The 72,089-nt window shown below is 36.9% G+C and overlaps 1 protein-coding gene and 1 long non-coding RNA gene across 2 annotated transcripts; one reads left to right on the top strand and one right to left on the bottom strand.

The window, feature by feature from the left end:
• Positions 1-16,986: 16,986 nt before the first annotated feature.
• LOC132612908 (probable protein phosphatase 2C 33) lies at positions 16,987-23,112 on the bottom strand (the record flags this gene model as incomplete). The annotated part of the gene is made up of 5 exons (XM_060326981.1): positions 16,987-17,878; positions 18,057-18,280; positions 20,726-20,843; positions 20,937-21,308; positions 22,681-23,112. Coding segments are annotated over 5 exons (1,632 nt in total), but the record flags the coding sequence as incomplete, so codon positions are not given.
• Positions 23,113-46,063: 22,951 nt separating this feature from the next.
• On the top strand, positions 46,064-48,478 carry LOC132614632 (uncharacterized). Its single transcript, XR_009572372.1, has 3 exons — positions 46,064-46,267; positions 47,074-47,140; positions 48,069-48,478. It is a non-coding gene; the product is annotated as an uncharacterized LOC132614632 (long non-coding RNA).
• The last annotated feature ends 23,611 nt before the right edge of the window (positions 48,479-72,089 follow it).

A 72,089-nucleotide genomic window follows, 5' to 3' on the forward strand; every position in this document is an offset into this window, starting at 1 on the left:
AAGTAACCATTCTACTAGTGTTGCTTCCATCATTTATCACAAATACAAATACTATTTTATTCGAATACCAAAGTAATTCTTTTCTGATGTGGAAGTTCAGACTGTGCTGCAACCACAGAGCATACTCAGACAGAACCTTGGCTCTGATACCACTTGTTGGGAATAAAATAGACCCGCAAAATAATATTCACTGTATTAGTGATAAACGCGGAACACTAAGTTATGGTTAAATCAGCAAGAATAAAATGCAGCAATAATGACACCAAGATTTTACGTGGAAACCCTTCTGAATAAGGGAAAAACCACGGCCAAGAGGAGCAGCTGATATCACTATAGTAAGGAATTTTACACTGTGTAGTCACGAGTATAAATACTCCAAAGACCACTACACACTCAAAAAGAAAAACACTCTTTTGATTTTTCCCACCACACTACAATATCACTCACACTCTATTTTTCTTCACAGACAATTTTCTTACAGTCTATGGAATACCTCACTTTGCTCTCACTCAGATGTATTGTCTGAGATTTTGGTGTGTATAGCAAATGATCTTGGTGTATTACAAATGAACCATAAGCCGCCTATTTATAGGAATGAATTTCCTATGATGAGGTAAGCGCTTACATCACGACTATGATGAGCTAAGCGCTTACATTACGACTATGATGAGGTAAGCGCTTACATCACGACTAAGATGAGGTAAGCGCTTACATCACGGCTATGTGAACAAAAGAATTGACTTGTTGGCCAATTCCACAATTGCTACCAATGTGATTTTGTCAAAGGAAGAAAAATCTTCCTTTCTTAAAATATGGGATAGAGAACTGGACCCCACAAATATTGAATGTGTGTTATCAGCAACCACCACTATAAAACTGTCCCCTTTTTTCAATTTTTTTTCAATTCAAATTCAAAAACTGACCTTGTAATTGCTAAAAAAAATAATCTCTTTTTGTCTTTTCTTTTCATTTTTTGTTTGTCTTTTTATTTTATGTTTTTTGTTGTCTTTTTTATTTTATTTTATTTATCAAGTACAAATTTTCTGGTGATGACACTTGTTATCATATCATGCTTTTGCCTCTCCTATTCTATGTAGATAGATTTGTGAAATATTTTCACCCAGATAAAGAAATGGGAGGGAAAAGATGATTTTAGTGAAAACAATTGGAGGGAAAAGGTAATTTTAGTGAAAATAATGGGAGGTAAAATATCTAATAATAGAAATAGCCTTTAATTAGATGAAATAAAATAGTTTAAATTATTAATTTGATATCTTAATTAAGTAACTAAATATTTCATTCATAATATGACAAAGCATATAAATAATTAATTATAATTCAATATTAGACGTATCATCTAGGTGTCCTATTATAATGCATATTCAGAGTAGTAATAGGTGATATATGTTCAACACACATTTTCTAATGAATATCATTAAAAGTAAAAATACTATTAAAAATAGTAAAAAGGAGGAATATGATAGACCTCAGCAATTAGATCTACTTAATAAGTGGACTATCCCTAAAATTCAGCCCAGATTAATTTATTAAATGGGTACTTTTGAGAAATTAGGTCTCAAGCAAGTGGTAAAAACCACTGAAGAAACAATTACAGTTGATAGTGACCATGCTACTTTTAGATTATTATCTGAAAGTGATTTAGCCCCTTATGGGGAAACCCATAGATTTAAGCATATTGGGTTAGTACAGGTTGCATTGAAGCCACTTACATTAAGAGGTTTACCGGAAAGCTTTATAGCAGCTTTAAAAGATGGCAGGAACCAAAATTGAAAAAAAAATCCCTCATAGGGACAGTTCACACCAGTTTGGCTTATGGCCCTATATATTTTAATGTTTATCCTAATTTGCAGGTATCTTTGCAGGATGATAATTCTTTAAATGCTTTAATATTAAGTGTTAAATTACATGGCTATGATTATATACCCGGTACTGAAGTAATATGTATTTGTTATAGGATATATTTTAAACCATTATATACTATGAATCCTATGTGTAAAATCATAGATTTTTAAAATGAAACTATTTTGATAGAAACTAATTTTGACAAATGCAAAATTGTTATTCGAAGACCTATCAAATGGGATGAAATTGATTTTCCCAAAGAGTGTGTCATAGAAGGAGCAGCACCTCCTCAAAATAATGTTAATACTGATATTTCAGAAATAGAGCAAACCCCAGATGGGACTATTAAATTAAGATTTTTCGAACCACCATCTTTATTAGATAAAGCTGAAAGTCATAGCATCAGTACTAGATCTAGACTAACTAGATCAAATTCTTCATACCATTCTTATATTTCACCAGTTGATTATATTGTCAAGTCTCCATCTAGAGCTTCTACTTCTCAAATTAGAGAAGTTGATGATAATAGAATCAATAGTCTTAAAATTGATCAATATAATATTGTTACTGGAATTCAGAACACGGAACTAACCGCGTCTGATATGGATTTTAATGGTATTTAATGGATCAAGTCAATAAAATTGATTTTAGTCGGGGATCACATGCAAGACAAAAAATTAGTAATGAGATTTATATGCCCAAATGGGAACCATTTAGAAAGTGATTTTTTCAAAATTTTAATGATGATGAAAAAACATTTTTCCAAGAAGACTTTTATAAGGATCTTTCCAAAGGCAACAAAATTATATATCTTGTCCCTTGGTTCATGACTAAATACGTAGGAAATTATATTTCTGTTTTAGAACGTGGATATAGATTGTCTAATGGAGAGATTATTAATACTATATTTCCTTCACAGCAATCTTTTCAAATTGAAAAAGATGACAAAGTTCTTCATTTTGCAGCTTTTTCTAAATTATTTGAAAATGATACTTTACAAGTTACTGCTAAGCATTTTTTTTTTTTTTTGGAAAATAACAGTATATTATTTACCAAAGTGTAAAAAATACAAAGCAGTTTGTGGAGCAATGCTACTGGACAGACAACCCCAGCAGTCATGCTCAAGCATATATCTCAAAGCAGCAAAAAATACTTACTACTAGCTCAAAACAAAACAGTGCAATTTCAATACCATGGCTATACAGGATAGTAATTATAATTAGCTAGCCACAGTGCTTGTCTAGGCTTGCAAATTGCTCTTTGATGCACCCCTTGGATGATCTTTTTAATCAGCAAGCTACTTGGCTGCTGCTGCTTCTGCTTCTGGAATACCCTTTGGTTTCTTTCTCTCCACAAGTGATAAACTGTGGCAGCCAAGACCATTCTGTATACTTCAGCCATCACAGATCGCCCTTTAGCATTTCTGACTGCCCACTCCAATTCATCAGTCCACCCTTTAACAGCCCTGTGTTTACCCAACCAATTCAAGATTTTTCCCCAAACCACTGCTGAGAAGCTGCAAGTAAAGAATAGGTGTTGAATACTTTCATCTATTATACCACATAAGGGACAAATAGTGTCATTAGTGACCCCCTATTTATGTAGCCTGTCCCTAGTTGCAATCCTCCCATGAGCACATAGCAGTAACAAGAAACTCCACCTGGGAAGCCTATCATTATTGCATACAAGTTTCCTCCATGACACTTTAGGAAATTGCCCCCTAAGCTTTTGATACATTTGTTTGATAGAAAACTGCTGCACACTATGTATCTCACACACATCATACCCTACCTGGACAAAATATTTGGTTGCTTTCAAGATCCTCTGCACAATCCAGGATGCCTGTTGTGGAACATCTTGCAATATATTCCTGTTCCTCCCATAGTAACTATGGATCCACTTCACCCATAACTTATCTTGCTTAGTACAGATATTTCATAGGAGCTTACACACTGCTGCCTTGTTCCAAGTCTCAATATCAAGGATGCTCATACCACCACCAGCTCTGGGCGAGCAGACCTTCTCCCATGCTAAGAGTGCTTTTTTTGATAAAGCAGTCCCTCCAGTCCATAGGAAAGTTCTTAAAGTGTCTTCAATTGCTTCAACAATCTTTTTTGGCAAGACAAAAACCTGTGCCCAGAACACTTGTATAGAAAACAGTACTGACTTTATGAGTAAGACTCTCCCAGCATAAGATATGAGCTTTGTGGTCCAGGACTTGACTTTACTTAGCATCTTGTCTAAGAGGGGTTGACACTGTGCAATAGAAACTCTCTTAGTAATGAGGGGGACCCCTAAGTATCTAAAAGGCATACTGTCTTTGCTCTACATTTAGGGTGAAAATGAAACCTAGGGTTCTGTCCTAATTGTTTCAGGAGACTACCAAAATATTCCATTGCAATGACAAAAAGAAAAGGGAAGAGTGGGTCCCCTTGCCTTAGACCTTTCTTTGCTTCAAAAGGAGGGGATGGCTGGCCATTAATTAGTATAGAATAGGACACATTTTTAACACACATCATAATCCAGCTTACGAACTCAACAGGGAAATTTAAAGCCACCAATACTTGTTCAAGGAAGGCCCATTCCAAGGAGTCATAAGCTTTCTGCATATCAATCTTGATCATGCATCTAGCTGACACCCCTTTCCTAGTGTAACCTTTTACAAGTTCATGGATTAGCAATATATTATCAGTTATTACCCTCCCAGGAACAAAGGCTACTTGACTACCATCTATGATATCATCCATTACACATTGCGGTCTCTTATTTAAGATTTTGGAGATTATCTTATACAATAGTGTGCAGCATGAAATAGGTCGAAATTCTTTTACATAGAAGGGATTTTGTACCTTTGGAAACAGTGTCACTGAGGTGCAGTTAATAGCTTTGTACCTCTGCTTCCTGTGTAATGTATGAAGGACTGCTGCAACTACCTCATCATCTATGATAGGCCAAGCTCTTTTAAAGAATACTACATTGAAACCATCATATCCAGGGGATTTCAGGTCAGAGATATCTTGCAGTGCATCAAACACTTCCTGTCTGGAGATAGTCTGAATAAGTCTGAGTTGCTGCTCTCTATGAAAAATAGGGCCAATTGGAATCACATTAGGATGGATAGCATGTAATGCATCAGAACATGACCCCAGCAACCTCTTATAGAACTCAGTAATCTCGCCCTCCACCTCTGCTTTCCTATGTAACACTCTTCCATTGTCAGTCAATAATTTCTTGATATGATTGTGGCTAATCTTATTTTTCACACTAGCAAAAACAAATAAGCATTGTTTGAGTCCCCCATCCCCAACCATTGTACCCTTGACTTCTGTTTTAATATACTCTCCTCTACTAGGCTCCACTTTTCTACTTCCATTTTGAGGTTCCTTTCTCTCTCATACAACCGCTGATCATCATAGGTAGTTCTCAATACTTGTTGAACATCACTCAGCTCCTGTCTTGCCAGTAGGATTTTTTGCTCTACATCTGAGAATTCCCTCTTGTTCAGTGTTTTCATAATGCTCTTCACTGCTTTTAGTTTCAGCCACACTTTCTCCATAGGACTGCCTTTCACCTGTTTCCCCTATACCTCTTCTACACATGTTAAGAAACTAGGGTGCTTTTCTAGATGTTTTAAGAACCTAAATGGTCTAAGGGACTGGTTTTGATGTTGCTTCATAGTCACACACAAGAGTGCATGATCAGAGAACTGAGGATCCAGCACTGATACTTCCAGCTGAGGCCATCTACTCACCCATAGTGGATTGACCAGTGCTCTGTCTATCTTACTCAGAACATGGTTGTTGGTCCAAGTGAAGAACCTCCCCACTGTTTTAAGTTTCGACAGGCCAGTTTGTAACAAGCATTGCTCAAAGTCCCTTGTTTCAGCATCTACAATTGGATTCCCTTGAATTCTATCTTCCACTCTTAGCACAACATTAAAATCACCCATGACTAACCAAGGTTTAGTTATTAGTGGAGCCATACTTTCAAGCTGTGCCCATAAGCTCTTCCTTGTATCCACAGTATGAAAGCCATAAATGGCAGTGAATTCTAGTTTTATCCCAATACCATGGTGTTCAACCAAGCAATGTATGAATTAGTCTTGTGTCTGCAGGACAGTAACGTCGACCACTGTTTGGTTCCACAACAACCAAATCCTACCTCTTCCAGCTGCATTATAGTTATGATGCCACTCCCACCCCTGTGCCACTTTTCTCACTATTTGTTGAGCTTTATTTTGGTTTACTCTATGTTCTAATATAACTACTATACTAATATTCTCCCTTATTATTGTCTTCAAAAACTCCTTATGCTTATGAAGCTTATTGAACCCCCTTAGATTCCATGTAGCTATCTTCATTTAGGAACAAGGTGAGGTTTGTACCCTTGACCACCAACCCCTTGCCTGCTCTATCCCATTGAAGCAAAGGCAGCCTGTATGAACTGCTGCAAAGTATGTTCAGTCAAAGGTTGGAAGTTCCTACACTCTCCTCTTCGATTGCTGGCATGGGCCCTTTGCCAGGTGATTTCACCACCTTTGTCCACCCTTCCTCGGCCTTCTCCATCTCCCTAGCATTATCCCTTTTTTGTGGAGTAGTTCCCCTATTTTCCTGTTAAACCCCTTCTTTTGGATCCCCACCTTTGTTTTGCCAAACCTGCTGAACCCTTTTCTGGCCCCTCTTTTTCTGTTGAGGTTCAACAGGTTTTTTTGGTTAATTATCCACCTTCGGTGGCTTTGGAGGACAAACATGCCCAATTTGGCAGCAAGTATGGCAATACATGGGTGTCCATTCATATCTAACCTCTTGCCCAAACACTCCCCCATCAGGATCCATTACTTGGACCTCATTAGGTAGTGGGACTGTGACATCCATTTCCACCAAGACTCGGGCAAATGAAATCCTATCCATCTTAGTTGTGTATTCATCTGCGCAGGTTCCCCAATCTTGAGAAGTTGATTCTTGAAGATTGTTCGAGTATAATTGATATCGATCCTTCTGTTGGATTTCTACTAAACCTGAAGAACTGCAGGAACCTTCAGAGCCTTCCAAACGATATTCAATTGGACAATCTTAAGACTTTATAGAAATCTTGGAGGAGCTCTATTGCGACGAAACTGCCGGTCAAAGCCCACCATCCTCCATTACGCTATTGAAGAACCTTAAGACCTTATCTTTTCATGGATTTAAAGGAGTGGTATTTCAATCATGGAGTTCACTATTCTTTGCATGGCTTCGGCCAAGAAAAAATCATGAGCCAACAAGTCTGGTGATTTATTTATTTTTTTCCTTTTACGGTTTAGTTTCTCTGAGGAAATTGGATCTTAGTGGCTGCTGTATGTTGGATGAAGGAATTCCTAGTGATCTTGAATGCTTATCTTCTTTGGTTGAGCTAAATCTTAGCGGGAATAATTTTGTGGATATCAAGCAAGTCTTAAGATGCTTCCTCGGCTCAGACTCCTTAAGCACGTGGGTTGTGAGAGGCTTAAAAGGTTGCCAGAACATCCAAAACAACAATAGAGGAAGTTTTGCAGATAATTGTGCATCCCTGATGATGAGTGATGATATAGGAATATTGACCAACTACAAGATGTTGCAGCTAATATCATTCACTAATTGTGTTGGAGTGCAGCTAATATCATTCACTAATTGTGTTAGTACTTCATAATGATGACATGGCTACCTCATTGTGGCTTCACCTATTTAAGGTCTCTTTACGCCTTCACCCTTAACTATTGTTATCTTCGTATGCCCTTTACTTCCACATATTCGAGATATAGCATATCAGAGAATATTGAGTTTAAACATCAGAGTGAACTAACTCAAATAGTACACTACAATGACTCTCACTATAGGAATATTACTTTATAATATGCTTAGTCCTCTTACATATATAAGACTGCAACTCAGACACACTTGATTCAGATAAACTAGGAACTAAAACTCGCATCTTTGACACATGAAGATGCCAAATATAGCCAGAAGGGCTATTTCACTAGCAGCATCCAAAATGCCTACACAAACTCAATTCATTATTACGTAACGTACTGTAATCTGAAGAAGAAGAAAAATGTCACGACCCAGCTAGGGGCCGCGACGGGTACCCGGGACTAGCCACCGAGCACCACTCGTTTTATTATTCATCTTACTCACTTAATGCTCTTTTATCAACTTTATACTCAAATTACGAGAAAATCGTATTTTATATGAAAACATAAATACTTTTATATACATGTGTCTCTCGGCCATCAAAATAACATATACATATAATAACATCTCGTGAGACCATCTAACCCACACTACGCATCTACGAGCCTCTACTGAGATACTATACATATAGATGGAACAAGACTCTGTCGTGCGCAAAATACATAAAGGAACCAAAAGAATAAACATAAGCACCTCCGAACAATGGAGTGCTCTCAATCAGCTGACAGCTACTAAGAATCTGGATCAAGCTCACCTCCCTGTCTACCTGTGGGCATGAACACAGCGTCCGAAGAAAACGGACGTCAGTACGAATATTGTACTGAGTATGAGAGGCATAAACAGTAACAATATATCAATGAAATATGAAGGCATCAATGAGATAAGGAGGCATCAAGAAAGAGCAATCTGTACTGGCTATCAAATATAACTGAAATAATGCATGCTGACTTACTCATAATCATTATCATGTCATGTACGTATATATATATATATATATATATATATATATATATAAGTTGCCCGTCCATATAGGTACGGTGTGATAATGTATAAGCTGCCCGTCCATGTAGGAGCGGTGTGATAATCATAGCCTGCGTCCAGGCCTCCCTCGTCCGGGGTATAAGCTGCCCACTATAGTGGTGTGCACATCTACGTGCCTGCCCGGCCGACTATAGCGCGGCGCGGTGTGAGAAAATACATACATATATATATAAAGCATGCATAAGAGCTCAATCAAAAATCATAACTATATCGGAGTGACGTAAGGTCGGTGGCTTCCGACGTCATTATGGAACATTCATTGACATCTTGCCTCACCTTGAAGGAATTAGCATATAAGGTGAGTGTAAGCAATAAATGCCATCATTAACATCATAGGATCATCACAACATGAGTATTAGGATTTCTATACTTTACTCATTACCTTGTGTGGCTAATTATGGACATAGACTTATATTTTCCGGAACTTAAGGGAACTCATGGATAAAAAGAGAGTCAAGCTATAAGATTCATGTCATAGAAATAAAGGACTAGCCTCACATACCTTGAACTCTATCTAATGTCCAACGTCTACTTCTCGAGCTCGCAGGTCTAAAATTAAGATAACATAGGCCACAGTTAGATTATTCACATCACTTACTAACCAATCCAAGTACGAATGAAACTTAACAAAATTCGGGCAGCATTTCCCCTGTAAACTTAACAATCCTCGAGATTCCAATTTAGCTAAACATCAATAAAAATACCGACAACAACAATACCAACAATTTCATATCAAACTAGAATTAAATCTATTCTTAAATTACTCCCAAAACAGCCCAATATACATTCGGATGCCAATGCTTGTATATACTTCTTTATTTCCGTATATCCATAATATAATAACGACAACAACTACAGCCAATCTCACGATATTCCCGTACACCAAACAATTCAACCACCAAACAGTCCACATGATAACAATAACATTTATCCAATTTCCCGCAATCAATTTAGTAATTCCCGTCTCACAATTTAACTATGAATGGGTTGAATTTAAATATACTGAGGAGAGGAGGATTCTTACCTTGTATGCCAAGAAATACTATTCTTCCATTTTGCTTTACTTCAAACAAATCTCTGGTTTGCTATTGCCCGGAGGAAACAAACGTGGTATAACCTTTACGTTATTCTTGAGGAAAATTATACTTTTCTTTCTCCAAAAACAGAAACACACGTCGCTGCCATAATATGAGATTTTCGTTGCTACTTATTGTGAAAAAAAAAAAAACAAGCTGCATACCACTTCCCTACGTGACTATGTAATATAAAATGAAAGTTGCTATATTAGAAGTGAGGAAAAAGAAATCAGATCTCAGTGTGTATATCCTTTCCTTTATTCTCTTGGAACATAAGGGCCCACCACTTAACATTTGCCTCCTTATGATACGACCCCCCACATAATGATATTTAGAGGTGTTCATGGTCCGGTTTGACTCGGTTTTTGGTTAAAACCAAACCAAACCAATCAAGGCGGTTTTTTTTAATATTCAGACCAAACCAAACCATTATAGTATAAATTCTATCGGTTTTGTCGGTTTTATCGGTTTGGTTTGGTTTTTCCGGGTTGTAATAATATATTTTATAATGCAAAAAAATTGACAAACTTATTTACAAACTTGCACTTTTGAGTAGTTGTAGTTTCCATCTGAAAAAAAGTATCCAAAAATCTAAATAAATAGAGAAATTCAAAATCATTAGATAAAAACTAAATCAACAGAAAAAATCTAAATCAGTGGAGAAAATCTAAAATAACAGAGAAATAAAATAAAAAACACATACAAGATGAAAGACTAGAGAAGCAATTCATTCAAGTAAAACTTCAAAGACACAAAAATAATTACACAAACAAAGAGTAGGGAACATACAAAAAGTAACCAAAAAATAAAAGGGAAGAAAAAGTTACAGACTTACAGGGATTAAAGCTTCTTGTACTATCGCGGTGCACACGGAATAATTGTGGTTTATGATGTAACCGACCAAGAGAGCTTCAACAATGTCAAGCAATGGTTGAGTGAAATAGACCGATATGCAAGTGATAATGTGAACAAACTTCTTGTTGGAAATAAGTGTGATCTCACAGCACAGAAGGTAGTTTCCACAGAGACAGCTTAGGCTTTTGCTGATGAAATTGGCATACCGTTCATGGAAACAAGTGCAAAAAGTGCCACTAATGTAGAACAGGCTTTCATGGCTATGGCTGCTTCAATCAAGAACAGAATGGCAAGCCAACCGGCAAGAGCGGTTGTTGTTCATCTTGAAAGGACGAAGCTATGTTGCCTTAATGATGATTCTGATGTGGAGCTGTGGTGAAGCTGGCACGCAACAACACAAAGTACCACTTAACAAGCCTAGCCACAACAGACAAGAATGGACATCATGAAAAAGAGAAAAAAGGAACAAAAGATAGTGCATGGTGCACTCACAAAACATAACTTCTTTTTAGAATATTTAGCATGTGTTTGTATTAAAAAAAAAAAAAAAAGATTACCAAAAAGTAGAATAAGAAAATTCAGCAGAGAAATCTCTTAACAGACAAATGTAATCATGGAGAGTTTATTTATGTTAACTATTCAATAAGAGATTTTTATTTTACTTTAATTGTAAATGGGCTTGGGGAACATGGGCTAGACTTTTCTCTTGGAATGGTCCTAAATTATGAAGAAGTTAAAAAATAGATAAAGTTTAATTAACATATATAAATATTAACATATATAAATATATATAATATTTTAAATATGTACATATTTATCGGTTCGGTTCGGTTCGGTTTAGTTCGATTTTTTTTATGAGTAACACCAAACCAAACCAAATGTTATCGGTTTTTAAAAATCTAAAACCAAACCAAACCAAACCGAGCCGGTTTTCGGTTTATTAAATCGGTTTGACTTGGTTTATCGGTTCGGATCGGTTTTTCGGTCTCGTTTGAACACCCCTAACGATATTCATGACTTTATCTGAAAGCATTAGTCACTAATTTCCTTTGTAAATTATGGAACCACCTCTTATCCCACACTTCCAAAAACGTGCCACTTCACCTTTGCATGCACTTAAATAATATATGTAGGATGATAGTCATATATTGTTTCCTTACATGCAGCTAGTGGCGGAGCCAGGATTTATGCTAAGGGGGTTCAAAAATATAAAGAAGCCATAAATGAAGAAGCTAAGGGGGTTCAACGTCTACTATATATACATAAAAAATAATTTTCACCTTGTATATACAGTGCAATTTTTCGCCGAAGGGGGTTCGGACCCCCTGGGCTCTTACTAGGTCCGCCCCTGCATGCAGCCACGTAGAAGCTCATCAACCTAAGCACTTATCTACCTAACCACTTTAATTAATTACTTTGTTAAAATATTCTTTAGTCGTATAAAATTAGAACAAGTCATGTTAGCAACATTCCACAGGGGGGTTTACCCAGTGCGCACCCGAAGGGTAGCGGCTGCGGGTTTTCCTGGAGTTTCCAAAAAAAAAAAAAAAAAAACATTGCACAAATATTGCACACGTTTTTCTTTTGATCTGAATGAAATGAAAGCTCAACTCTTTTCATCATTCCTTCACCGTGGGGCCCAACTACCTTTTCCATGTGTTATTACCTTGGAAACTCATCAGAATGCTTCCACTTATATGTCAATGAGTCATATTTTCTTTTTCTTGGCATGGCCCCACGTGGCCACACTAGGATAGTGTTTATCCCTTTTTTTTTTTGGTCCGGTAGATTTATTTAATTGGTACCCACTCACAATCCAACACTTGGTAATTTACCCGCATAATTAATTTCTTGATCTCAATCCATTTAAATAGTGCTTATATATTTATTATACCCGTGTGCATAGCACTTGTTTAGAACCTCACTTGCCACACATAAAATATTATTTCTAGTCATCGTCGTCACACTTTTCCATCTTAAATCATCTCGGGACTCCATTTCTCGTGTACACCGAATTCTTTTATCTTCATGTTTGACTATGACCAAATCTTACAATCGGTACAATTTTCTCATCCTGGACGGTTCGATTTCCTAGTCCAAAAATACAGGATATTATAGCTTGGACTGTATTTCATTTAAATAAATTTTGAACCTCGACGAAACTTATTTTCTTAGCTTTGTTTAACTTCTAATATTTATAACACATCTGTACCATCAATACCACCTATAAGGTTGAGGGATAACCTCGCTTCCGTTACTAATGTCATTTAACTCGCACGCTTTCCAACGCACGAAAATACGGGATGTAACAAAAAATGTAGAAAGGGCTCTTAGATATGAAACAAAACCGCATGTTTCTTGGCTTCATATAGTTCAACACTGGCAAAAATGATAATAGATGAAAGTAATGCTAATTTGAAAGTAAGGATATAGCAGCTATTGATAATTAGATAAGTCCATCAGCATCAACATTTTTAAGGGGAATATATGCAGTGGAGTAGGATGATCTTTACAGCCATTTCCAAATTGTAGTCGCCTCACTCCCTACTTAAATGAGTCAGTTCAATGAAACAATAGATAGATTCTTAAACTAACATGAATATTGTGATTTTACGCTGCAAAAGTGCAGTGTTAAAAGTGGCGACTTTAGCATTTACCTACCCGGAGAACAAGTTCCAGAGTGGTTTGGCTACAAACTTAACGGAACTTCGATTTCAATGCAGCTGCCAAACAATTGATACAATGATCAGTTCATGGGATTTTCCATCTGTGTTGTGTCTGACCTTGAAACAACATGGTTATCAGTTCAGGAAGGTTACCTACAGGAAATGGCAAGCATTTCAATCGAGTTTACAATCAAAAGCCGCCACTGGAGGAGCACAAGTTGCCTAATGAACATTGTTTTGTAGGAACAAACAAGAATGTTGCTTCAGATCACACATGTCTTGCCTATGTTCCATTTGAGGAATATTGGTAGATGTACAAAAACCACTTAGACAGCCCAAACAATTGGTATCAAATCGATTTTTCTGCAAATTCTTTGAGGAAGAATATTTTCCTGAAAAGTTGGGGAATTCGTCTCGTGTACAATGATGACTTACACATTTGCTCATCTTTAAGCTATAGACATCTTATTTCGAATGAGGCGTGTTCTCTCTGTTGTATATTCGTAGCTGACTTTTGATTGTCCAATTTAGGATTGACTTCAGTTTTTGTTATGGATCGGTGAAGCTCCACTAGCCATTTTATGATTGAACAAGTGATGACTGATGTAACTTGTAAGTATATTCAAAAGAATAAAGTAAATGTTATACTATCTTTTTCATTTGTTTGGTTAACAAAAATAAAGGTGTACATTCTCTAACAACTTAAAACTTTTAAATGAGATGATCACACTTCATACTATTAATGTCGGCAGAGGACCTGAGTTCGGGCCTCACTTGTTATCATTATCTGAAAAAATTGGCAAATATTTAGCTTAGTCAGTCTTTTAACACGAAAGCACTCACAAGAACGGCACATAATTCAGGTTGCCCTGCCAAGCAGTTAAAATTATCTGAATACCAGTTGCATTTTAAAAGGCCAAACCCATCAGCGGCCCCTTGTGGTCGTTAAGATCTTTCACTTAGACACCCCAACTAAACCTTGTTCCATTTAGACATCTAAGGTGGACCCTTACTGTGTCATTTAGACACTTTTCGCTGAATTAGTCAAATATGTAATGTGTGTGTAACACACTTGCCGATGACATGGCAAAATGACAAATTAAATTATGACATGTGTCATTTGATCCCATAATAATATAAAAAATAATTTTGAGTAAACTAATATTTCAAAAAAGATTAAAAAATCTATTTTCTAAACCCTACACAAAAAAAAAAAAAAAAACACACAATTACTAACAAAAGATTTTTTTTGAAATCATGTTCTTGGTGTTCTTCACCATTTTTGTGTGTGTTCTTGTTCCAACCACGATTTTAATACCAAATTTTAAGAAAAACTCACTTTAGCTAAAGATACCCCACGAAGACCCAAAGACAACCCCAGCATTAATTTTTCAAAATTTTCATCAAATAAAGTAACCTATTTTAAACCTTTAAGCTTTCTAAAGAACCCTTTAATGGTGTTTCGATGAGTTCCTTTGATATTTGTTTTTCTTTTTATTAGGAGAGAAAGCAAGAAATTGAGTTGAATTAAAAATGTAACTGATTTTTTTTTCTTATAGTGGTAGCGGCGGCAGTAATGACGATGATGGTAGGAAGATGGTAGAAAAAAGAATGAAGAAAAAGAAGAAGAGAAGGAAATTAAACAGACAAAAAAATGATCTTTGGCCTTTCCACGCACCTGTTTGGTGTGAAATCCACACAACTTGTCAAGTCAGCGAAAAGTGTTTAAATAACACAAGAAGGATCCACCTCAAGTGTCTAAATGAAACAAGGTGTAGTTGAGGTGTCTAAGTGAGATGTTGGCGACCACAAGGGGCCGCCTGATGAGTTTGGCCTTTTTAAAAAGAACTTCATCACAGGCCCATTCTTCATTTATTTCTTTCAGATCATCCCCACTCTACCTTTAGAGCAAAGTGTCTTTGGATTGAAATACGGAGAAGAAAAAGTACTCATCTTTCCGGAAAGTGTGAATAGTCAGGGTATCTATCTTTATTTACGAAAAGCTATTTATTGACGTTGATTTAGATCTGTTCATTGGCCTACGATTGATCTCATCGTCAGTTTCCCCCCTCTTTCCTATTCAAGAGTTTTATGAATCGTTCTTTGAGTTTGAACTGATAAAGGTTTAAACTTCATGAAATTTTTTTAGAGTTTAAAATTCCAGTAAATTTTCGAACTCCATCACACTCGATTAAACTTATAAAAGTTTTGAACTCCAACACTCTACTAGAGTTTTTCCATATTTTAAGTAGAAGTATTCTGGTTCAATATTATTTCTGCACTAACAAGTATCTAGTTCTCAATTACATTTTAAATGACGACTAATATGGTACAAATAATGACCTCCCGCCTAAATTTTTCACCATAGTCAAAAGACATTTCATGTGTTTGGCACATAATAAAAGAACTACACGTTTTGGATATCCTTAACTAAACAAAAGTGTGCTCTCATCACATTTACACACACCCTAACACACACGACAGGGCAATGTAAAAGCGCAATGTAAGCTGTATTCCAAGACAAGACCCCACTCTCCCAAAAGCGAAAACTGAAAAGATCCTAATTGTCCAACAAAAATACATAATTGGGAACACGTGAATCATGCAAATGGTCCAGTCCAGTATTTGATTTTATATCACCAGTTGCACACAGGGACCAATTTTGATTGGTACATCCTTGATACTTGGACATCCCAAATGATGGTTGTAATACCTCTTTTCAACTTTTGGCTTATTGGCTAGCTAAACTATCCCAACCAAGTCCGGCTAAAGGGCCAAGCTGCTGAAGCAAAGGCTTTAGGCTTCCGCATTTTGGAGGCTCCATTTTTTTTATTTGTGGTACTAAGTTTTATGATTAAGTTCTTAAGAAAAATGTTGAATATTGTAAGATAAAATGATATACAACCTCTTCAGAAAGGAAATAAAATTGTTTAGCAATGTAACAAGTAATCACTGTTAGACAGTTTATTACATTCTCACATGAATAATCTTCTTTCTCTGATTTACTTTCTCATAATTTTAATTTTTCTTCTTCTTCCTACTAAGCTATCTATCGTCTCAAAGAGTTTAAGTTTTTATACTAAATATTTTTACCATAAAAACATCCAAAGAATATTTATAGATAAACCTGCTTAAAATATAGCAAATTGAAGTTATAAAAGTTTATTTTTATACTAAATTACCAACTTCTAGAATCATGCCCTATTGATAGAGCTTTCTATTGCCTTTTTTTAAAATTTCACATTTGTTGTCTTTTTATACTTTTCTCCATAAGTGTATTCTTTTTTATTACATGTTAAAATTCAAATATAGCAACTAGAAAATATCAATCAAGTCACTCAAAACTCAAAAAAGAAGGATGTGAAAAACTGAAATTTGTATACAATCTCAAAAAGAAGCTCTTTATCTAATATCTCAAGAAAGATTAAATGAATCGGTGATATTGTTAATTGGAAAAGAACTATTAGAGGAAACTGATTATTAAACAATATTACTTAATAACTTTGTTTTTCAAAAAGTTAATCTAAGAAATGTCAAAGTTTTTTAAAATTTTATAGAAAGAAGCTTAAGGCCTCTTAATATAATGTGGCGACTAAATATGTTGAGCCGCCCCCGATCCCAACCCCATAAATTAGCAAGTTGTCACCCTTTTCTTGAATTACTAGCTTTTGACAAGTGGAAAGGATTTCTATGAAAGAATCCTACATATGATGGATTCCCGCATGAAACACTTTAGATCGTCAAGAGAGAGAGAGAGACATGAACATAATCTGCAACTTGAACCAAAAAGGACTGCATTACCACACATTATTATCAACATAACAATGAGGGGAAAACGCACAATCTTGATATCTCTTTGATAAGGTACACAATCTTGGTATATATGCGATGCAAAAGAAAGCTAGCAAATCAAGAATGACGAAGACAGGAGAGCGGGTTTTTACAAAATTCCACTTTTACCAACACTAGGGAGAGAATGGATCATTCCCAGACACTCTAATATAGCTGGGCGCATCTCTCCAGTCTACAACAAATATCAAATGCCCCTATTTTTTCCTTTTTTCTTTTTTTCTCCCAATAGATATGTGAGACCTTAAAATGGATGGAACTAGATAAAATTGAAAAATAGCAAAGAAATGAATCCATACTTTGAAATCTGACCCAGTGTTCGATTCCCAGCAGTTTACTTCTCGTCCTTGTCAGGCACAAACCTTGGCAATGTCAATAAAGTGTTCAGCCGGGAAACTCCTTCAAGTGCAGACCACTCCGTCCCCACCTCTGACAGCAGCTCCTCATGTTCCGAGGCTTCCTCTATCCCTTCTTCTGAAACGTCATCACCTTCTCCTGAAACTTCATCACCTTCTCGAACAGTTCCAGACGGAGGCAATGCAGTTGGACCAGAGGCATCATCTGTTTTGGCACCTACTTCATTTGCTTCCATTGAGACGGTCTCGACATTGTCTTTTGTATTAGAAGCAGTGGACAAGTTGTTGTTTGAGTTTGAATCCAGAAAAAGGCAAACAACTGCACAATCATCAACTTTAGAAGTGGGGTATTTTGTCCTCCAGGCTCGAACAGCTGATTCAACTAGCGATCGAGCTGCAGACGAGCGGGATGAAGCAGACGAAATAATCTTTACAACTTCATCGTTTGAAAGTACATCCCATATCTGTCGTAAGAATTAATTTTTGATTAGGATAAAATAGATGTAATAAACATTGAACAAGTAATACCAAGAACCCCTGTATACATTTGTTTTTTATTGTTTAATCAGTGTATACATTTAAAAAAAAAAAAAAAAAAAAAAAAGAGGGTAATACTAGGTACTAAAAACTCAAGGTTCATACCCCATCAGTTGCCAGAACAATGAACTCATCTTTTCCCGTTAAACGCCTATATGATACTTCAGGCACAGAGATGAGACCAAAATCCTTGAGGCAAAAATCTCCAAAAGCACGTGCCATGGCAAGTCCAGGAGAGTCACTATTTGGCAACCACACTCTTGCAACCTCCGGTTCATCCCGAAGAGAAAAAACACGCCCTCTACATTTACGAATTCTCTCAGCCTCCGCTGTACATGTCGGAAGAAGAGGATATGAGAAAACATTAAATTGAAATAAGCACCAATAGCATTAATCAGTCGCCTATCCCAAAAGGAGAAAAAAATATGCTTTCAAGGGTACCATCTATAAGGTTGAACATTAAGTAGAATGGCTACCATCCTACTTTTCGTAGTCATTTTTGCACCAGGTTTTTGTCCGTATAATGCATCCACCAGCAAAGAGTCTAAAAGTTCAGCTTCCAAATATTTGCAAAGCAAGCATCTCATTGATCAAATTTATTTCAGTAAGCTCCTACTCAGAGACAGATTTTTCCAATCCTAATTTCTTCCTAATATCTGGTTTATTCCTTCCAAATAAAGGTAACTGCATTCCATTCCATTTTACTTTACTTGACTATGATAACACGAATAATGATTGTTGATTTTTTTTTTAATCAAGTACATGTAATGTTTGTTGATAACTGGTCATGGATGTAAAGAGGTGCTGATTGCACATCACTTCTCAAGTTATAGGAAGTTCAAAAAGCTGTCTTGAACATGGCGCTTCTAAGGACGCAAGAAGACCTTTAGCTGTGGAAGCAAGATGGACCGAATCGGCAATACAGAAAATTTAGAAGGATTTCAACAGAAGCATAGTTTTAGAGAACTGCAATTTGTCGAAAAGGAAAGACTTCTAAATAAACGGGCATAGATTTTCAAATTGGCTATCGACAAGATTAATGCGATGGAGAGAACAGTTTGGAATCACCAAATCAGACCAGATAAAACAGCTGAGAAAACTAATCTATAATCACAAATCAGTTTTCCATTTATCATAGTGGATGTGTTTGTATTGACAGTTCAACTGCCACTAATAGTAAGTAGCGAAAGGGCCATCTTAAGTAGATGATTTTACCAGCAGGACCTGCTTAACCAGTCCCCTAATATTGAACCTACACATAGATGAGATCCTAATCTTTCAAGTTTATGCAGCACTTCAGTCAGCAAAACAAGACGAATTTCAGTTTCTGACTGTTATCAAACTTATATTGACAATATACAAGTAATTAATTCGTCGCTACTCTGCCAATGTTTTCCTATTAATCCACTATATAGTCCTGCAGAAGCACGACACTTTCAAACATGCACTCATGCAGTGTGCTCACCGTGATGTTATATTAAGGGAAAATACATAAATTAGTAAATTTTTTTGGTACAACATAAATTAGTAAGTTACCCCCTCAACTTGTCCCAAAAAGGCCTGTTACACACTAACTTTACGGGTGTCCCCTTACCCCGACCCCTTAATTCCTGAGACCCCATTACGAAACTGCTAGGAAACTATTTTTAACCCTCAAAAATATGTAATCAAACCAAACGAATCCTCCAATGCTGCAAGTAGACCAAATGCCTTCCTTTTCTCTTCTTGCTATCAATGTGAAAATTGATCCTTACTAATGACATTTGATTACTTTACCAAAAAAAAAATGTGAAAATTGATCCTATTAAGTTAATGGCTCGCTTCTTTTTTTTAAAGATAATTCTCATAAAAACAAATAAAGCAACATAAAAGAATGCCTAGAAACAAGAAGATGATAAAATGAAGTAGAAAAAGAAAAGAAGAAAGAACAAATGACTAGTGAGGCTGTTCCAGTGGCAAGAGCACTCCCCTTCCAGCGAAGAGGTTGGAGTCGGGTGACTACGGGAGCAAAGGTAGGAAGAGGGCCACTGTTGACTCGGAAGTCGGGTTCACTTTATCAGAAAAAACAAAGAGAACAAAATAGACATGGTATCTGTTATGGTGATTGAATGGGCAGCATAGAGAAGCTTTGAATCCTCTAACTTTTAACTTCTCTTTCCCACGTTGGAAAAGGTTACTTCTATAACTGCAACAAAAACTTAACAAATAATCTGTGGAGAAGTTCTTTTTTGTCCCTTATCCAAAAACAAAAAAACAGCTCTTTTTAGACCCTTAACTAGAAGGTCAATAGTAAATTTGACTTAATCCAGAGGTTGAAAATGGTATGTGGTTTTAAATCCAAACCAAATAAAAATGTCACTATGGTCATAATTGAGTTAAATAGAAGCAGCTGATTGCAGCAAAATTGAAGTTTCGGTTTTTACTAGGTTGAAGTCTGTACGTTTAGGTGAGGCCAAAATAGAGGGAGATGAAGGTAAATGAAAGAAAGTTTTAGCAACATATGAATGATGGTTAGGCATCATGTAGTTTTCTTTGCCAAACTAAAAGGCATCATAATTCATATCCAAGTTGATGGTTACATAAATATGAGAATTGGACAATTTGTACAGCAGTAAAAACCCTGACACAAGAATCAGGACTAGAAAGTAAAAGAAGTTCATCAAATCAACACAAGCTAATTGATAATCTTGTGAGATGATCTACACAAGAGCAAAAATCCAGAAAAGTAATCCATCATCAGTTCAATCGGCACAACGCAAAATATTGAAACCAACCTGGTAGATTAGGCTTCAGATCCACTGTCAATTGTACGGCAGTTAGAGAACCATCTTTATCTCTGGTACCCAGAACTGCTCGGGAGTCACCTACATTTCCTATAACAAGATCCTGACCCTGAAAAAATAAAAAGAATTTATGGGGTTCAATCTTCTTAAGAACACAGCAAAAAACCTGGCTAGGTTCAAATTTCTGAATATGTAAAAATACCTGTTTAACAAGGGTTACAGCTGTTGTCCCACTACAGTAGCAGTCAATATTAGTGTAGCTTCTCAGTTCCCTATCCATAACCTTATAAGCCTTCAGAAATGATTCCTTCAAAATCTGAAGGACATCTGGGTGCTTTTCAGTCTCTTCAACATCAATTGAGACCCTAGACTCATCAGCAGCAGATAAAAGGGAAGCACCCTCAGCATTTAGAGTGATCTCCTTTAGAACTTCCTCGCTTTTCGGATTAACTTCCCAATGAGCACTTAACTTTGAGGGAAGGGAATCTCTGACTCGCTTGGCAACCATATGGCCATGAGGACCGTGGCCATCAAAAACACCACAGAATACTGTATCTGTTCTGGAACCGAAGTTCTGAAATTTAATTATAATAGATGAATTAGGTGATGCTCTCATATAGGTATAATGAGACAAAATCAGAACAAAAAGATCACTAGAGAAAAAGCAGGGCAAGAATGAAAAATAAAATACCTCCTTGCTAGGCATTCCAGGAATCTATAGCATATCAATCTTGAAAGAATGTTATCAGTAGCTAATCACAGTATCTCATACATTATCGTGTTATTATCCTAACTACTCCCACATGCATCCACTAAGTTTTTGTTATTCTATAGAATTGATTGCCTATGCTTTTATCTCTTTTTTTTTTTTTTTTTTTTTTTGATTGGTGGATTGCACATGCTATTATCTTTTTTTTGGGTAAAGATTACACATGCTATTATCTTTAATTATCCAAGCCCGTAAATGGGAATGGACATGAAGAACAAGTCCGTTAAGTTCCGCAGCAATAAATAAACTGACTATGCCTCAATCTTAAACTAGTAGGGCCAACAATGTGAAGTCTAAATAAACGAAAAACTTGAAACCCAAAAGAAAACGAAAAAACTAGAGATTTTTGATTTTATCCATTCTGAAAGATGACTTGCTGGAGAAACTTGAAGAAGATAATGAGTCGGTACAAGTGAAGCATAACTAGGAGGTAAATTCTTTTTGATAAAAAAAACTAGAAGGTTTTCAACCCCTTCAACTATACTTCAACAGAGAACACACTATAGGCAGTAGCGAAGCCATCTTGTCTCTTCGTTGAAAATTTACACTGTGCAGATTGGTAAAAAATATATCTTTTCTGTATATATTTGAATCCTCTTGACTTCTTCATGTGTTTATTTTTTTTATAGTTTGACTCCCCTTAGTGAAAATCCTAGCTCCACGACTAATTATGGGACCCTTGAGCAGCTCACGAAGCAACAACAAATGTAGCAGTTATAATTACTCGCAAATCAGATGGTCAACGGAATACTCAGTTGAACAGTAGATCAAACACACACCCCAACTCTCCATGTCATATAAGCACTACCAAGGTTGAAGCAAAAACAACTATGATTAGGCTATTTCCCCCGGAAAAAGGAAAAATCCTATGGTTAGCCTGCAAAACTATAGTCAAAGATAGCTACAGTCAGACCTCTCTATAACAGACATCCTCTATAAAAATATTTCACTATAACAACCATGTTCTTTATGAAACCGATCTTTCATGTTATATAACAACAACATACCCAGCGTAATCCCACAAGTGGGGTCTGGGGAGGGTAGAGCCTTACCCCTACCTCGGGAGGTAAAGGGGTTGTTTCCGATCTTTCATGTTATGTTATATTATATCTTCTTGCAACAAAAATATCCGAACAAATGATGTTCTTATATAGGAAGATGAATTTGAAGGACTAACCTCCCAAACAAGCATGGCATCTTGATTAGTTCCTTTCTTGCCCTGCTGAGTAAAGAGCGAAGCCACCTCGCTCGAGCCATTCAAGAAGAATCGACCAGGCGTCCTACGCAACAATTCTTCCTTAGATTTATTAAAGGAAGAGTTCCTAGAAACATTCCTTCTCTTCTTCTTCTTATTAATACCAACAGCAGGTGATGTAGGAGAACCCGGTACCGGGGTCCTGCTTTCATATGTTAAGCAGGACCCCCCACCCGTCCGGAGTGCCCGGACTATATTCAATAAGCAATCCAGAGCACCAACACAACCAACACCACCACCCCTATTTTCCCTATTCGGATCCGTTGTAATAACAATCTTTTTAAAATCCAAACTACCCAATTCTCCTCTCAATCCACCATTTTCATCCAAAACATAAAAACACAACTGGGAAAATCAAGAATCTTAGTGCCCCAAACAATCTTTCAGCCTCAAAAAGTGCTGGACCTCTTACAATCGTTTAAAGGTCCAGTCTTGAATTAAAAAATAATTGATAATATGCAACAATCTTGAATTGATAATTTCAAGAATTGTAGGAATAGAATAATAATAATAACAACACCAATAATGACCACTAACTTATTTCACCCTTCAAACTACAAAAAGTAAGGGCAAAGATGGATGCAGATCTATCACTTGCAAATTATTTTTTATGGCACTAAAATCCAATTTGATACCTTTATTTCTGTGTCTCAGTGTTTGCAGAACCAAGAATCCACAAAAAAATCTTGAAAATCACACATCAAAGAAAGCATAATAATAATATGGAATAAATATCAAGGAAAAGAACGACCAAATTGAATGAAGACAGAAAGAAAGAAAAGGAATGAATAGAGATCACAGAATGGCAACAAACTAGAGAGAGAATAGAGATCACAGAAAAACCGCCAATCAAGACTTGTGTTTTTTCGTTTGGTTGGATGAGAGTAAAATTTAGATACTGATTTTCATTAGACGCTTTGGTTATATACTAATATGGTTTTTTACGACGTACAGTATTTCTTTCCAAATATATACAGGAAAACAGAGAGAAGAGGGGGTGGGTTTGGACATGGGTGGGTGGGGTCGAGATTCGAGCTATGTGGCCTATGGCTGCCATGCAACTCTGTCACTTTCCTCACCCAATGCTATTCTTATTTATTATTTTTTAATCCGGTATCAAGTATTCTTTTTGAACTTCTATTAATTAGAATCCACTAATTATTCATAATTTCAGAGGCAAGTGACTTCAATTACTCATTTCTCACCTGATTCCTCTTCTTTTCAAGTCTCACTTAACAAGAGAACACCTTACCCAAATGCACACAACAACCCTCATCCAAATGCCCAAAGTCCCTACCCTCGGCAAACTTACAATTCCAACTCTGGTAAACAACCATACAATCCAAGAGTTAACTTTGACCAAGACAAGTCCTCTCTGTTCTGTAAATACTGTAAAAGGTCTGGGCATTTAATGGAGAAGTGTTACAGGCTACATGGTTACCCACCTGACTTCAAATTCACTAACTCCAAGGCTAAGAGAGTTGTTGCTAATGCAGAGATGACCACTTCTGGTCCTGCAACTGCTCAGTCCCCTTCCTCTTCTAATACTTTTAATGATCCGGCTTCCATGCTTGCTGGTTTGAGCAAGGAACAGTGTGATCAACTCATGCATCTACTGCAATCAACCCACCTGTCCCCAGACTCTCACTCCAGCCTGCTGGCATCTGCTCACTTTGCTGGTACAGTTCCTCCCATTGATAGTTGTATAGGCAACATTTCATATGGTGCATGCATGATCACTAAGGTAGACAAATGCATTTGGATTATAGATTCTGGAGCCACTGATCACATGACATCCAACTTAGAATTGCTCTTTGATATTCAACCTCTAGTTGTTCCCTACTTAGTTAGTCTTCCCAATGGATACAAAGTTAAGGTCACCTCTACTGGATCCATCAAATTCTTTTCTCTTACTTTGCATCATGTTCTCTACATACCTAGCTTCCAACACAACCTAATTTCTGTTTCCAAGCTTATATCTCAGTTGGACTGTTTTGTTTTGTTTACCAAACTCTCATGCATTATACAGGCCCCTTCAATGAAGAGGCCACTGGAGATTGGTAAGCTGCAACATGGTCTGTACAAGCTTGTGCAAGCATCTGATTCTGGTCCTAATGACACTAGTAGTTCTCTTTTCCATAATGTCTCTCAATGTAACTCTTCCTTTCCTATTCCATCAAGTTTAAGTGAATCTGACTGTAATGTTCCCTCTGATGTGAATAAAACTGAGATTTTGTGGCACAATAGACTTGGTCATGTACCTTTTGTTAGGATGAAAGACATTCCTCAACTTCCTTGTAAATTGTCATCTAAACAGCCCTTCATTTGCTCAATTTTCCCTCTAGCTAGGCAATCTACACTACCATTTCCCGACAGCTCTATTAAAACCACCCATCCTTTCCAACTCATTCACATAGATACCTGGGGTCCTTACAGCACTCCAACCTACACTGGTCATAAATATTTCTTGACCATTGTTGATGACTTCACTAGGGCAACTTGGACCCACCTTATGGGGTCCAAGAGCAATGCTTTTCCTTTGATTCAAGCCTTCCTAGCTATGGTCAAGACCCAATTTCATGCTTCTGTTCAGACCATTAGGACTGATAATGCCCTGGAGCTAGGTTCTAGCAATTCAGCCAGTCAATTCTTTCTTGCACATGGAATTTTACACCAAACCTCCTGCTCTCACACACCACAACAAAATGGTGTGGTAGAGAGAAAACATAGACATTTGTTGGAAACCTCTAGGGCTCTCTTGTTCCAGTCTAAATTACCTCTAAGGTTCTAGGGTGATTGTGTCCTTACTGCCACATATCTTATCAATAGATTCCCTTCCAAGCTCCTACACAACAAAACTCCTTTTGAGCTGTTACATGGACAGCCTCCCTCTTACTCTCACTTCAAGACTTTTGGTTGTTTATGCTTCTCTACTATCCCTAAATGTCATAGAGACAAGTTTCAACCTAGAGCTGACCCTTGTGTTTTTATTGGCTATCCTCCTTCTAAAAAAGGTTATAAACTTTACAACTTGGTGACCAAACTAACTTTGATTTCTAGAGATGTCACCTTCCATGAATTTCACTTTCCTTTTTCTTCTCCTCCCTCCACTTTTCATCCTCCCTCTACCCTTTTGCCTTCAGATCACTGTCCTGATCCACCTATTATACCTATTATACCATCTGTCCCTGCTGATCCTCCCATCCCTTCTTCTAATGTCCACCCTCCTCCCTTGAGGAAGTCTAGCAGGTCCCATACTTTACCCTCTCACCTTACTGAATTTCATTGTGATTTACCTCCTTCCCTTTGTGGCTCTAGTTCTAGTTCCCCTTGCATTGGTCCCTCAGATGCTTCTGTTGCTCTGGAACCCCACTCTTATAAACAGGCAGCCTTGGTTCCTGCTTGGCAACAGGCAATGCAGGCTGAGTTTGAAGCACTACAGGCCAATGATACTTGGTCCATAGTTCCTTTGCCTGCTGGTAAGAAACCCATTGGTTGCAAGTGGGTATATAGGATAAAATACAAAGCTGATGGGTCAGTAGAAAGATATAAAGCAAGGTTGGTAGTTCGAGGTGATACTCAGGTTGAAGGGGTCGATTTCAATGAAACTTTCTCTCCTGTCATTAATTTACTACTGTCAAGTGTCTGGTTGCTGTGGCTGTCAAAAGGGGTTGGCCCCTCTTCCAACTTGATGTCAACAATGCCTTTTTGCATGGAGACCTGGATGAGGAAGTTTATATGAAACTGCCTCCTGGTCTGACTACTGATTCTCCTCCCAGCAGTTCTGCCCCTCTTGTCTGTCATCTTCAAAAGTCTTTATATGGGCTCCGACAAGCCTCTAGACAATGGTATGCCAAACTTTCTCAGGCTCTTCACTCTAGGGGTTATTCCCATTCTCCTAATGATCACTCTCTCTTTATCAAACGATCTCCTTCCTCAATTGTTTTACTTGTTGTCTATGTGGATGATATTATCCTCTCTGGTGATGATTTGGAGGAACTGTCTGCTTTGAAGTCTTTCTTGGACTCTAAGTTTAAGATTAAGGATTTGGGCACTCTTAACTATTTCCTGGGGATTGAAGTTTGTTATACTGAATCTGGTTTGCTACTGCACCAAAAGAAGTTCATCCGAGACCTTCTCCAAGAGTACAATTGTGATATTGCCAGTCCTGTCACCTGTCCTCTTGACTTATCTGTCAAACCCAAGGCTGGTGTGGGTGATGCACTTGCTTTCCCTGACTCCTATAGGAGCCTGGTGGGAAAGCTTAATTTTCTGACACACACAAGACCTGATTTATCCTTCGCTGTCCAGCATTTGAGTCAGTATTTACAAAAGCCTACTCACATTCATATGAAGGCAGCCCTTCACCTCCTTAGGTATCTCAAGGGTACTTCTGACATTGGTGTTTTCTTCTCCAACGATCCTGTTTTTTCCATCTCGGCCTATTGTGATAGTGACTGGGCTGCTTGCCCCGACACTCGCAGATCTGTTACTGGGTTCTGTGTCTTGTTGGGTGGTTCTTTGATTTCATGGAAGGCCAAGAAACAGCCTGTGGTTTCCTTATCTTCTGCCGAAGCTGAGTATCGATCCCTGAGTAAGGTCGTAGCTGAACTAGTCTGGTTGATACGTTTACTCTCTGATTTTGGTGTGACTGTTACTATGCCTGTTCCTGTTTTCTGTGACAACCAGGCTGCTATTCATATCGCCAAGAATCCTGTTTTTCACGAGCGTACCAAGCATATTGAAGTGGATTGTCATTTTATCCGCACCAAGCTTGCTGATGGCTTCATTGCGCTGTCTCATGTATCTACATCATCTCAGTTGGCTGATGTGTTCACCAAGCCATTGACGGGGCTTACTCATCACTCCATCCTACTCAAGTTGGGTGTTCACAGCCCCTCCAACTTGCGGGGGGGGGGGGGGGGGGGGGGGTGTTGACATTCACGATATACATGGCACCTGAAGTTGTATTTCGTTATACACTGCAATATACATTGCAATATACAATGTAATTACTTTGTAATGTGGGCTGGCCTATTTTAATTAAATCAGATCAGTTAGCCGCCCATTTACAGAGATCAGATTAGTTAGCCCATTTGATTATTTGTATCCGGGTTAAGGCCCATTATATATAAGGACCATAGGGTCCTTCTAGAACAGATTTTTTCATTTTTCAGATTTGAGAACAAAAGATTTTCTCTCTCTATCTCTCGTTTCTCTCTTAATGCTTCATTCGAAGTTCTTCAATATTTGTTCAAATCTCCCATTTTAACATATATTAAGTGAATTTTCAAATACAGAATTGAGTCAGATCTAGTAAGTTCTACAGAATCTGTAAGCATAATTATAGTTCCATCCCTAGTATTGCACGATTTTATGTTTTTGATATTTTTAGGGAAATGTAAACGATCCGTTGGAGAAATATTATGTGTATTATTATAGTACAAAATTGATCTTTTAACTTGGGTTTCTTTTGGAAGAACATGACAACAAATAGTTCTTGGTAATTGCTTACTGAATTTACTGCCATAAAATCTTATCAATTAACCTTTTTAAAGGACAAAAAATTATGTCCTCCTTAAATTTAGAAAAGATTCAGTTAAAAGTAAGAGCTTCAGTTCTAAAAAGATCTAATGGCACTGCAGACAAATATTGATTTTAAGAATTTAGCAGTGTCTAGATTCTTTTGTGAGGTAATCTCATCATTCAATAATATCGTAGTCTATAATCAAACATTATCATTAAAAGACATAATCTGGTAAGAATTACATAATACATGGAGGTAATAGTACCACTTTATATTAAAGTAATATTTTGGTTGTACTTAACACGAGTATTAGTTTGAGAGCTAGAAGTATGTTTTGTTTACGGGCCGGGTACTATGTAGTGTAGGACCATGTTGAGGCATTATCTACTTTTTTGTCTTGGCGAAATATATCGATCGCTTCTTATATTTGTTAGTTGATTACATTAGACATTCCAATTATATTCCGATCTAGTTGAGCATCTAAACACATGATAAAATATTCGTATTAGATACTTATAGCTCAAATTTTGAAAAAAATATGTATATTTTCTCAAGCGTCTATTACGTAGATAAATTAACAAAATAAAAAATAACACATCCTTCAATTATACACATCAACTTCAGTTAGAACATACCTGAGTTTTACAGTTTATTCAAGCTAATGCGCATAATTAAATGAGGTGACATATGTTAGAAAAATATTATTTTTTATTTAATATCTCAAAAATAAAAAGAATATTTTTAATGTTCTTGTTGACTTTAATGCAAAAGACTTGATTCTATTTTATTAGCCTTAATGGTAGAATTCATGTTGAATAAATTTGCCATTGCCAAAGGGTATTATTGTATTTAATTTGGTCACTTGATGACACTTTATGATATATAATTATATGTTGAATTCTATCATAACGTTGCAATGGCATCAGACCATTATGAATTGCCATTATTGGCTTTTACTATATTATATTCAGAATATTGATTGTATTGTAGAAAACGTATTTTGACCATTTGAATGGCCTTCAGTCATCTTTATTCTATCCATAATATCAGGTCCCTATTTCAATCTATATATACTAAAAGTTGTTTTCATTAGTAAAAAAGAAAAAAACATAGGGAAAACTACTTCTTCTCATTTTGTATTGTTGGGTTTTTATGAGATAAATCTTTGTTAGATTTTGGCTCCTAGTTTGGTACTAGAAGAGCTTGTTGAATCCTGGGGGATACACCCATACCGGGTGAAATATCCTTAAGGACAGTGTCATTGGCATTGTCACACCCCATTTTAACCCGGAAGTTAATTAGGGAGTATGACGTATTGGTGATTCCTGTTTATTTTGATTTTAAAGAGTCGCCACCTAATTAATTTAACGGTGAATTAGGACACCTGGAGTTTAACTAAGGCAAAGTTAAAAACTAAACCTCAATTAATAATCTGCTCAACCAGTATGATTCTAGGTAAGGGCTCTATATTATCCTAAAGGGAAGGGGTTAGGCATCCTTTAGAATCCGTTAACTTACGGTTATCCGACCAAACTTAGGTTAATTAATTAGGGCTAAAGATGCAAATATAATATTTAAAATTAAAGAAAATAGCTTATAATACTGCTAAAGTTTTAAAGAAAAATATAAATTGTTGCTTAAGATAAGATTTAGAGAAAATATGATAATTTACATAAAAGAAGATTTTAAATGCCATTTCGAATAAAACTTATAAAATTGCTAAAAAAGACTTTAAATAATATTTGTATAGAATATATAAATAGAAGAAGACGCGAATTTATGCAGTATTTTAATAGACATTTGAAACAAACCAAATAGTGAGATATTAATGATTCTTTTCTGCGATTTTAAAAGCAATATCAATGTGGTGATGTAGAGATGCTTAGACTTGTTCTTTTGCTTAGAAGGCGATTATGACGAAAAAGGACATAAATTTTCCTCCTTTCCTTAACTTTATTAATTACCTTTAGCTAAAATGATATATGATTGATTCCAAATTTGAAGGGTTATTTGCGAGAATATGCTTGAGTTTACACTTATGTAATAGTGGTATTTTGGAAATCAAAATATTAATTTATGCCATCAATTATTCTAGAAGCAAATATTATAGATTCTATAGATAATTTAATGTGGAGAGAAGAAAATGAAACTTAGGGGATTGATTATTGATTTTGTTTAAACTAACTACCCATTACTAAAACTAAGCCTACTAATTATTTAAGATTTATCTAAACTAGGAAAACAAAACAAACAAAGAATTAGTTTGCATAATACAAATTTATATGCACAAAAATAAAATAAAAGGGTAATAAGTATCAAATGGGCCAGCCCGTTTGGGACTGCTGGACCCACTTTTCTGTTGGGCTTCGGCCCAACAGTTTTCGTATTATTGGGCTGCTGCTGCTGTTCCTGTGTATTGGGCTTTAGCCCAGAAACTTCATTTTTATTCTCTTGGCTGCGGACAGGGACTAAAGAAGATCTCGTTGGGCTTCTTTGAGCACAGCGAGCTGAGGCCTCGAGTCTTCGATCTACACTCGAACACTATCAAATCCGGGCTTGCGAAGCTCGAATTCACAGCAACAACAGAACAGAAAAAAAAAAAATTGTTTGAGTATTTTTGATTCGGTATTTTTGAATTATCACAACTACTACAAGCTCAATATTTTGGAGATTTTGTGCAGCGAAACGAAAAAGAAACTCAGTTTCCTTGAGGAATTTTTGAATCGAAAACCTCTCGGGTTTTGGGGAATTTCCTGACTAAAAAAAATCGATTCTTGGGGGGTTTCACCAAAAAATCCTTTACTTCTTGAGGTAACTTCGTGAACCCGAAAAATCCCAGTTCGTTGGGGAGTTTTCTGAATCAAAAGGTCCTCCAGGTTCTTGGGGGGTTTCCCCAAATCCAAAAATCCTCCCCTTTCACCGAATCAAGATCCAATTATTTATAGGGTGTATTGGGGTTTTCGTTTGAGAGGAAGAGAGAGAGGAGCGGGGGGAACAAGACGAAGTGGGGAACATAGGGAAGTGGGAGCGGGGTGCAAGCGGCGGTGGTGGGGACGAGAGATGACGAAGAGGAGCGGCGGTGGTGGGGCTGTCGATGAGAGAAGAGGGAGCGAAGAGAGAGAGAAAGAGGAAGGGAGCGGCGGAGGAAAAAAATGAGGGGAACCCTTTTTAGGTTTCCCTTATTTTGATGAAAATATATCGGACCCGGTCCATTTGTGGACCGGGTCAATTTTAGACTGGGTTTTAAAAGGATGGACTAGTGAATTAAAACATGTACTGGTCTAAAAATTGAGATAAAAAACATGGTCTAGTCCAAAAAATATTAGGAGTTAATCGGACTTTGATTTGGGGTCCGGTAAGTCAAAAATACGGACTACGTGCACAAAAAATAGTTTGGTTTCTAAATTTAAATAAAGACCTGTTTAAATAACTTGTGTTAAAATATTGCTCAATATGAGATATGCAATCATTAATGCTCAGATATAAAAAAAATGGCGTTGTAATAGCCGTGCAATAATATTTTGAAAATCCACAGTAAAATAAATACTATTATTTAATTACACAAAAAGATAAATGCGATGCGTGTGCGTAAGCTGGTAAAAAATGCTAAAAAAAATGATAAAATTGTGAATTATAATAATAGTAATAAATAATAATAATAATAATAATAATAATAATAATAATAATAATAATAATAATAATAATAATAACAACAACAATAGTAACTGCAATAGAATAATAAAGTGCCGGTATTGATGAGAAGTTGATAATTTAGTAAAAAATGACTATATATATATATTTTAATTTTTCTAAAAATATTAGAGGCGTAAATAGGTATTTTGGAAGAGAGGCGGGACAAAATTGGGTGTCAACAGGCATGCCTCAAGCTACGAAGAATTCTCTACAATTGTTCGTGATCAAGCATTTTCCTCAAGTGTAAAAGAAGTTCCTACGAGTGTTCGTGATGAAGAAAAGTCCCTACGCGTGTTCGTGTTGAAGTATTTTCCGTAAGAATTCCAACAACATATTTTAAGTGGTTAACTTTGCTAAGTAATGGACGTTTGACAACAGACGCATAATTTTTTAAAATTTGAGCCGAAAGTGTCTAATAATTTTTTATTATTATACGTTAAAGTGCTTAATCAAAACAGACCGTAGTTTGAGACTTTGACTGTCTAAATAAAATTTATTTATTAATTTAAGGGAATATCAATGTATTCCACCGTTTATCTTCTTCTAGAAATTGGATAAAAGAAAACAGCTTAAGTGTCTAAATATAATTATTTACAAATTTACGGGAATACCAGTGCATTCCTCCTTTTGTCTTCTTCTAGGAATTGGATAAAAGAAACATTTTAGTGCATAAGTTTTGCCCATCTTTCTTTTTTCTCATGAACTCTATTTTATTTATTTATTCTCATACAAAAACCAAACATTAATTTATGAATATAGACAAAAAGTTAAAGCACACATATGCAATTTGAAATCAATAATGTATCATCAATTTTAATCATCTTGTTATATTTGTACCAACTCTGTAACAAGACTTTACGACTTCTATTAATCACGTTTTCCCACACCTTCAACATGCTGGTAAAGAAATTAACTAGTCACGTTTTTCCCCTTCAATTGTTAGTTTTGACTCTTCTAATTAAATAAAATAAAATAAAAGTCAAGGGATTGCTACCAAACGGCAAACATCGACTTATATGTTCGGCAAAAGTAATCAACTGAGTTTTTTGATCTTATGCATCCCTAATTTTGACATGGATGATAAATTTACTTTTGATCATACGGGGTAAGAACGAAACTAAAATTTTGAGTTTATGAGTTGTAAATTTTAAAAATACAATTTAATGATTTTTTATTTAGTATTTATACATATTAAGTGAATTTTTAAATATAAATACAAATTTTGCTCAAAATTGCTGTATTATGGCAAACTCCACGAAAGTGCTTGAGTTCCGTCATATAGAGTCGGGCAAAAGAACTTTTTCGTGGATATATATGACAATTAAATATATATATATATATATATTTAAAATAGTATCCTAGAGGCCTAGACCAGTGGAATTGGAATTGTACACTTAAAACTTTTTCGTGGAATTTCCTTATTGTTGTAAAATTTAAGCTGTCCAATAACAAAGATGTAATATACTTACCTTTTCCCTATATACTCGATAAGCTATTCATCTATACGAGGTTGCTGAGCTACGTTGTGACATAAATACAAAATCTTACAATTACTATGATACATCTATTTCTCGTAAATTACTTTAAGAGGCACAAACCAATTTGAAATATTACGAAAAATAAAAACATTTTAGATTATTAGTTCTAAATATTACTCCACCAATTATCTCTTTTGTTTTTAGTGTCAATTTACAGCTCGTTTGTATGGTTGTTTTAGATTTTTAATGGACTAGTAAAAGATTCCAAAAATTTTCCAATGAAAATATAAAATTTCCTCATTCCAAAAAACCCACGTTCCCATTTCCGCCTTTGTATTGGTTTTTGTGGGAGATCAACAAATCAGGTTTAAAGTAGCGAAGGTAATAAGATGAAATATAATCAAGATATTTTTTTTTTGGTCAGAAACTGAATCAATCAATTCTTTTTTGTCGCTCAAACAGGATCAGGTTGGGCGTTTAACGCGAGTATGGATAGTGTCTAACAGTCAATGTTTTGCTCTATTTTTAAAAAATAGTCACTATGATGAAGTTTCAGATTTAATTTCATAAGTACTCAAAGTCTATGAAAATGTCTTGAAGTTTTACTTGTGAAATTTACTTCACTACGACTATTTTTCAAACACAATGACTAAAAATTTATTATTTGTAAATTTTAGTAGGAAGGAAAAGACTATCCAAATGAATTATTCTTGAAGTTTCTACTCGCTCCGCCGTCCAAAATTGCCTCACACCTCAACGCCTCATTCGATTTGAGCACAGAAAGAGGACAAAATTCAGTTATTGAGACAGCAACTCCACGAGATCGTAAACACACGGAGTATAGAATGTGCATATGTATTTCATGATATACGTGTATGTGTATGTGCCTACGCAATTTTAAATTATATTTGGACAGCTGAATAGGGAGGAGCGAAGGAAAGAAAAGACGATTCTGAAAGGGAAATTTTAAGAACAAAATCAGAGAAAAGAATATGTCCTAAGAAAGTAACCACTTAACATTGTAGGTAGTGGTGTTTATGGCTTTGGTATATTCCTTTCTTTACAGAGGTTTTTCCTCTTTTCTATAAAGTTCATTTTTTCTCTCTTTGGGTTTAGTTCCCCCCCCCCCCCCCACCCCACCCCCACCCCCCCTCTTCGCCCCCCCCCCCCCGGCCGCCCCCCTCTTGCTTGCTTTCCCCCTTAATTGCCCTACTAGATTTTACCATCAAAAGACCTAAATATTCTATTCACTTATGCGCTTCTGAACACTGTGTCAGAAATTTGATCGATTGTTGTGACTATTAAGTTATTCTTTAGAAGTTATCAAATAAAATAAAAAAGGCTCAATTATGAGATAACTAGCTAAAACTCATTTTCTTGAGATTGAATTTGTAACACCCGCACTTTCGGACTAAGGTTGGACCCGTAATATGGGGATATAATGGAACCAATAGGGGAGGTGTAGGAAGTGTTTTGAAACCTATAAAAGATATAAGAAGAAAATTTGAGCAAATTAGAGGTGGAAGCTACACTATGGACCATGTTTTTAAGTGAATTTGCAAAATAGCTTAATTCAAGAGAGTATAACCCCCTTATTAGTTGGGAATTTCGGAAAGCATCCTCAATGAGAGTTGTAACCCTTTGAAATACCTTTACATCGATATAAGGATCGGGTCAAACGGATCTTTGTACAAAAAGTCATGTATGTTTTACTAAGGAGTTGTCAGTGATGCTCGTCCACGGGCTCGCAACACAATCAAACTGGCATCCCAGGGCCATGTCGAGCCCGTCCGGGCAGCGCAACAAAGCCCATTGCCTATCCGAGCACACGCATGCACATGTAAGACAGCGAACACTACTGGGCACGCAATGCGTCCTCTATGGCGTGCGATCTCTGCAACCTTTTTAAGCGTGTTGATTTCCTGATTTTTCATTCTATTCTTCTCTTCTTCAAACCCTACCGGACATTTTCTCTCCTCTTCTCATCCTCCCACTTCAAGGTAAGGTTCTTCCATGTGTTTCTAAGTAATTCTAGCCATTATACATGAATTATAAGCGAAATCCTATGCTACAGACCTAGGGTTTTCAAGAAAATCCTTCTCAAGGGTTCAAGTGAAGGAATTGGAGTTCTTCATCAAAAGTTTGGAATTTTCTTTGGGTTTTGTAGCTAATAACTATGCAGGGGTTCTTTCCACGTGTGGGAACATCCTTGTTCCTATGCTATGTTTGATTCATGAACCACGGTTTTCCTCAGATTTCTGGGGGTATTTGGTCTCAATTTATGATAAACCCTAGATACATGTTTTTATGAAGTTATAAACAATATATGTCATGCTTAAACATGTTTCAGTATTTATATTCATGAATATCTTTTTGACTTCGATGAATCTGTCTATAAACCATGTAAACTCATGATTTGAAGTCCATGAGTTCTTAATTTCATGTCATGACCTCATGTTACTCTACTCCAAGGATTTTACATGTTTTCCATATCTCATAAATGTATGTGATATATATTAAAATATATACAAATCATGTTTATGAAATTCATGGGCTTTTAAGCCAGCCATGTTGATGTTCACATTTTGGGAGTAGCATAGATTTACCGAGAAGGTTTAAACGCCTGAAACTACGTATGCCAACATAGGATAAGGATCACTCCGCCCAGTTAGAACGATTCCTTCATGTTTATTGATTAGATTCATTCATGTCATGTTCATGTCTCAAGCCCCAGTAAGGTATGTGATTGCTTTATGGTCGGGCCAGAGACCAGACTCCACGTCCTCACGCGGTTATCTCATGTTGTTGGTTAGACTATGGCTCTACCACTTAAAATGATTTACTCATGTTACAGTTTTGTCATGCCAGATCATTATCATGTCCATGTTTCAGTTTCAACTTACAGTTACAGTTTCAGTTTCAGTTTTGTATTACTTCATGTATCCATGTTATTTATTTGGGTTTCCCATTCCTCGAGCACCCCACTTACTGTTCATTCATTTAGTTGCTTTACATATAAGTATAATTTCGGTGTACTTACGTCCCTATTGCCCGGGGCTTGCATTTCACGATGCAAGCATTGATTTACAGGGCGATGCATCTGTTCGTAGGACTTCATTGCAATAGCAATTTGGTGAGCCCCACTTCCTTCGGGGCATTGTCTTTACCTTTCAATACTCATGTCATGTAAGACAGCCAAGTATGCTAGGAGCCTTGCCCCAGTGGCAGTTTAGTATTTCAGACTCATGTCAGAGGTTTCATATACTAGTCATGTAACACCTCGTACCTTTAAACTAAGCCGCGTCTATGATTCAGGGATCCCGAAAGCCAAAAATGAGGAGTTTAAGTCAAAATACCAGACTCAGTTCTACAGGTGGAATTCGACGGCTAGAAGGATGGACCATCGATTGATCGATGGCCCGTCAAAATATACCGTCCTAGGAACCTCATTTTGCAAACTCTCTGACTTTCTCAGACTACTGACAATACGGTCGAATAGACGAACCGTCAATGATGCACCATAAAAAGTCAGACTCGGACCGTCTAAGCAACTCGACAGACCGACAACACGTCGATGGATCGTCAAATGCACCGTCAATCCTCCCTGACAGCAAACAGTATAAATATGACACTTTATTCTAGAAAATTAGTCTTCACAATTTCCAAGCCCTAGCACGAAGGTTTTCTTCTCCCATCAATCCACAACATCAAGGTAAGCCATTCCAAGCCCTTCCAAGTCAATTCTAGCATGTATTCACGTAATTTAACAAGGGTTTATCATTCCTAACCTAGGGATTTCAAGGTTCAAAGTTCAAGCTTTTGGAAATTCTATTACAAGTTTTGGAGCATTTACAGGTATGTAGGGTTTCTATCTACATGTGGAAACATTATTGTTCTTCCCCACGCCACGTTCTTCCATGATTATACGAAAGTTCACCAAAAACTAGGGTTTTAGATGTGTTTATGATAACCCTAAGCTCATGTACCATGATATACCATGTTTGTATTGATAATTCGTTATTGTATTCTTGATATTCCATTTTGGTTATTGAGAATCTGTCCGTATCTATGAAAACCCATACTTTGCATTTCATGGGTTCTTAAATGCAAGATATGAACCATTATGCTTATTTTCATGGAAATCCTACATGTCTCCATGTTTTCGTACAAGTTATATTTTATACTATCTACATGTTGTAATACAAGAAAGAATCATGTTTACAACCAAGTTATATAATTCATGGGCTACTAAGCCAACTATATCCATGTTCATGTTTTGAGAGTTGCACAGATTGTCGAGAAGACTCAGATAGCCTGAAACTACATCTGCCAGCATAGGATAAGGATCGCTCTGCCCAGTTAGGACGATACCTTCATGTTTACCCATTGCGGGTTATTAGATCCATTCGTGTTCATGTTCATATCTTGTACCCTCACAAGGTACAAGATGGCTTAGCTGGTCGGGCAGAGATCAGATGCCACGTTCTTACGTGGTGGTTACAGGTCAGTTATACTAATGCTCTCCCATATATATCTTTACAGACTTAACATATTTTACTCATGTTACATACACATATTCATGTCAGATGACATTTATGTTCATGTTTAGTTTACAATTTCAGTTCTATTAGTTCATGTGTCATGTTTATTTTATTCAGTTGCTTTACATACCAGTACAATTCAAATGTACTTATGTCCCCTTTATTTGTTTGCAGGCCTATATTTCACAATGCAGATTTACAGGACGATGGATCAGCTTGTTAGGACTCTACACGTATCAGCTATTGGTGTGCCCCGTCTCATTCGGGGTTTTATCTTATTTATGCTATTTCAGTTATACAGTAAAGGTATGTCGGGGGCCTTATCCCACTAAACAGTATAGCAGTCAGACTCATGTCAGAGGTTTCATAGACTAGCCAATTATGTTATGTTAGATATTCAGAGTAATCTAGTCATTTTGACTCATTATTATTATGTTTATTCAGACCATTCCATATTATGATATTATGATATTTTTAAACTCATGATTTTTGGTCTTACACTCTACTTAACTTATGCTTGTTCATAGTTTATTCCGCATCAGTTCATGCCCATGTTGAGTCAACAACCATGTGGTTAGCTCGGGTACATGCAATTAGGCATCGAGTGTCGTGTTACGCCCAGGCCATGGTTCGGGGCGTGACAAGTCAGTCATATCAGTTATGTTTAGCCTTGTGGGCTACATTATCATGTTCTCATACTATATATGCACTTATGTTTTAAAATAGTATTTTCAGTAGGTGGTTCGCTCGATAACATGCAGATAGGCACCGAGTGTCGTGTTACGTTTAGGCCCAAGTTGGGGGCGTGACAAAGCTTGGTATCAGAGCCTAGGTTCAAGTGTCCTAGGGAGTCTATATAACCGTTTCTAGTAGAGTCCTACTTATGGGTGTGAAGCACGTCACACTTATCATTGGGAGGCTACAGGGCATCTAGGAAATGTTATCATTTTTTCTACTCTAAATCATGCCATAAAGCTTAGATCAATAAGTAACCTTCTCTTCCCATCGAATTCCATACGTATTGAATGTGCAAGCGACGAGCAGGGAATTCAAGGTCCGAGTTAGGATGATTACCCATTGGGGTATAATTGTGGAGTGCATGTTGGTAATAATTGAGACTTGAGATGATATTAAAAGTGGGACAAAATGCTAGTTACTGCAGACTAGAGCATAACCCTTATCAGGAAGTACAAAAGCAGTTATCATGTTTTATGGTTATCAATTTACCCAGTTACCAGTTATACAGTCTTTCAGTTAGCAGGTTTATGATTATTTAGTACTCCAGTATTTAGTTAATTAGTTACTAGATCTCCAATTTTCAGTGTACTCGGATTCTTGTGACTTGCGAGTATACAGTGATGCCTATGGGTACTAAAAGAAAGTGTAAGTAACGATGACTATAGCGAAATCTTTGCAAGTTCTAAGTACGGTTTAAGACCCAAGACTCGCCAAATGGTTCATGAAGTAATTTATCAGGTGATAGTACCCTCTAAAGGACAAGTTTGTGCATGGTTGTACACGTATATTCTATACCTTACAGAATAAGTTTATTTTGATTTTTGGGCCATGGAGCCATAAGTTTGAGGATGACATCTCAGATTTAAGAACCTACAGGGTAACATGTTATGAAGTTAGCCGCATTGGACATAAACCGCTCACGATAGTTTTGAATAGAAAATAGACTAAGGGAAAAATACCTAGGAGCCATAAACGTTTAATATTAAAAAAGATGTGTTTTTTCGTATGACTTATACACATGAATAAGAAGATAGGATGTACGAAATGAGAACCAAGAGTAGGCGATATTGAATTTCAGTGAATAATTTTAACCTTTTCAAGTTTATTCAGATCAGAACTAGAAAATACTAAGTTAGTAAGTTACTATAAGAAGCAAATATCATTATGAGACAAAAAGATGTGACAGTTCCTCTTAGGCTATGTGAGTAAGTATTTACCCCTGATGTGTATAGTTTGATATGATTGTGAAGTGTATAGAAAGTTGTTACACCTCGGAAATTTTTTTGTTGATGCACCGTGGATAGACTAACGAAGAGCACGAAGTATACGGTATTTCGATAAGTAAGGAATGACATTTGATGACCCTAATTAAGATTTCAAAGATATTCGAGAAAGGGGGAGAAAGTTGCCAAGAGAAGGCAACATATACGATAGGTATCAAAAAGGAATTATGAGTAACAAGTTAACGAGGATTTAGTGTTACTTTGGAGAAGAGTTATAACGTCCCTTAGGTTGTTAATGAGGTGGTAAAAAAGTGCTAAGAAGGTTCCATAAGGATTGGAGATCAAACGAGTCGACGAAAACGAACTTCGGATCACTGGGGATTATACGGCCAAACATACTGGCCGTATAAAACATACGGACCGTATGTTGGACCGTACAATCAGCCCAGATTTTCACCATTCTCTGGGCCAATTCTACGGCCAGCCATACAGTCAGTATAATTTATACGGACCGTATGTTGGTCCGTAGATCTGGTGGGGAACAGATTGTTGTATTTAATGAGGGATCAAGTCTTATTTCATTTCATTTCCATATCACACCCCTTCTCTCTAAAATATCTCTCTACATTTATTCCACAAGAATTCAAGAGGTATTAGTGATCAACAACATAAACTAAGTGAATCAAGTGTAAGAAAACCCATTGAGGATCATCCAAGTCAAGAAATCTCATTAGAGATGAACTAGGGTTTTGACTCAAGTGAAGTATTTCCACCCAAATCTTGTTCCTACAACATCTAAGGTAAGATTTATCGTATTTCCATATTGTTTAATATATTTGAAAGTTGAGACACTTGGATTGTAGAAGGATATAGAAAATGGGTCTTGAATGTGGAATAATGCCATTTTGAGTAATAGTTTGAATTGAGTTATGATTCTTGTTATGTTATGATATGGATATGTTATAAATGATGTTAAGAACATGGGATAGGCAATGTATATGAATGAACGTAGTCGTGTGTTATGACCATAGATATGGGTGATTGGAAGCGAATTGAGAAATATAGATAATGTGGATGAATAAAGATTATTGTTATGATATTGTGAATGTATTATTGACGTTTGGGAGTTGATATACGATATGGAGGAATGTCGTATAAATAAAGGAGATGCTGTCCAATTTTCCCTAGCCTTAGTCGTGTATGCTAGCTATCGATTTCTAATGGTAGTATACCTTTAATGAAGGTAGAAACGCGAGCATTGGAGGAGAACGTGCAAGCGCAGAATAGTTGAACGGAAAGGTATGTAAGGCTAACCCTTCTTTCATAAGGCATGGTTCTTTGGCCAATCGTCTAAATCTTCTATAAGTCTATGATGTCCTCCAAATGACTTTATCCCCAAAATCTACAAAGCTTATAATCCTTGATATGTGTTACGATTGTACTGAATTCCTCATATGACGAATAATCCTATAAGGATAGACGTAATGAATGACGATAATGGTAATAATGATAATGATGACGACGATAATAGTGACAACGATAATGATAGTGGTGATAATGCTAAAGATGCCTATGAGCTTATGTGTATGTGTGCCTATGTATGGCTATTATGAAACCCCGAGCTTATATGGCCGGGTAGAATATATATAGATGTATGTATATGTATATGACGATGCGCGCGCACCACTGCAGTTGGGTACGGATAACACTGAGCCTTGGTAAGGCCAGGTATGTGTAACACTGAGCCTTGATTGGCCAGGTATGTATGATCATCGAGCCTAACCATGGTCGGATACGTGAAACACCGAACCTTCGTGGTCGAGTATGCTATGTAAATGATATGTATATGATATGGATATGTATATGATATGGATATGAGTATGGATACGAATATGAATAAGACTATGTTTATGAATATGATTATGGACGCAATGTTAATGAGTACGGATATGAGTACGGATACGAATACGGATGTATGTACACAATCTCGCATTAGAAATGGAAAGTCCCTATGAAAAGCAAGTAAGAGCTTATGACGATGATACGACTATCTCCCATCTTATGCTAATTCTTATGTTGCTTATTATGCTTCTATATTGATATTGATCATGCTTTACATACTCAGTACATTTTTCGTACTGACGTCCTTTAGTTTGTGGACGCTGCGTCATGCCCGCAGGTGGCCAGGGAGACAGACTTGATTCATAGCTACATTCTCAGGGACTACATAGCGGGGCTCCATTTCATTTGGAGCTATAGCTTTTGGTATTGATTCTTTTGTGTACATAATTATGGGCATAGCGGAGTCCTGTCCCGCCTATATGATATGACATAATCTTCTTAGAGGCTCGTAGACATGTGTATATGGTTAGATGTGTTTGGCCTTGTCGGCTTATATTTTGGGATTTCATTTTGTTAGCCTCGTCGGCTTATGTACATTGATATGGGCATAGATGTCAATGATGATATAAAGGTATTGTTGTCCAATGGGACTAGCATGATTGATGAATAGAAATGTATGATTTAATATGTGGCTCACCTAGGTATGCGTAAAGGTACGCTAAGGGGTGCCCGGGTGGGCTAGCATCGGGTGCCCGTCGCGGCCCTCCGGTTGGGTCGTGATAAAAGTTCGGGGTTAGGTATTCTAAATTTTTTTCGTTTAAGACAGACGGAATTTCCCTAAGTGTGATTCATGCCTATAGTTCAAAAAAGGTAGTATACAACCATATAATAGGGTCAGATGAGGAGGAAAGTCAGAAATAACCTTATCCTTCACTTTAGTTATTCAGAGCAGAGTAAGAGAACATGATGATAATAGGTGGTTAGCAGAAGAAGAGTAAGTTTTGAGTAGATACAGTGAATTAGTAATTTCAGCAGGGCTAGTAGAGGTACGATTTGATTTCTTCAGTTAGGTTAACACTAGTGAGTGGGTAATATCTTGAATACACAGAATGTGTGTTACAACCCAAAGAGTTTAGTTAAACTCTAAGTACAGTGACAGTGGAAGAGATAATCAACTAAGCAGTAAGACATGAAACTATAGACGAATAGTCTTTAAAAGTTACCAAAAGTGGATTTCCCTAAAACAGTTAGGGGGAGCAAAGTTAAGCCGTTGAGACAGAATATGCCAGTAATATAGTCCATGTAAGTAATTTAGTTCATAGTCCACGTAAGCAATTTAGTTTTCCTAGTGAGGAAGATTGCTTAGAACTGAGTCGAAAGATGATTCGTCAGTGACATAAAGTGCAAAAAATTGCAGAAAATGAGGAAAGTTGGTTGGATCCCAACAAGAGAGAAGGATCCACAAGTATAAGAACTTAACTTTTGATCTAAGGGAGAGATGTGTAAATCTCTAGTAAGTCTAGTTGAATATTTGAAAACCCGAAGGGTTAGCTAAGATATAAATAACCTCAGCTCAGGACTGAGGGCATAATGAGATAGCCTTCATAAGGAGTTTGCCTCACATGTAAAATAAATACGAAGTGAATAAAATGATCGTCGATCAACTTGTGTCATGCTCAGTCATTATGGATTAAGTGATCACAGAAAAATTATAAGACCAGGCCGATTTATGTGTCTCAAGAGTAGTGCCATTGCACGACTCTAATCTTCAGAGTGTCGGTCAAAGACTTAACTCACATTAATACTATGAGTATTTCAGGAAGTGGCTAAAAAACTAATCAAGTTTGGGGAGTTTAGCTCATGTTGATGTAGTAGACAAGAGAATCATGGTGAGAGAAGTTCATCGTTTAGAAAACCTAGGAGATAAACTTTTGGACCCCAAAGATGGTAGAGTTGTTGTACAAAACAAAGACAAATCCTTTTTAGTAGCTGAACACAAGAGGAAAACAGTTCCATAATCCCAAACTATTACAGCTAAAGGAACGGATTCATAGGCACAAATCCTTGGCTTTCGAACAAGGGGAGATGATGGTACTCTCAAGTATCAAGAAAATTTATGCATCCCAGATGTAGATAGACACAAAGAGAGGCGCACAATTTCAGATATTCTACCTACCCAAGCTCTACCAAAATGTATCATAACCTTAAGGAGGTTTATTGGTTGAACGACTTGAAGAAGAATGTACCCGATTTTATGGCTAAGTGTCCAAATTGACAACAAGCGAAAGCCGATTCAGTAGAAGATTATGCCAAGTTATATATTCATGAAAGTTCCAAATTCCATTGGACCCAATGTCCATTAGATCAGATCGAGGTGCCCAGTTCACAGTGAACTTTTTGTTTTGAAGTTTTTTCAAAAGGAATTGGGTCAGCACATATTTTTATCCTTAGATAGATGATCAGGTAGAGCACACTATTCAGGAACTTGATGATATGTTGAGGGCATATGTTCTAGATGTTAAAGGTAATTGGGATGATCATTTGCCTCTCATCGAGTTTGCTCACTATAATAGATATCATGCTGGTATTAATATGGCACCGTTGAATTCTAGTATCGACAAAGGTGTAGATCACATATTAGTTGGTTTAAAGTTGGAAAAGCAAAATTTTTGGGACCAGAGTTGGTTCACCAGGCTATGGAGAAATTCAAGTTGATTCAGGAGTGTTTGAAAATGACTCATAGTTGCCAGAAGTCCTATTCAGGTGTGCGACGTAGAGATTTAGAATTCCATGTTGAGGATTGGGTTTCTTGTAGTTTCGCCTATAAAGGGCACTATGAGATTTGAGAAGAAAGGGAAGCTCAGTCCTCGATATATTGAACCATATAGGATCCCGTGCAGAGTTGGTCAAGTGGATTATGAGCTAAAGTTACCACCAGGATTAGTTGTTGTAGACCCAGTATTACATGTGACCATGTCGAAGAAATTCATGGAGATCCATCTCTAGTTATTCCTACAGAAAATAAACCAATTAAAGATAGCTTGTCTTGCAAAAATATTTCTAGTGACTACTCTTGATCGTTTCGCAAGTTGAGGACTAACAAAGTCGCTTAAGTGAAAGTGTTATGAAGGAACTATAATGTCGAAGAGGGTACATGGAAAGCCGAAGAGGACGTGAAGTCCAAATATCTGTACTTATCAATGGACAAGCAAAAAAAGACTATGGTAACTACCTCAAGTATTCAGATCTCATGTCAGTTCAATGTTCATATCCCATCTCCTCTCAGTATTCAAATTCTCATGTTGTAACATTCATGTTTTCGGTATTCAGATCTTATGTTATGATATTCAGATTTTCACGTATTCAGATCTCATGTCAGTTCAACACTCATGTATCTATGTTAGCCAATATTCATGTATTTATGTCAATACAATCTTCATGTTCCATTTCATGCTCCTTGCATCCATGTAATCAAGTCACGCTAATGCTCATGTTCTAATACTCATGTCATCATGCCTACGAATTAATAGACAAATCCCATGTATAGTATTTATGTACTCATTCAATTCAATATACATGTGTTCATGTTAGACCCATTCATGACATTTAGTATTTTCTTATTTATGCTAATTCAGTATTCATATAAGTCACGTCCATGTTTCAGTTACCCTGTAATGTTATGTCATGCGTATTATGATGCCTTGTGAAGTTTGTGTTGTCTTTTGGTTCGGTGGCAGGTGTTTGAGAAATATTGGGATAGTCCTATCTACAAAGGAAACTCTGCCGAAATTTTTGTATAATTTCAGAGTTTGTCCCACTTCTAGCCACGACCATCATTCGAGGACGAATGCTTACAAGGGCTAGATAATGTAACTGTTATATCCTATATTTTTATATGTCGAGCTATTCGCAAGAGAATCGACTCAAGTTAAAGATGGGATCATTTTCGGGCTCGAAATAGAATTTTTTCTTTTATTTCCGATCTCTATTGGGAAATGAATTGTTTATAAATTTTACTTGGTGTAAAAATATTAATGGAAGTTGGGATTAATTTACCATGATTAGATTATTAAGTGGGGATTAAAAATTTAATTAGTCATTAAACAAGTCACTAGTGCACTAAGTGGGCCCCACCAAGACATGTGACCAAATTTAATTGGCTCAAGCCTTGAGTGGGACACTTGTCACTCTTAGGGGCTGCCTATATAAGGAAAAATCTGATGTTTAAGTGTTCATTTTATCATCTTCAACATTACAAGAAAAGAGAAAAACCTAGAGATAGAGAAGGGGGGCTCACGGCCATGGTGAAAAAAAATCCATGTTCACCAAGCTTGGTCCAATTAATTTTTCCATGGTGTTGTAAATCAAATGGAGGTCTTTGGGAACATGAATTGGTCCTTGAGAGCAGCAAGAATGGTCTTTAATTGAAGCCATTAAATTCAGCAAATTAAGGAGCAACTTGCTAAGGTAAGAGTTGATTATTTTTCCATATGTTTTAGGACGAATTTGCTTGTGTTGTGGATGGTTTGAATGTGTTATGGTGAGTATAAATGAATGAAAATCATGAAATTATGTATCTTGATATTGAAGCATGGTTGAAGCCACGAAATTATGTAGCTTGATGTTGAAACATAGTTGTAACTTGGTAACATGAATTGTACGAATGTTGGAATGTTGTTGAATGGCGTAGGGGCTGTTTTAATTGAAATTTGCTGAACTGATTTGAGTTAATATTTTGGTTGTTGTAATCATGGATTATGTGATGAGAATGAAGGAATTTAATGGTTAAAGTTGGAGTAAAAAAATTGTTGTGAGTTGATGTAAGAATTATAGAGACAATAATGTGATTTACTTGCATATGAATGGATGATGTGGTGTCGTGTGGCTGCTGTTGTATTTCCCTGAAATTTGCTGGAAATATTGTGTAACTTGTTTGGAATGTCCTTGGACATTGTTAGTATGGGTTCGGGTTAGTATGTGAATATATAAGCGTCGATTTTGGCTTGAACGTAAGTAGTTGAATTGAATTTATGTAAGTTGTTGAATAATGGAAAAGAAAGCTATTATTGTTGTTTTGTCTTTCGGATTGGTTGTTGATGTTGTTAGGTTGGTTGTTGTTGTTGTTGTTGGTTGATATGGCCGAATCAAATTCTCGGGGTAGCCTATTTACAGGGGAAATGCTGCCCAAATTTCTGTAGAATTAAGGGCGAATTTGGAATTTAATGCCCAAAAAGTCTTTAGCTAATGTTTGGCATTTTATGGCTTGTTTGTAGACCTTGGGCAGCCCGAATCATAGGTTGGATTTAGCTTGAGTTTGGATCGTATTGGAGAGCGTTTGAGGTATGTAAAGTAATCTTCCTTCTTCGGCATGCCTTAGTTAAAATAGGCTATGATATAAGCCTCGAGGAAACTCTATTCTCACAATCCGAGCATGTTGATGAATCGCATTTGTTCTTTGGCATCCTTGCCTTGTCATGGCAAAACGTTGATCCTTATGTTCTTGGAATCCATAATTTGTAAAGATTACATGAAAGCTGATTTTTGTTTTAAAGTTCATTCTTTAGCGATTCCAAGACTTCAAACGCCCATAATTTCCTCAGAAAAGCTCGGATTGCTTTGAAATTTTCGTAGGAGTTTGTATGATATAAAATGAGTATGTTTTTCATAGGCGGGCTCAGTTCGGGTCTATACTCGTCCGTGGGTCCCGCGACGCCCTTTTTGAAATTCGACAACTTTGAAACAAAAAGTGATAATTTTTATTCTGATTTCGAATATGACTATTTTACTTATCCTTCAGATTTATAATAATTATTTTATGCATATGATTCCTCACTACTCCGCTCGTGCCTACTGTGATATCGTTCACCGGTTCCCGGGCCGGTTCTGTTGTCGTGCGCTTTGTGATACATTCCGGTGTTATGCTGTGATTATGGTTCACCGTGCTCCTCGCTCGAGGGCCGGGTTCCACTTATGTTTGGCGTTATGCTGTGTTTGGAGTTATGCTGTGTTGTGATGTGTGACGGGGATTCGGAGATTTGAAACTTTCTGGTGTTATGCTGTGTTGTGGCGCCATCGACAGGCGGGCGACCACATTTTCCAGTGCCCTATGCATAATTTATACTTTGGAAATAAACATTTTGATATGTATTATTTTCTATATATCTGATTCGATTATTATTCAGATTTATTTCTGTACCTTCTGCTTTGCATACTCAGTACATATTTCGTACTGACCCCCTTCTCCGGGGGCTGCGTTTCATGCCCGCAGGTACAGACGCACACCCTGGTGATCCACCTGTTTAGGACACCCTTTCTGCTATTCGGAGTGCTCCTCTCTTTCCGGAGCTTATACTTTTGGTATATATATTTATTAGTGCATTTGTATATATTCGTTCATGGGTACGGCGGGGCCCTGTCCCGTCATATGATTCTGTCGGTCTGTTTAGAGGTCTGTGGACATGTTTGTGGGTTAGGGTCTTTCTGTATGGATGTATGTACATGTCGTTTGGGCGATCCCATACGCCGAGGCGGCCGGTCCGCATATGTTGTTTGGGCGATCCTATACGCCGAGGCGGCCGGTCCGCATATGTTTATATATTGCTTGGTTAGCCCTGTGTGGCTTTTGTTGGTATTTTCTGGGTGCAGGGTATATTGGATAGTCCGTAAAATAAAGGAAACTCTGCCGAAATATTTCTGGAAATTACCTAAATTTGAAATAAAGCCTTGTCGGCTTCCGCCATATACTAGAATGAGTTGATAGAATTTGAGATAATATTTGATAGATGGGTTCGGGTGCCCAGATCGGGCACTATTCACGGCCTACGGGGTTGGGTCGTAACAGTAACACCCCATACTTCCGGGCTATGTTGGACATGTAATACGAGGATATAATAAAAACAATAGGGGAGGTGTAGGAAGTGTTTTATAACCTGTAAAAGTTATAAGAAGAGTATTTGGGCAAATTAGAGTTGGAAGCTACATTGTAGATCATGTTTTTAAGTAATTTTGCAGAATGGCTTACTTCAAGTGACTATAACTCCCTTATTAATTGGGAATTTGGTAAAGCATCATTTATTAAAGTTGTAGCCCTTTGAAATACCTTATCGATATAAGGATCAGGTCAAACTGATCATTGTACAAAAAGTTATGTAGGTTTTACTAAGGAGCTGTTAGTGGTGCTCGTCCACGAGCTCGCAATGCGAGCAGACTGGCGTCCCAGGGCCATGTCACGGCCGTTCGGGCAGCGAAGCGAAGCCCATTATGTGTGCGAGTGTGAGCACATGCATGCACAGGAAAGGCAGCGCATGCTGCTGGGCACGCAACGCGTCCTCCATGGTGTGCGATCCTTGCAACCTTTTTAAGTGCATTGTTTTTATGATTTTTCATTCTATTCTTCACTTATTCAAAGCCTACCAGAAATTTTCTCTCCCTCTTCATCCTCCTATATCAAGGTAAGGTTCTTCCACGTGTTTCTGAGTAATTCTAGCGATTATACATGAATTCTAAGAGAAATCCTATGCTACAGACCTACGGTTTTCAAGAAAATCCTTCTCAAGGGTTCAAGTGAAGGAATTGGAGTTCTTCATCAAAAGTTTGGATTTTTCTTTACATTTTGAAGTTAACAAGGCATGTATGGCTTCTATCCACGTGTGTGAACATTCTTTGTTTTTCCCACGCTACGTTTGATTCATGAACCACGTTTTTCCTCAGATTTATAGGATATTTGATCTCAATTCATGAAAAACCCTAGATACATGTTTTTATGAAATTATATATAGTATATGTCATGCTGTAACATGTTTCAGTATTTATATTCATGAATATCATTTTGAATTCCATGAATCTGTTTGTAATCCATGTAAACTCATGATTTGAAGTGCATGAGTTCTTAATTTCAAGTCCTGACCCCATGTTACTCCACTCCAAGGATTTTACATGTTTTCCCTGTCTAATGAAAATGCATGGTTAAGCCAACCATTTTCATGTTCACGTCTTGGGAGTAGCATAGATTTGCCGAGAAGGTTAAACATCGGAAACTACGTATGACAACATAGAATAAGGATCGCTTCACCCAGTTAGGTCGATTCCTTCATGTTTATTGATTGGGTCCATTCATGTTATGTTCATGTCTTATACACCGGCAAGGTATGAGATTGCTTTTCTCGTCAGGCCACAAACCAGACTCCACGTGCTCATGTGGTTATCTCATGTTGGTGCTCATGTGGTTATGTCATGTTATCGGTTAGACTAAGGTCTCTCACTTAAAATGATTTACTCATGTTACAGTTTTATCATGCTTGATCATGATCATATCCATGTTTCAGTTTCAGTTTCAGTTACAGTTTCGTATTACTTCATGTATCCATGTTATTGATTTGGGTTGCCCATTCCCCATGCACCCCACTTACTATTTTTTCATTCAGTTGCTTTACATACAAGTACAATTCTAGTGTAGTTACGTCTCTATTGCCCGGGGCCTGCACTTCATAATGCAGATATTGATTTACTGGATGACGGATCTGTTCGATAGGACTTCATTGCATCAGCTATTTGTTGAGCCCCACGTCCTTCGGGCATTGTCGTTACTTTGCCGTAGTCATGTCATATTAGATAGTCAGGTATGATGGGGCCTTGTCCCAGTAGCAGTTCAGTATTTCAGACTCATGTCAGAGGTTTTATAGACTAGCTAGTCATGTCAGCCTTGCGGCTACACTATCATGTTTTTAGACTATTTCTGCACTTATGTTTTAAAACAACATTTTCAGTATTATTATCATGTCACATGTTTTATTCAGACTATTCACGTTTTAACTTATATTCCGCATCAATACACATCTCATGTTGATTCAGCAAGCCATGTGGTTCGTTCGGGCACATGCAGTCAGATACCGAGTGTCGTGTTACGTCCGAGCCCAGATTCGGAGCGTGACATAATTCTTAATATAATATAACCATGACATAGTCATATGAAAATTGAAAGCAAGAAATTTTAAAAAAGCTCAATTATGAAACAACTAGCTAAAACTCAATGTCTTAAGATTGATTTCTTAATATAATATAACCATGACATAATCAGTTGAAAATTGAAAACAAGAAAACTCGGCGAAATGTTGGTCTTTTTTTCTCTTTCCAAAAATGTTGGTCTTCTTTTTCCTTATTATTCTGTTTTGGTGCGCGGCGGGGTCAATGGTTAGAATTTGGAGGGCGGGGTGTTAGTTTGAATCAATATATCATAACAACCATACCGTAAACAGAAATCTTTTAGCATTTTTATAATTGGCAATTGGCGTCATAATTGAATTCAAGATGTCATATACATGTCCTATTTAATTAGCAAGATTATCATTAGAAGCATTGAGCGGTATCCTAATAATAACTTACATTATCCAAATCCGGACTTGATGGGTGGTTTGGATAATCTAATACTAGTAAGAGGATATGGTGGGGTTTTATTTGGCCCCAGTTAATATAATGGATAAAAATAAATGTATATGTATGGATAGCGTTGCATTTAATGAATTTTATTTATGTGGGGAAGGTACTGTAGCATCCTATTGTTGCTATATTGGAATAATTAACAAGAGAAGTATAAGAGAAACACCACAAAAAAATGCAAATTATACATCCAATCTCGGGCAAACTAGTCTTCTTAAAAAGTTGGCAGTTTTAATTTCTAGCCAGCTAAGTAGTGCCCCTTTTTAATGAATTAATTTGATAAAACAACGTAAGTTATTTTTAGGACAGAGGGCAAATAAAAATAAATGAATTCTCTTTTTTTCCTCCCTATTTTGTCAAATAAGCAGTGTTTTTTTTTTTAATTATTACATAGGGGTGGAGGAAGGGGATTATAAGGTGGGAATCAAACCCTTACCGACAAGGTAAAAGTTCAGGTAGTCAATTAACTGAAGTTCTAAAATTCTAATAAACATTGTGTTCAGTTACGTAAACGTGTGAAATTGCCTAAATATATTATAATTATCAAAAGTTACGCACCTTGTCAATTGCACTAACTTGTCCATGATTATATTTGTTACAAAAAAAATGGTTAAAGATGCCTCTAAAGTATGTGAAATTCATAACATTTGTCCTCCTTTAATAGTTTGATCCAATTATGTTCTCGCCTTTATTTAATTGGAAAAAAATGGCCTTATTTCACACATACATTAAAGACATCTGTGTTCCAGTTTAGTAGGCGTTTGACCAAATTTGGGGTTCAAAATTGTAGTTTTGATTTGAATTAACGCTTGTTTATGAAATGTGAACAAAACTTCAACTTCAATTTCAAATTATGACTTGAAATCTAAAATTCTCCAAAAAGAAGGGTTTCAAAGTTCTAGTTGTGATTTCATTTTTTTTAATGGTAAAACTTAACCCATACGTTTATATTTTGTAAAAAGGACCCATCATTTTAAATTTTACAAAAAAAACTTATGCTCGACATGAAGAGATTGTTTGTATCATGTGAAAGGATTAAATTAAAGAATAACAAACTAATTACTACTATTGTTGATTTTTTAGACCAATAGACCTTAGTAAAATTGTGTTGTATTTGAAAGTTTGTCCTAGCATGCCATCACAAGTATTTATTTATAATAGGAACATGGACATATGCGATTTATAAATGCGTCACCTTAGGATATCCTATACTTTTTTTATGACATATGGTTTGCTCACTTGGTAAGATAGTATAAGATTTAAGGAAGTTTGATAGTTTTCACAAATCATGAGATTTTCATGTTTATAAGAAAAAATACAACTTAAAAATTCAAATTGCATGTCCAAAAATTTCAACTTCAAATCAACCTGATTTCAGAGCACAGATTCAAATGATTGAAATCATATCCAAACGGGCGTTTAGCTCCAAACTGCAATTATGCAGCAACATGGTTAACTTGTAGTTAATTTTTCACCAATTTACAGGATCACATAGATCGAGCACATTTTGAGTCATATTTAAGCGATTTAATGTGTCATTTTGTACAATTTAAATTAGAGATTGTAGGCAAAGATACAATAACTACAATGTCATAAAATAAAAAATTTACCTTACTTCAAGCCACCAAATATCTTTACATTTTGTAACATTGCCAAATACCATAAGATACCATCAAATCATCAAATACCATGAGAATCTAATGGCATTTGGCGGTTTAGTGGACTGTAAGGATATTAGTGATTTGAAGCGATGCATGCAATACATTTTTTTTTTAGTGACCATTGAAAATATTAACAATATCAATCAGAAAATGAACAAAATGATAGAATCAACTTATCGGACGAACGCTGCGTCGTGACAAGCCACTACTTTGAAAGCTATTTTTTATACAATATTGATCAATAGCTTTGAATAAAACTCTTCCCGATTACGTGGAAGAAGAAACATCATCTGATGGTTTTGGTGTTATGATATAATGGAGAAGATCATTTGCTTTGTCTATATTATAATTAGTTTTACTTTGAAATGACATCTGGACAAGCAATGATATTGTTAATTTACAAATGATTTCGTTGGAAAACCAAAAAGACTTGGTCTGATGCAATATTGAAACTTCAAACACGTCTTCTGTTAAATAAAATTATTCGCTGATATTGTCTGTGGTAATCATTTTATTGCTAATGACCTAGTGAGTGTTTATTCTATTGATAATTATATCTAGTTAATGTGAATTGGCGCATCATCCAACCATATAAAAGTTAGATATTAGATGGTACATATTCGGTTAACTAGTGAAGTTTTCCGCGCGAAAGTCATCTTAATAATTTTATACATTGAGATTAGTGAAAAGAAAAAGTTAGATATAAAACACAAGAAATATAATTGTGGCACCTTTCACGGGCTAAAAAATCTAATTATTTTTTTGTCTTACTTTTTCTACTCATTCTTTTAGCTTTAGTATATGTAAAATGTTCAGTCGCTATTATTAAATGACTTTTTTCAATGAATTAAAACTTAATGTTAACTGTTTTGCATGCTACCTTTAGTATTTCCATTCTTCTTTAATAAATTATTTGAAATTTAATAAGGTTTTATTGCATTAACGTTTCCGTATCTTAGAAAGATCAATTAATACTCTTTCACAGTCAATAAATTAGTAATTATAACATTTAGTTGTACGACTATGCATCTGCTACCACGCTTCTTATTTTTTGTCATTCCTTTTTCTTTTTCATTTTTTAAATTTGTTTGGGTGGCGATGCCGTGAGTAGTAGGACTATAAATATCTTGTACTTTTTATTTTACAAAGTAAGTTTACAAAAAACAAAATAAAAAAATCATTATATTAATCCCAGAAAGCATTTTGTAAAACATAAATTTCGAAGCTATAATCCAACATAAAATCAAAGCATCACCTACACGTTCATTCTAAGCAATAAGTAAAAAAGAAAAGAAAGAAATAGTCAAGGTAACATCATAATTAAAAAGCCAATAATTGATAATAAGCTTCCTAAGATATCTTTTTTGTACCCCTCAGATATCTTCTCTATCGAGCTGACATTTTATTGAACTTAAATAATATTATTTAAATATCTAATTAAGCATTACTCTGCAAGTGTACGTCTCTCCCAATTCTAGACTATAGACATTCCAAACAATTACTACCCCATTTAATATGGAGTATCATAACGTCCAAGTTATTACACATTAAATTTAGGAAAATAACTTACTACCCTTATAGTGTAATTGCAAAATTTATTACATTAAATTTGGGGGAAAATAACCTTTTAAAAATAACAATTGACCAATGAATCGCATTAGTTATTCATACATAATTGAATTGGCTTGAAAATGAGGAAAAGAACCTAAAAGAAAGAATTCTTCGACGTCACATATCTAGCTAGCTACCAAACATAATGAAGAAAAGGGAAAAACTATTCTTTACCCTTTTGAAAATAAAGAGATTTTAATTACTAATCTATTTCCTTGAAAAATTATTAGAAAATAGAAGTCAAGAATCTAATTCTTTGAAAAATTATCAGAGAATAGAAGTTAAGTGTAGGAAATATGTTATAGCATACAACTAACTGGTTTATGTTATAGCATACAACTAACTGGTTTTTTCCACCATCTTAAGTAGTCCTTATTTTTATCAGAAGCTCTGATGGGAGAATGATGTTGGCTTTCACTGAAAGTCTAGAGTTCTATAGTAATATTATAGCAGAAATTAGAGCTGCTATAATTGGTTTACAATACAGTTCCACTTTGGGCACAAACAACATCATTCTTTAGATGGATTCCAAACTAATAGTAGATATGATCAATGGCTTCAACACACCATCTTGGAGATAGAAGTGATTCAAGACTGGCTTAGCAAGTTCCAAGGCACTGCACGACACTGCTTTAGGGAAGCTAACACAGTTGCAGATACTTTGTCAAAGCAGGGGTCTTACCACAGTAAAACTGGAGTATATCAAAGTATTCAGAGTCTTTCCAAGGAAGCTATAGGATCCTACAAGCTTGACAGATGTGGTATGCCTAGTTTCAAGATTAGGTAAAATAGAATTGGTATTGGCTAACTGCTATTGAACAAATGATGAATCTGTATAGTGATAACAGATTCAACATTTGCTTCTATGTTTTTGAGAGCTAACATGTATAGGAGAAGCCCCCTCTATCAATATGTAACTTCCTCTTTACTGTACTGTTCAGTTTTATCAATAAAAACTAAATTTAACCAAAAAAAACCCTTATTTTCACAAAAAATACTGAACATCTCGATCTTCAAACATCTTCTTTGTTCCCTTATTAGTTCCCCATAAGGGAAGAACAAAAGTTAGACAAAGAAAATAATTACAAACCATCTAGGGATATATAGAATTTAAGGATGGCATTGGTTACTCGAAATGAGATGTCAATATATATATAGTTGGTCTCATGTTTCAGAAATATTCAATACAAAAAACAAACAAACAAAAAAATAGTAAACCAACCTGAAAAAAAATATATTATATTACTTAGATTTATTCGCCAAAAAAATCAAAAACAAAAACATCGGAGAAGCATTACCTCCTAAAACTGAATAAATTATTGTTCTTATGCTGAAACACGAAGTCCAATATTTAAATGTTCCAACAATGAAATTAATTGACAATGTTAAAAAGGGGAAAAAATCACATTCCAACCTCTTTGTATATGTCTTTGGGCAGGGAAGGATTGAAGTTATGCTTCATCTAAATGATTAGAAATCCAAAGGAATGTGGGAGACCTCTATGTTTCTCTTTTCTTTGATAATATATTCATGTACTTTAATTTGTAATGATTGTTATGTTAAAGCTCAAAATTAAATGTGCACTAAATGACGAAATAAAGAGTGGAAATGAAAAGTTTAATTCTTCTCGCCTGCCTATATGTAAATGAAATAAATAAGGGAAAATAAATGTGATGTAATTAGAGTTTTCATTTTATAGTTAGAGAAAAGGCAAAAAAAAAAAAAAAAAAAAAAAAAAAAAAAAGAGAGAGAGAAAGAAAAGATAAATGGGAATGGAGGCCATAGAAAGGTGTCACATCACTTTATCTATGCCTAACTTTATATTATATATAGACTTTAATGAGCTCTTTCTTGGTGGAATATTTTATCTACATTTGTTTCTGGAGCAATGTTAATTAAATAATTACAGGACATCATTAAGATGATATCTGTTGCATCTCGGAAATTCCGGATTTGTTGCTTTGTGAGTAGGCTAATGTGGGCTTAAGACGAACATGAAGTCCTTGCAAGATTAAGGAGAGTATTAGATAGCTTAAAGTGCACACCATAAGATTTCAAAGTCATATGAATATATGAGCCAAAGTTTGTTAAAGGAAGTGAAATGCAAGACGTGTTTGGAAAGGTTCGCGATAGTTGACTTGATACGTATTTAGTAATGTCCTGAGGGGCTGCTATAGGGCCTATTGTATGGTTAATGAAGTGTTATATAAGTGCCAAGAAGGTTCCAGAAGGATTGGAAGTCAAACCAATCAATGAGAGAAAGTTTCAGAAAGCAGTGGGTTATACGACCACTTATACGGTCCGTATAACTTTATACGGTCTGTATAAGGGGTCCGTATAATCCTTCCAGAGAGGGGTATTTCCATGGTGATATTATACGGTCCACTTATACGGACCGTATAAAGTTATACGCACTGTATAAGTGGTCCTTATAAGTCCATCGGGCAGCTTTTTAATTTTTGTATAAATAGATGACCCTTGTTCTTTTATTTCATTTCCCACATCTCCCCAAGTCTTGAGAGCTCCAAACCCTTCTCCAAGTATATTACACTCAAACCCAAGAGAAAGCAAAGATCAAATAGCAAGATTTAAGGTGTTCATGTGTTGGAAGTCTCGCTAGGGTTAATAGACTTCAAGAACAACTTGAGTATTGAAGCTAGGGTTTTCACTCAAGGTGATATCTTGCTCCAAATCCCATTCTTATGAGATAAAAGGTTAGTTTTCATGCTTATTTCATGTTATCAAGAATGCTTGGTTGTTGAACAACTTGGGTAGAAGAAGAAAGTAGAAAATGAGATCTAAATGTAGCTTTTATGATGTTTTTGAGTAGTAAGATAACTTGAGTCATGATTCTTAGCATGGTATGGATGTAATCTTGTTATGGAACGTAATAATGATGATGAGGAAGCGTTGTATGAAAATGTACAAAGGGTTGGTATGAAGTTGTTAGTATAAGTTGAATATGAGAATGAATTTTGAAGACTTAATGGAATGTGAGTACTTGACTATGATATTATGGATGTTATTATGGTTGTTTGAGAGTTGTTTTGTAATATGGTGGAAGTCGACGAAATAGGGGAAATGCTACCCAATTTTCGTTAGATCATGAATTATTCTAGTTTGAATTTAAGAGTATATTTAAAAGGCTTAACCATAGTATGAATCCTTCTAAATGTAGATTTCTCAAGCTTCGGCAGTGAACGTTAAGTAGTTAAGAAGACGATGAGGTATGTAAGGCTAACCCTTCTTTCATTAAGGCATGATTCCATTGCTATATACCTTCTCATGAGTTCCATAATGTCTTCCAAATGACTCTATCCCTAGAATTACTAAAGCTCATGATTCTCGGTATTGTCACGGTGTTATTACCTCCTTTATATGATAGTTGATCCTCTAAGGAGAGATGTAAAGAAAATGATGATGATACTTATGGACTCTTATGTATACATGTATAAGTATGTATGGCTGTTATGTAACACCGAGCTTCTATGGCCGGGTATGACGTCTATCGCGCGCACACCACTGTACTTGGGTACGGATAACACTGAGCCTTGGTAGGGTCAGGTATGTATAACACCGAGCCTTGTTATGATCGGGTATGTGAGACACCGAACCTCCATGGTAGGGTATAGTACTACTATATATGTAAGCATATGTAATAGAAGGTTCCTATTAGAAAAAGGGTAAGAAAATATGATGAACGTCGCTAGAGGTACAAAGGGCTCCACCATCCCAGGAATCTTCTATCTTATGTTCTTTCTCATGCTTCTATTATGTTGTTGATTATGCTTTACATACTCAGTACATTATTCGTACTGACGTCCTTTTGTTTATGGACGTTGCGTCATGCCCGCAGGGGGATATGGAGATAGACTTGACCCGTAGATTACTTGTTCAGAGACTGCATAGAGGAGCTCTATTTGATCCGGAGCTGCAGCTGTGGGTATTATTATTTTGTGTATATACATATGGGTTTGGCGGGGCCCTATCCCGTCTATATGATGTTACATACTCTCTTTAGAGGCTCGTAGATAGTTGTGTATATGTAGATGTCTTTTAGCCTTGTCGGCTCATATTTTTGTGTAATATTTTGTTAGCATCGTCGGCTCGTGTATATGGATGTGGGCATAGTTGTTGATGTTGATATAGAAGTGTCATTGCCCGATGAGATTCGTATTATTGATGGATAGAAATTATGAATAGGCCATGTGGCTCACCTAGATGTGAATATGAATGTACGATGAGAGGTGCACGGGTGGGTTAGCACTGGGTGCCCGTCACGGCCCTCCGGTTGGGTCGCGACAAAAGTGGTATCAGAGCAGTTCCGTCCTAGGGTGTGTCTACGAGTCGTGTCCAGTAGAGTCTTGTTTATGGGTGTGTTGCGCGCCACACTTATAAACAGGATGCTGCGGGCATTTTAGGAATGAATGACCTTCTTTCTTCATAGATCGTGCGATAGAGCTAAGATATAAGGAATTCTCTTTCCTTAACCATGTGTTATATATTTCAGAAATGCCTGTAAAGAGGAAAGCTACGGCAGCCCGAAAGGGCAAGACAGTGATGGAAAAGCGGCCTGAAAGAATACCGCCAATGGTTATAGAGGGGGATGAATCCCAGAATGAGGTTTCGTCTAGATCCTCCCACTCATTACCCGCTTTAGAGGAGCATGAGGGAGCCTCAGCCCCAGCTCCTCCACCAGATGCTTCAAGTCAAGATGTGAAAGAGGCCATTCATTTACTCACTCAGTTAGTTACCGCTTAGACCCAATGACAAGGTAGGGGTCAAGGTGATAGGGATGTTAGTGCAAGAGCTCGTGATTTTATTTGCTTGAACCCACCGATATTCTTTGGGTCAAAATCGGATGAGGACTCTTAGAACCTTATTGATGGGATGCTGAGGACACTTCAGTTAATGCATGCTTCAGATATCGAATCGATATCCTATAGATTGTGGGATGTCGCGGTTCATTGGTATAGGGTTTGGATGGCTTTAAGGGGAGTTAATGCACCTTCCCTGGTATGGCAAGAATTTGTTGATGCCTTCCTCCGACATTACTTGCCTCCTGAGGTTCGGTGGGCTAGAGCCGATAAGTTCTTGAATCTTAGGCAAGGAAGTATGAGTGCCTTAGAGTATAGTCTCTGTTTCAATTCTTTGGCTAGGTATGCTTCGACTATGGTAGCGGATATGGGTGATCGAGTGCACCGATTTGTGAGTAGCTTGGGGCCACATTTGATGGATAAATGCTTGACTGCGTCCCTTCAGGACAACATGGATATTTCACGCATTCAAGCCTATGCCCAGAATTTAGAGGAAAGCCAACAACAGCAAAGAAGTGAGCGTGAGCATGACAGAGGGTAAAGCAAGAGGGCTAGATCTTCGGGTCTGACTAGTGAGTTCAAAGGAGGGCAAAGACAGCAGTTTTCTAGGCATTCAGGAAATTCCATGACTAGTACGCCTCCACGGTTTAAGGGCCAGAGATTTGATAGATCTACTCACTCCGGGATGAGTTAGAGTTTCAGGGCTTCAGGTTCTTATTTTAGAGGCGACTCGGGTCAGGCAAGGTCACCCGTGCCACGATGTTCTCAGTGTGGGAAGTTACATTAGGGCTATTGTCGACTAGGCTCAGATGCTTGCTATGCATGCGGACGACCAGGCCATATCATGCGAGACTGCCCCTCGATTGGTGGTACGGGTAGGGTTGTCACGACCCAGCCCCGTGGGCCGCGACTGGTGCCCTATTTGGACACCTAAACAGACTTACGTACCAGATCGACATATCAAAATTCATTCAAACTTAACATACGTCATTTTAAGCAAATACTGAAAGCAAATATCATCTTAAGTGGTCGCCCGTACAGAAACATCATATCCAAATCCAATAGATTGGCGGGATACACATCGTCAGATATATACACATATACAGACAAATGGGCCGTTTTGGCCATAATAGTAAACGGGGCCGCATTAAGACGCAGATCATAATCACAAACGAACAAACATGACTCAAGACCCACATAGATGACTACAGGCCCCTACCAAAACATAACAGAAACATATGACGGGACAGGGCCCCGCCGTACCCCAAATAGTCATACATATATACAGAGAGATATACCATGAAAGGTCTTTACCAAAAGTATGGGCTCCGAGTCAAAGGAGCACTCCAAAGTAGCAGAATGTATCCTACACTGGCGGGTCACCAGAACAAACGTCTGTACCTGCGGGCATGAAACGTAGCCCCCGAAGAAAGGGGGTCAGTACGAAATATGTACTGAGTATGTAAAGCATGAGGTACAGTAATCCAAATCAGAACTGAAATAAAGAGTATGGAAAGCGGTTACAGAACCAGTATATCAAACCTGTTTTAAAACATAAGTAATGCAAATAAAAATCATGCATAAGGCTCAGGAACGTGGTCGCCACTCCGACACTGGCGCCACAACACATCATACTCCAGAAGGTTTCAAATCTCCGTACAATCCCCGAACATATCGTATCATCATATCACATCACAATATCAGAACATATCATATGTCATATCACATCATAACACCGTATATAAGCGGGACCCGACCCTATGGCGAGGCCTCGGGAACCGTAACACATCATACTCTCGAATATAACATAGTACGCACGATCACAAAGCCGGCCCGGGATCCGGCGAACGATATCATAGTAGTATGCACGAGCGGAGTAGTGAGGAAACCATATGCATATAAATACATAAACAAATTTCAAAACTTGATGGGCAAATATATTTATGACATCCGAAGGCTCAGAAATCAGTTTCGGGTCAATCGGAGTTAGTATGCGAAAGTTACAAAATTTTGAAGTACAGAAGTTTCTAAAGGCATTTCAGAACATCTTTTCGGAAATTCAAGTGACATTCATATTAGGGAAACTTTCAACCATTACTATGGAGCAAATCAAATGGACCCTTTAAGATCATATGTATGTATCAAAATATATGTATCTAAAACTTTAGCCATATCAAATCTTTTTGGACATCATTCGGAAGTATACCAACTAGAATCTTTCGAACCGAAAATATTTCATAAGTCATACTTGGAAATTTAAGTATCATTCATATTAGAAGACTTCCGAACATCATTATGGATCACATATTCATATTAGGAAACTTGCGGATAACATTATGGATCAAATCAAATGGGGACTTTAAGACCATATTTTCATATCGAAATATTCATTAAAGGCTTTAGTCTTCTCGTTTTTCTTTCTTTTGAACAACATTCGGAACATAACGAATAGGATCTTTGAACATCATAAAATATGTATCCAGCCATATGGAATAGCTTATGGAGGTCAAAGATGTTAGCCATCCTAGTGGCTCTAAGAATAGGATTTTTCTTTAGGAGCATACTTATACGTTATTTGTTCATTCAAAGAAAAGGACATGCCAAAATAAAGAAAGGTAGGCTCTACATACCTCAATCGCTCGCTAACCAAATCCCGACTCAAGTCTCGGGCTCTCCAATATCTACAATAATATTATCAATTACCAAATATTAGCTACAAGTACTTAGAAGTTTAATTCTAATTAGTACTTGTCTACAGAAATTTCGGCAGCATCTCCCTTGTAAATTCAACATCCCCGAGAATTAAACTCGGCCAAATTCATCAACAACCATACCAACAATACCAACAACCAAACCAATAACATCAGAAACCAATTTAAAATGCATTCCAACACTAGTAACCTTCCTTTCAACACAATTCACCGACATTCCATTCAACTACAGATTTTTCAAGCCAATATCGACACCTACACATTCATTACCAATTCAAGACCATTCAAGTGCAATTCAAAGCATTTCATACCATTTTACAAAATATACAAAAAATCCACCAAGACTAGAATTCATCCGAAATCTCCAACCTTCGACACAACATTCACAACACATTTTTCATCTTCCCATTTCATCAACAACAACCACAATTTACACTTTAACAATTCCATTTCCATAATTTCATAAATATACAATAAAATCACCAAATTTCCTACAACAACTTAACCAAAATTTTCATGCCAACTTGAACTAGAATTCTTCCATTTGCATTAAAAGGCCATTACAACACAATTAACATAATAAATAAAATTTGATCATTCCTCTCCATCAATACCCATTTTCGGCCACACACACACATACCCATGACACAAAAGTTTCATACTCTACATTCATTCCCACATACTATAACATATATAAAAAAATTCTTCCAAGCTAAAAAGAGTAGAATTCTTACCTTTTCCAAATTCTCCACTTTGTAAAAAAAGTACTTTCTTGCCTCAAAGTTTATACCACATTGAAGAGGGTCTTCAGCTTAGTATGAATACAAGAAAATTACAATTTTTGGACTCAAGATGATGGGCTAAAATTTTTCTTTTCTTTTCTTTGTGTTGGCCGAATGGCCCTTCAATTGGGTGCTCTCAAGTTGTTGTTCTTGAAACTTCTTGAAATGAAGAGTTGTGGCCTCTTTTTTTCCTTTTAATACATGATCTAAATTTTACTTGGGCTTGGGCCTTTTTCCCATAGCCATGGACGACCACCCCTTTTTATTTGGGCCTCTTGTTTTTTTTTTCCTCTTTTGAGCCCAATTAGTTATGGGTCTTGTTTTGTAATTCCCGAAACTAATTTCTAAAATTTCCCATTTTGCCCTTGACCTTCCTCCATGTTTCCACATCAACATTTCATGAACAACACCCATTTATTGAATAAAAATCAAATTATGGCCTTATTTCTTACAAGTCAAAATTATTTCGAATTTTTCCGAACATGCAAAAATGCGGGATATAACAAGGGTCCAGCCCTTAGGGTCATCAGCTGGATCTTCATCATCTATACGACCTCCGGGGTAAGGTTCACAGACTTCAGTTAGCCGTGGTACAGGTAGAGGAGGAGCTCCCAGTTCTAGTAGTCCTCAGCACCGTATTTATGCATTGGCTAGGCCACAGGATCTTAAGTCTTCCCCTGATGTCTTCATAGGTATATTATCAGTATTTTCTCATGATGTATATGCTTTGATAGATTTGGGCTCCACATTGTCATATGTTACTTCTTATATGGCTAGTCGATTTGGGCTGAAATCAGAGTCAATTAAACGTTTTGAAGTATCGACACCCCTGGGTGAACCTGTAATAGCTAGCCGAGTATATAAAAATTGTATAATTGTGATTTGCAATCATCATACCATGGCTGATTTACATGAGTTGAAAATGGTAGACTTTGATGTTATTATGTGCATGGATTGGTTGGCTTCCTACTACGCCAATGTTGATTGTAGAATGAAGAAGGTTCGCTTCCAGTTCCCGGGAGAACCAGTTTTGGAATGGAAGGGAAATACAGCATCCCCGAGAGGTAGGTTTATTTCCCATCTCGAGGCAAGGAAAATAATTGCTAAAGGTTGTATTTACCATCAGTTCGTGTTCAAGATGTAGAAGCCGAATCGCCGAATCTTCGGTCTGTACCAGTAGTGAATGAGTTTCCGGATGTATTCCCAGATTAACTTCCAAGCCTCCCTCCAGAGTGGGAGATTGATTTTGCTATTGATGTGCTACCGGACACTAAACCCATATCAATTCCTCCCTATAGAATGGCTCCCGCAGAATTGAGAGATTTGAAGGAGCAACTGAAGGACTTGCTCGAGAAAGGCTTCATAAGGCCTAGTTCTTCCCCGTGGGGAGCACCCGTGTTGTTTGTAAGGAAGAAAGATGGCTCCTTACGAATGTATATTGACCATCGGCAACTGAATAAGGTGACGATCAAGAATAAATATCCGCTTCCAAGGATTGATGACTTGTTTGACCAACTTCAGGACGCCAAATGGTTTTCAAAAATAGACTTGAGATCCGGGTATCACCAAGTGAGAGTCAGGGAGAAAGATATTCCTAAGACGGCCTTTAGAACAAGATATGGTCATTTTGAGTTCCGAGGGATGTCGTTTGGGCTAACTAATGCAATGGCGGCAGTATTCATGGACTTGATGAATGATGTGTTCAGGTCTTTCCTGGACTTGTTTGTAATTGTGTTCATTGACGACATTCTGGTATATTCTCGATCTGAGGCAGAGCATGCGGATCATTTGCATACTGTTCTTAGAGTCCTCTAAACTCAAGAGTTATTTGCCAAATTTTCGAAGTGTGAGTTTTGGTTGAATTCGATGACCTTCTTGGGGCATATTATTTTAGCCGATGGTATTCGCGTAGATACCCAAAGGATTGAGGCCATGAAGAATTGGCCAAGGCCCACAACACCCACAGAGGTTCGTAGTTTCTAGGCGTAGCAGGTTATTATAGGAGATTTGTAGAGGGTTTTTCCTCTATCTCTGCACCATTGACGAAGCTAACTCAGTAGTTAGCTAAATTTCAATGGACGGATGCTTGTGAACATAGTTTTCAAGAGCTAAAGGATAGATTAACTTCTGCCCCAGTCCTGACACTTCCAAAAAGGACCAGAAGGTTATGTTATCTATTGTGATGCTTTGGGTGTTGGATTAGGATACGTACTGATGAAACATGGTAAGGTTATTGCTTATGCCTCAAGGAAGTTACGGAAACATGAGAAGAATTATCCAACCCATGATCTTGAGTTGGCTGCAGTGATTCATCATTGAAGATATGGAGGCATTATTTGTATGGCGTCCATATTAATATTTATACAGATCATAAGAGCCTCCGGTATATTTTCAAGTAGAAGGAGTTGAATTTGCGACAAAGGCGATGGTTGAAGTTGTTGAAAGATTATGATGTTGACATCCTATATCATCTCGGGAAAGCAAATGTTGTGGCTGATGCTCTTAGCCGTGGATCCATGGGAAGTTTATGCGATGTACAACTAAAGAAAAAGAGTTAGTTTGTGAGCTACAGCAGTTAGCTAACCTAGGAGTTCAGGTAGTGGACTCAGGCAGTATGGGAGCTACCATTCAAAATTCAGCGATCTCGTCGCTATTAGTTGAAGTGAAAGAGCGTCAATACGAGGATCTTATGCTAATTCATTATAGGAATACACTTCCCCAGAAGAAGAAGTCATCCTTAGAGATTTTGGGAGATGGAGTTCTCCGATGTCGAGGCAGGTTGTGTGTTCTCGGTTTTACAGGGTTACGTCAACAGATTTTGAAAGAAGCCCATTGTTCCCGTTATTCCGTTCACCCCAGAGCAACGAAAATGTACCATGACCTTAAATCCATATAATGGTGGAATGGAATGAAGAAATATATAGCGGAACACGTGGCCCAATGTCCAAACTGTCAGTAAGTGAAAATTGAGCACCAGAAGCCCGGCGGATTGTTACAAGCTATAAAAATCCCGACTTGGAAATGGGAAGTAAGTAACATGGATTTTATTTCAGGCTTACCCCGTTCTCGATGTAAGTATGATTCTATATGGGTAATTGTGGATAGACTCACAAAGTCAGCTCATTTCTTACCGGTCAGAACTACATATGTAGCGGAAGATTATGCAAAGCTTTATGTTAAAGAAATAGTGCGACTTCACAGTGTTCCAGTATCTATTATCTCCGATAGAAGGACTCAATTTACAGCCAATTTTTGGAAAACTATCCAAGAAGGTTTGGGGACTCCGGTGAGTTTTAGCACAGCATTTCACCCACAGACTGATGGGCAAGCTGAGCGTACCATCCAGACGCTCGAGGATGTGCTACGAGCATATGTATTTGATTTTGGAGGTAGCTGGTATGATCACTTACCGCTTATTGAATTTGCTTATAATAATAGTTACCATTCTAGCATACAAATGGCCCCGTATGAGGAGTTATATGGACGAAAGTGCAGATCGCCAATTGGGTGGTTCAAAGTAGGAGAGGCTAAATTAGTAGGACCAGAATTAATCCAACAAGCTACGGAAAAGGTCAAACTCATACAGGATCCACTACTAACAGTGCAGAGTCGCCAGAAATCTTATGCTGATAACCGTCGACGAGAGTTAGAGTTTCAAGTGAAAGACTGGGTATTCTTGAAGGTGTCACCAATGAAGGGCGTTATGAGATTTGAAAAAAAAAGGGCAAGCTTAGTCCTCTGTATATTGGGCCTTATGAAATTGTACGCAAGGTAGGCCAGGTGGCTTACGAATTAGATCTACCTCCAGATCTGGAATCAGTTCACCCACTTTTTCATGTATCGATGCTTCATAAATGCATTGGAGGTCCTTCCAGAATCGTACCAGTAGATGATGTCCAATTCACCAGACAATTGTCTTATGAAGAAGTTCCTATTGTCATTCTAGATAGGCAAGTTTGGAAACTCAGAACCAAAGATGTAGCTTCAGTTAAATTTTTATAGAGAAATGATAATAGAGAGGAAATGACCTGGGAGGTAGAAGAAGACATGAATTTCAGGTACCCGCATTTATTTCCACCTCTAGAAGCGACTCAGGCAGAGACGCCAATGTCCTCAGGTATGTCATACTTTCTTTGATGCTTTCTTGGTCGTGTGTAGCCATGGTTATTGATGTTGTTGTTGTAGCCCTGTGAGGCGATATATTTTGGGTTGTTGTGATAGGATGGTAGTGTCATATTACAAGAGAAACTCTAGTGAAATTTTTATAGAATCCCCAAGAGCCTAACATTCGAGGACGAATGTTTCTAAGGGGGGAAGAATGTTACATCTCGAAAATTCCGGATTTGTTGCCTTGTGAGTAAGCTAATGTCAGCTTAAGACGAACATGAATTCCTTACAAGATTAAAGAGAGTATTAGATATCTTAAAGTGCGCACCATAATATTTCAAAGTCATATGAATATATGAGCCTAAGTTTGTTGAAGAAAGTGAAATGCAAGACGTGTTTGGAAAGGTTTTCGCGATAGTTGACTTGATACGTATTTAGTAATGTCCTGAGGGGCTGCTATATGGCCTATTGTATGGTTAATCAACGAGAGAAAGTTTCCGAAAGCAGTGGGTTATACGACCGCTTATACGGTCCGTATAACTTCATACGGTCTGTATAAGGGGTCCGTATAATCCTTCCAGAGAGGGGTATTTCCATGGTGAGATTATACGATCCACTTATACGGACCGTATAAAGTTATACGGACAGTATAAGTGGTCTGTATAAGTCCATCGGGCAGCTTATTAATTTTTATATAAATAGATGACCCTTGTTCTTTTATTTCATTTCCCACATCTCCCCAAGTCTTGAGAGCTCCAAACCCTTCTCCAAGTATATTACACTCAAACCCAAGAGAAAGCAAAGATCAAATAGCAAGATTTAAGGTGTTCATGTGTTGGAAGTCTCGCTAGGGTTAATAGACTTCAAGAACAACTTGAGTATTGAAGCTAGGGTTTTCACTCAAGGTGATATCTTGCTCCAAATCCCATTCTTATGAGATAAAAGGTTAGTTTTCATGCTTATTTCATGTTATCAATAATGCTTGGTTGTTGAACAACTTGGGTAGAAGAAGAAAGTAGAAAATGAGATCTAAATGTAGCTTTTATGATGTTTTTGAGTAGTAAGCTAACTTGAGTCATGATTCTTATCATGTTATGGATGTAATATTGTTATGGAAGGTAATAATGATGATGAGGAAGCGTTGTATGAAAATGTGCAAAGGGTTGGTATGAAGTTGTTAGTACAAGTTGAATATGAAAAGGAATTTTGACTATGATATTATGGTTGTTTAGGAGTTGTTTTGTAATATGGTGAAAGTCGACGAAATAGGGGAAATGCTGCCCAATTTTCGTTAGACCATGAATTATTCTAGTTTGAATTTAAGAGTATCTTTAAAAGGCTTAACCATAGTATGAATCCTTCTAAATGTCGATTTCTCAAGCTTCGACGGGGAACGTTAAGTAGTTAAGAAGACGATGAGGTATGTAAGGCTAACCCTTCTTTCATTAAGGCAAGATTCCATTGCTATATACCTTCTCATGAACTCCATAATTCTTCCAAATGACTCCCTAAAATTACTAAAGCTCATGATTCTCGATATTGTCACGATGCTATTACCTCATTTATATGATAGTTGATCCTCTAAGGAGAGATGTAAAGAAAATGATGATGATGATGATGATGATGTTGTTGTTGATGATTCTTATGGACTCTTATGTATACATATATAAGTATGTATGGCTATTATGTAACACCGAGCTTCTATAGCCGGGTATGACATCTATCGCGCGCACACCACTGCTGTTGGGTACGGATAACACTGAGCCTTGGTAGGGCTAGGTATATATTACACCTAGCCTTGTTATGGCTGGGTATGTGAGACACCGAACCTCCATGGTCGGGTATAGTACTACTATATATGTAAGTATATGTAATAGAAGGTTCCTATTAGAAAAAGGGTAAGAAAATATGATGAACGTCGCTAGATGTACAATGGGCTCCATCATCCCATGACTCTTCCATCTTATGTTGTTTCTCGTGCTTCTATTATGTTGTTGATTATGCTTTACATACTCAGTACATTATTCGTGACATCCTTTTGTTTGTGGATGTTGTGTCCTGCCCGCAGGTGGACAGAGAGATAGACTTGACCCGTAGATTACTTGTTCAGAGACTGCATAGAGGAGCTCCATTTGATCCAGAGCTGCAGCTGTTGGTATTATTCTTTTGTGTATATACATATGGGGATGGCGGAGCCCTGTCCCGTCTATATGATGTTACATACTCTCTTTAGTGGCTCGTAGACAACTGTGTATAGCTAGATATCTTTTAAACTTGTTGGCTCATATTTTTATGTAATATTTTTTTAGCCTCGTCGGCTCGTGTATATGGATGTGAGCATAGTTGTTGATGTTGATATAGAAGTGTCATTGCCCGATGAGATTCGTATTATTGATGTATAAAAATTATGAATGGACCATGTGGCTCACCTAGATGTGAATGTGAATGTACGATGAGAGGTGCCCGGGTGGGTTAGCACCGGGTGCCCGTCACGGCCCTCCGGTTGGGTTGTGATAATATCTTTCTTTTAGACGAGTGTTTTTGATTTGTGAACAAGTTATATTAGGATTATCATGTGGTGATTTAGTAATCAAACTTTTGATGAAATTAATCCTACCTTTTGTGCTTTTGTGTAATGCAAAGAATATAGATACGTTACAAGAATATGATCATATTCAATCCTTCCAAATGAATTATGTAATATATGGAATAATGATCCATTAATTCTACCAAATGAATTTTGTAACATATGGAATAATGTTCCTTTAATTCCATTAATTCTATTAATGTTCATTAATCTCCATTAAGTCTCCTCTTTGTAACAGTTTTTGTCATCTATATAAGATGTGTCATTGTTGAACATATACAGAACTCCTTCTGTTTTCCGGGCAAATGAGTTTGTGCAAACTCCAAACTTCCAACCACTAGTGCAAGTGTTTGGAAGTGTTGTGGAACCTTGGGGAGCGACTGGGCTAAACGATTTACACCGTAGTCTATCCAAAATCGTTTTCAAGGCAGTGGCTTGCCACGACGCAACGTTCATTCGATAAGTTGATTTTATCATTTTGTTCATTTTTCTGATTGATATTGTTAATATTTCCAACAACTTGAAAGCGATTTTTTTTATACAATATTGATCAGTACCATGTAGAGAGGTAAGATAATTCTATCCATATTCTGGTGATGAAAAGTAAATATTTTTATTTCCTCTCTAAATAATGTGGTAACGAAAAATGAAAGGTATTTATTATTGAAAGAATATAATACTTGTGGGTGATTCACTGTGTTTGAATATGTGGGAATCATTAGCTTGTGTGTTCCATTCAGGGCTGTCAAAGCTGCAGTCATAAGGAAAGAGAGACTTGCTGAAATTGTGTTTCTGTTTCGATGAAAGCAAGGATTTTGCTTAAGCAATTTTCTATTAAAGTAATCAGGGTTGTATCTTTATTTTTATTTGTTGATAAAGATATAACACATATATAGTGATATTGTTCATGATAACTTGGTTACTTTGGTATTGTTGTGAAAGTAATTTTATGGGATATGGTTGCAAACCCAAAGCAAGTTGTCAAACCTTCAATGATAATTAATTATTTTGTGGATGATAAACTAGGCCCTTGGACAACCACCCGCTCTGCTTCGGCTTGAGCCGCCCTCTCTTGAAGCTGTTGGTGAGCAGTAGTAAGATGTTGAAAGGCACCCTTTCGGTCAGACAAGGCCTGCTTAGCTTCCTGCCATTTTGATACGAGAACAGTCTGTCGAGATAGAAGTCCTGTGTCACGACCCGCCTAGGGGGCCGCGACGAGCACCCGGTGCTAGTCCACCGGGGCACCCTTTAACTTATACTTATTCTTGCATCTAGGTGAGCCACATCATTAATCATACATCTCTAAGCATCAATCATACTATCCCATTGGACGACAACATCTTTAATCATCATAGGCAGTTATGCCACAACAATGTACATGGGCCGACGAGGCCAACAAAATGATATACAAAATATAGGCCGACAAGGCCAGACATAACTAACCACATACACGTGACTACGAGCGTCTAAGCGTATAGCATATCACACGAGCGGGACAGGACCCCGCTATGCCCATAACTATGTACACAAAAGAATAAGTACCCAAAAGCTATGGCTCCGAATGAGATGGAGCTCTGCTATGCAATCCCTGAATAAGCAACTATGAGTCCAGTCTGTCTCCCTATGCACCTGCGGGCATGACGCAGCGTCCACAAACAAAAGGACGTCAGTACGAAGAATGTACTGAGTATGTAAAGTATGATCAACATCAATATAGAAGCATAATAGACAACTTAGGCAGTAACATAGGAGGGGAGACAACAATATCATCATCATGGCACTTACTTGCTTTCCATAGGGGCATTCCGTTTCTACTGCGTATCCGTACATACATCCACATCCATACTTAATTACTCTCATAATCATTTACATCTCATTACATAACGTACTCACATATATACATACATATACATAACTTGCCCGACCATGAAGGTTCGGTGTTTCATACATACTTGGCCAACCAAGGCTCAAGGTCATACATACCTGGCCCTACCAAGGCATCAGGGTTATCCGTACCATCTGCAGAGGTGTGTGCGCGTTACGTAATCATATACATACTTTATACATATTCATATACATATATTCTACCCGGCGTTATAAGCTCGGGGTCTCATTATAGCCCTTCATAGGCACACATACATATAATAGCCCATAGGCACCTTTAGCATCATTATTACTATCATTATCATTATCGTTACATCTACATTATAGGCCTACTCGTCATGTGAGGAGCGTAGTACAATCGTAGCACATATCAAGGATCGTGAGCTTATGAGCTCGGAATATCAACCATGTGAAGACAACATACTCATATAGAGGAATTAGGAATTTGGCCAAGAATCATGCCTTATGAAAGAAGGGTTAGCCTTACATACCTTCTCGTCGGACTATTCTACACTTGCACGTTCCCTTCCAATGTTAGCGTTTCTACCTTCATTAATATCATAACAATGGCCATTAGTCATCCACATTATCCACATTGTCTAGGTTTCTCAATTTGCTTCTAATTTACCCATATTCAAGGTCATAACACCTAACTTCGTCCATTCGCCTAAAGTGTCTAGTTCATGATCTTAAT

This window comes from Lycium barbarum, chromosome 10 (genome assembly GCF_019175385.1).
Source record: "Lycium barbarum isolate Lr01 chromosome 10, ASM1917538v2, whole genome shotgun sequence".
Lineage (NCBI taxonomy): Eukaryota > Viridiplantae > Streptophyta > Magnoliopsida > Solanales > Solanaceae > Lycium > Lycium barbarum.